This window comes from Canis aureus, chromosome 3 (genome assembly GCF_053574225.1).
Source record: "Canis aureus isolate CA01 chromosome 3, VMU_Caureus_v.1.0, whole genome shotgun sequence".
NCBI classification, from domain to species: Eukaryota; Metazoa; Chordata; class Mammalia; order Carnivora; family Canidae; genus Canis; species Canis aureus.
The window spans coordinates 64624655-64685602 of NC_135613.1; the positions used below are offsets into that span (position 1 = coordinate 64624655).

Below are 60948 nucleotides of genomic sequence, written 5' to 3' on the forward strand. Positions count from 1 at the left end.
GGGACCTTACTGGAAATAGGATCTTTGAAGATGTAATAAGTAGGATAAGGTCATCGTGAATTAGAGTGCACCTACCTCAATGATGGATGTTCTTGAAGATGGAAATTTGGACACAGAGATGGAAGGTTATGGATGGAGAAGGCTATGTGATAAGGAAGGTGGAGCTCAGTGATACAGCCACAGGACAAGGAACTCTGAACACTGTTGGCCACCCACCAGCAGAGGCTATGAGAGAGTCTACCACAGCTTCTCCCCAAGAGCCTCCAGAAGGGACCAATGCTGCTGATACCTTGATTTTGGACACCTAACCTCCAGAACTCTGAGAATAAATTTCTGTAGTTTAAGTCACCTGGTTTGTGGCAATCTGTAAAGGCAGCCCTAGTTGATACCTAAGGGTGGTATCAACTAGGAGAGAACATGAAGGAACCATCTGAGGGTAGTAAACACTGCTTTGTATCTTGATCTGGGGAGTGGTTGCATGATGTATACATATGTAAAAGCTTTATGCAGCTACACTTTTACCTGCCCTTGAAGTTATGCTCAATTTTAAAAGTAAATGAGAAGGAAATCGAACAGGAAAAAAACATAGTACAAAAATTGTTTAAAGTAAAATGAGGGTGCTCAAAGAGATGATCCTTATGTGCCTCCTGATCTAACACTCTTGAAAGAGCTTTGCTTTAGTTGAGAACAGAAATCATAAAAGGAGCTATTGTTACCAGATCTCATGGACTGCCATCACCCTGATGAGGCAAGAGGAGTTGAGGGCTAGACCTTCGGGCCTGCTGATCCAGAAGCTTAACCCAGTGATAACCCTAAGATGATACAGCAGAGACGCATCTTGTCTTTTTTTTTTTTTTTCTTTTTTTAAGATTTTACTTATTTGAGAGAGAGAGAGCATGCAAGCAAGAGAGAAGCTTAGGGAGAGGGACAAAGCAGACACTGCACGGAGTCCGGAGCCCCATGTGGGGCTCAATCTCACAACCCCAAGATCATGACCTGGGCAGAAATCGAGTCAGATGCTTAACTGACTGAGTCACCCAGTCGCCCCAAGAGACATGTCTTATTTGAATTTTTCACTCAGGGCTCCAGTTGCAGAAAACAGCAACTACGAACTATTTTAAACATAAAAGGGTATAAATCAGGGAATTGAAATTAGGTGCTTACAAAAACTGGAATGCCTAGAGAAGCAGGCTCTAGTCTGATTTCCAGGAATCACTTCTAGGAAGAACATAGAACTAGCCAGCAAAGAAGCCAAAGCTTTGCTACAACCAGGAAGGTAGAGAAACAGAGGCTGCCTCTAGAACATACCGTGGAAGCTAGTGGCTCAGGAAGTCTCTGCTGCTGCTCATGGTGCTTGTGAGCTCACTCATGCCTGTCAGATACCCCAGGCCTTGCCTCCTGCTATCAGCACAGCTAGAGATTGGACACTGAAGAAAAAACACCCCCGTAACTGTACATGGCAGCGAACAGATGGCCTTCACGTCCCTTCCATCTTGAATCACAACAAATGTATCTGATTCGTGGAAAATTATCACAGCAATAATCATAAACACAAGAGAGTCTTAAAAGCACAGTTTGTAACTTTATAGACACTGAAGTATAGGGAGACAGGAAGCCTTGGGAATCGAGGCTGAATTATGAATTATGTTCCCATCGTTCATCCCTTTGGCTACTCAACATCTATGCACATTCATACCCATACTTAAACTTCTAAACAATGGCAAGTGCAAAAATAACCTGTCCCTGTCTCATGAGATGCAATTATCCTTCCTGATCACAAGACATGCAAAACCTCTCACAAGGGGGTTACATCCAAATTCTAAAGAATCACTGCCTCCTTCTCTGGGTGCTGTTCACTCCTCCATTTGTCCAGCCACAGTCCACATTCTATAACTGGCGGCTAATTTATAAAGTTAACCACCACTAACACACCCTATACAAGCAGGAAGAAAAAAGAAGAAGAAAAAATGAAGGAAATTCACTCAAATATATACATATTAACCCAAGACAAGGGCTTGATACCCTTATTTGTTTGAGAGGTGATCTCATGAAGGAGGAATAGGAGATTGGGGTGAGTGAGAGAGGAATGTGGAAAGAGAACACCACACTGTTATACCTGGGTACCACTGTGGACAGTGCCCTGATCCCACTGGGACGCCTCTGAGGAACAGATTAAACATAACTCAGAGGTGACCCTCTCAGGGACAGAGGTGGGAATTTATACAGCAAGACTGACCCCCTGCCCCATGGTGGAGAGTCACTCCTGGGCACTAACTACTCTCTGTTTGGGCCCCCCACCCCCACCCCTACCCCGTGCCTAGTGTAAGCACACTTTCATAACGGCAGGGAAAACAGAACCATGTGAAGTGACACACTGTCAGCATGCACAGGGATTGTCCACCAGGGAAATTATTCACCAAAACTGCCCCTAAATCAGAGGCAAAGGGGATCTGCTACCACATGGAACACAGAAAGGGAACAAATCTGGGTTGTTACAACAGGTCTCATTTCTGTTATTGGTCATAAAACCACAGTTGATATTTATCATTTCTTTCCTCATTACTCCCTTGGCCGCTCCCTTTGCTCTCAGCACCTCCGCTGATTTGGGTATGACCTGGTGGAATGATCCAAACTAAGAATGCAATAAAATGCAATCGCCTGGAGAGAGTGGGTCAGGAATTGTTGAGACTCAGAGCCCAGAGCCACCACTTATTAACTCTGTGACCTTGGTCAAGTTATTTCATCTCTGCACCTCCATAGGCTCATCTGCAAAACAGGTCATGAAAGTACCTACATTGTAGTGGTACTGGGAGAACCAAAGGAGCTGACATATGTAAAATAGAGGACAGTATTTGATGCATAGTCAATGCCTCTTAAGTGAAAGTCTATTTATTGTCATTTATTTCCTGAGAAGTCCTGCCTGCATTAGAAATTTAGTTTTCCATGAACTTTTATCAGTGGCTTGGCACATAAGAGGCAAGCCAACAGATTCCCTAGATTCCAGAAAAACTCTTTCTTTTTCCCCTTGTATAGCAGGAATCCTATTTCTCCTTGATGATCAAGATCAATCAACCCAGTAAGGGTGGTGACCCTTGATTTGCCAATAGCGAGCAACTAGACACTAGATTGCTGTTGCAGAAAACCCCAAGGTTTCACTGCCCACGCTAAACAGCAGAAGTAACAGAAAGATGGCCTCTACCTCACAAATCTTGACCACACACATCTTTTTTTTTTTTAAGGTTTTATTTATTTATTTGATAGAGAGCGAGAGCAAGAGAGATCACAGAGGGAGAGAGAGAAGCAGACTCCCTGCTGAGCAGGGAGCCCAGTGCAGGACTTGATCCCAGGACCCTGAGATCTTGACCTGAGCCGAAGGCAGACACTCAACTGATTGAGCCACCCAGGCCCCCTTGACCACACATCTTGTAGCAACCTAGCTATTGTCAAATTTTTTAAGGTACTTATCAGCCAGAGGTGCTTCCTGAAATATTTGCAAAGATATGACTTCATCTCTCTAGTAACCAGAATATTTATATCTGTGAAATGTAATGTCTATCTTAGGTAATGCTGAAGGTTATAGCTTTCTGGGTTATTTACCAGCACTAAATCAGACTACAATCTAAGCGCAGTGTTTATTAGCGATATGTGTCTTAAAGTGGATACTCCTGTGGGTGGTATCCACTGCAGGAGTTACATAATTAATGCACTGATTCTTCCTGGTTTTGCTTCCAAAGGCAACAAACTTCAGGGAATGCCTTACTATAGCCTTCTTTATTCTAATCTCATTCTCACTGAGAAATAAATAAGGAAGCTTTATGGGTAATGTTAAGGGAAAATAATTAAGGGGAAAATGCATGAGGGAACTAGGCTGATTATACCTAGAGTTGTTCCATGTAGAATCTATATTGTAGATTATCGCCTGATTGTTCAAATACTGATGTGCTTTTGAAAAATTTCCAAATAGAAGCAGAAAGAGAAGAGGTTGGGACATTTGGGATATAATGGAACATCATTTAAAGGTGCTGATGTTACAAAGTCAGTAGGTAAGCACTTGAGAAATTTGGGCATATAGCATTGAGCACATAAAAAGATGGTATTTTAAGCTCAAGAATGAACTAAAAGTCCTACTGAACTGCTGACAATTTTGAGAAGTATTGAAAAACTATAGTAGCACAAAGAATTGAAAGGATAACTATAGTGCCATCCTGGATCAATTGCATAAGCACTGTCCCCTAATGTTCATTACAATTATCCTTGCAGGCTCGACCCACTTGTCAGCAAAAATTAAATGGCAGAGTTATTGTGATATTACTTCTGGGATGCTGCCTACTTTTACAAAACACTCTTTGAGATATTTACTAATGCACTACAGTGTGTTGTTATAAATAATTAAAATCAAATGAATTCAGAATAGCTAAATAATTTAAACACTTGTCAAAATAAATCAGCTAGGAATATTCTGAGGTTTAATATATTTGATTTCCATGCTTTGATTTACTTGTTTTCTCATTAACTCAGATAAGGTAAAATAAAAAAACAGCTAAACCTTCAACTCCTATATGCCAAATAAGATTGTCTTTACTATCCCGCAAAATCCATCTGTTGGAAAACAAACTTCCACATATCAACAAAAGGAACTTATCAAATTTGAAATTTGGGTGGATTTCCCACAAGTCACACATGCTGTGAATTCAAATCACAGCCTTGTCTCTCATAAGTACTGTCCTATTTTCATAGATTACACGTCCATCCCAATTTTTGGTATAATGTATATGGTCCTTGGGGTCCAGATATTAACATGTGTATTAATGTGTATGTGTGTCCTTGGTATCAAGAAATTGGCAATATACTGGGGACATAAAACGTATACAATAAAAGCTGACTTGCTAAGTAAGGCACTAAATGTCAAGCGCCATAAGTTCTACAGGGGTTCAAAATTAGGTGAGACAGCATCAGACTCAGAAAAAAAACTACCCCAAAAAAAGAAAGGAAACCTCTTTTTCTGAGCTTTAAATTATGGTTAGGACCTTGGATGAGGGAAGCCCAGGTGGCTCAGCAGTTTAGTGCCTGCCTTTGGCCCAGGGCGTGATCCTGGAGTCCCAGTATCAAGTCCCACACTGGGCTCCCTGCATGGAACCTGCTCCTCCCGCCTGTGTCTCTGCCTCTCTCTCTCTCTCTGTCTCTCTCTCTCTGTGTGTCTCTCAAGAATAAATAAATAAAATCTTAAAAAAAAAAAAAAAAAAAAAAAAAAAGGACCTTGGATGAACTGATGAGTAAGAGAGCATCTGGAATCAAGATAACAAGTAGAGTATGACATAGAAGCAAACAATCTGGCCAAAGAGGGGACTTCAGGGTAGGAAACAAAAGATGAGGAAAGAAGCAGAGGTGTGGAGCAAACCGGGAAGAGGCTTGAACCGAGGTCAAGTACTTTCAGTTTCAATGGATAGACAGTCCTTGAGAGGCTTTTTGAGAAGTCGAGTACTAAGCTACTAAGCGGGTTGCTCTTGTAGAACACATTAGAAAGACAGGATGGAACGTGGAGAGAGCCATTAGGAGGAAATTATTGCCACAGGTCCCCAGGAATCTGGTAATAGGAATGCAAAAGAAGGAACCAAACAAAGGAAATATCAGTAGAGCCTATAGAAGCTGTGATTGCTTGGCAAGGAAGAAGAGATGAAAGAAGACCTAAGAAAGGAATTGTATTGAAAGAGGAAGAGGAATCAGCAGTTTGGGAAGAGAATGGGATTGATTTTCAAGCTTGGAGGGGCAGCTTTTGTGTTCAGGGGGTCATGTCTGGGTCTGCTGAAGATACACGGAAAAGACAAAGCTAGAGAGAGAAATCTGGAATTCTGGTCCAGCCACAGTAGCTGGACAATGAAACGGAATGAAATTCCCTGAGGAGGATAATGTAGGTAGAGAAAAACAGAACTTAGCAAATGCCTCTCCTAGAGGAGGAGAGGAAGGGAGGCTTTCCTTTTGTGGAAGCCAGATCATCTGTCATAGAGGCGGCTTATGGGCAAACAGGCTTAAGCAACGGAATGTAGAAAAGACCACAGAGACCCCCTGGCCAACTACACACAGGTTCATCAGGGGATGCACCTCAAAATACCAGCTACATGGGGTGCAGTGGTTGAGCATCTGCCTTTGGCTTAGGTCATGATCCTGGGGTCCTGGGATTAAGTCCTGCATCAAGCAGGAAGCCTCCTACTCCTTCTGCTTATGTCTCTACCTCTGTCTCTGTGTCTCTCATGAATAAATAAATAAAATCTTAAAAAAAAAAAAAAACTGGCTACTTACAACCAGGCACGGTTACCAAAAAAGAGAGAATTAAATATGCTGCTGCACCTGCTCACCTTCCCTTTTTAAGTACAGCCCCACCCACTGCCTGCTGGCACACAGCCTCTCCTCTGCTGCCCTGCCCGCAGCTCCCTGGTCGTGTATTTAACAAACTTCTATCTCTTTTGTCCTGCCTGGGGTGAATTCTGTCAACCTCCCCCACCACCCACTTGTCACCCAATCGTCACCCTACATTTGGGGCCCCCATCTGATCAGGAGAGATACCATATTTAGACACAATAGATGTCAGTGCAGGAAACGAAATATGCAATATGAGTGATGATAATGATTATTATCTTAAGCTCTTCTCTCAACATTATTATTAAAATAATATTATATATTATAATATTATTATCGATATTATTCAGGCAAATATAAGATACTGAAAATTTACTGAAGAATAATGAAAAAACATATCAATCAAAACTCTTCATGAATGCTCCAATAGAAATTATAACATATCAAGAGAGATAACTATGGAATGTTTTCAAATTAAATATATATATATATTGTTCACTTACATGAGATATGGGCTAGTAAAGTATTTGGGTTGTGTTTTTTTTTTTAAGATTTTATTTATTTATTTATTTATTTATTTGACAGAGAGAGAGAGAGAGAGAGCATGAGCAGGGGGAGGGGCAGAGGGAGAAGCAAGCTCCCCACTGAGCAGGGAGCCCCTTATGAGGCTCTATGCCAGGACCCTTAGATCATAGCCTGAGCCGAAGGCAGAGGCTTAACTGACTTGAGCGACCCAGGCACCCCACTAATAAAGTATTTATACAAATACTTGAGTTAATAATGAATACAAAATTTCTAGGAAGAATAAGATGAAATTATCCCTAATAATTACATATTTATGTATGGGGAAATAAATCACTTATGCTAGCTACCTGAGTCAATTAACTAATTTGATTTTTAAAAATAAATTAACCAATAGGATTCATGCATGTGATTGATTGTTTTAGAATCATGTGTCCACATGGACAAAGCCAAATATATTCAAAGATACGCTTAAATCCTAATTATTCACTAACAATTTATAGAAACTTCTCCAACCTACTCAGCTATGAGTACCTGAATTCTAACTGCATTGATCCCATTTGTACATTATGTCAAAAAAACAAAATAAAATTTGGAAATAATTACTTTGTATACAAGCATGAAAGTACTGTTGATGAATTTTTATGGAACTGCTGAATTATTGGAAGAACTTAAAGAGATTGATATTAAAACCAGGAGGCTATTTGGTAAAATAGTACGGATTTGGGAGTCAGGCAAACTTAAATCCAGACAGAACATTAAGAGAATTACATGAGTGGATGAGTAGATGTATACACATAAGTGTTTAGTTAAAAAAATTTTTTTTAATAAAGAAGTGCTTAGTTAATGTTGCTTAATAATTAGTTACGGATATTCTAATTTCACAAGCTCATGAACAACACAGAAAACCAGACATATTAATCACCAATTAAAATAAAGTAAAATGGGGGCACCTGGGTGGCTCAGTGGTTGAGCCTCTGCTTTTGGCTCAAGTTGTGATCCCGGGGTCCTGGGATAGAGTCCTGCATCGAACTCCCTGCAAGGAGCCTGCTTTTCCCTCTGCCTGTGTCTCTGCCTCTCTCTCTGTGTCTCTCATGAAGAAATAAATAAAATATTTTTTAAAAATATAAAATAAAGTAAAATGATGCAATAATGATAATGGTTATTGTTATTGTTATTATTATTATTATATGCTTACCGTGTTATTGTTATCCCCATTTTATAGAATGAAAAACTGAGACCTAGAGAGGTCATATAAATTGCCCAATGTCACACAGTTAATAAAGACTACGTTCAAACCCAGATTTGCTGACTCCACAGTCTGGGCTCTTCAACACAAATGGACTCTGGAAGGAGAAAGGAGGAGGTTCTTGATGCAAGAGGCAAGAGACAGCACAGAGAGGGTAATAGGAGATCAGGAATGATTTTACTGAGTTTAAAAGGGCAGCTGCTTAAAGAGCAGGGGTTTGGTAGACAAAGAAATAAAATTTTGCAGGCAAAAAAAGAAAAGAATTACAAACACCCAAGATGTGGCTGGTTCACAGAGGGCATGTGGAGAAGATAAAAGACAAGGTCAGAAAGATCAGCAGGAACATGCCCTCAAGAGCTCAATACCCCCTGAAGAAGCACGGGAATGTCATGATCTTGGGACATTAATGTGTGCAAAAGATAGGAGGAGGCAGAAACTGTAACAGTCCAGGCGAAGATAACAGGAGCCTACACTACGGATGGAAAGGCAGGAACAGTGTGAAAATACAACAAAGTAGAATCTACACAGTTTAATGCCGATGGGACGTCGTGGGTAAAGGGGATGGGTGGGGGGGTGGGGGAGACTCTAGGCTAACTTCTGGCTTCTGACTAAGGCAACTACACAAAAGATGGCTTTTTCCTCTTGAAGACTCTAGGGAGAGGAGCCAGTCTGAAAGGGGAAATAATGAATCTTACATTGGACTTTTTGTGTTTGGAATGCCTCTAAGACATCCAGACAGAAATGTATATAGTAACGTAGTAAAAAAAAAAAATACATGTCTGTCACTCAGAAGTGATTTCTTAATATCTATTAATATCAAATGGATGTAGCCCTTCCAAATGTACAACATTCTTTTGTTAATTTGAAAAGCGTTCTTCTATGTATCGAAATACAAAGCTATAGATTTAATAACATACACCAGTGAGCATAATCATACTACTGGTCAACAACAGATCCCTGATGTGAAAGCCAGTCAACCTTGGATCTGTCCATTAGACTACACTGCCTCCATGTGTATCCACTCTGCAATAGCAGAAGCAAAGTACATCATCTACATTGTTTTAGGAAATACATTCAAATGCTTGGAGGCCAAATGTAATCCAATGGGACAGATTCTTAGTCTATGTAACCTTTTAAGAAATATTTTGGGAGTTCTACCATAGTTTGGTATTTCCCAGAATAAACCCTTAATTCAATAATAATTTCTGTATGGCCTAAAAAAGAGTTATTTGGTAATCTGAAAGGATTTTATTCTTAGCTTTATTAAGTTACCAAGAAGTAATGGACCAATTAGAAATAAGGGCTAGAAATAAAATGTAATTACTTGCTATACTATCTTCCTGTGGTCTTCAGCCAAAAGCACCAAAGGTCAGAATTTATGTCTGTATCAATAAAAAAACCAAAGCATAGTGAGCATACTCTGAAGATTTAGATTTTTTAGATTTGTCTACCAAGACAATACAGAATGATTTTTCTAGACTGTGGGAGAGAGGACTCACACAAGTTCTACAGAATATGGTTAGCACTTACCCATGCAGACAGAAAAAGAAATGCCTCCTTTCTACAAAAGTAGACACTGTAAAACTCCAAAAAGGGGTGACAATTATGAGGGGAAGGAAAGAAGAAATTGAAAAGAATATACTGATCTGGGGTTTTAAAACCCAAATTTTCTTACCTTCTGAGACTTTTGATAAAGGAAGAGGATGCTATGCAGATTATGAGGTAGCTGGGATTTGAACCCAAAACTGAAACCTATGTATGTCTTCAAATTTTATCCTTTCAATCACCCTGTTTTCTCACTTTTAGCAAAGAAGGCTAACTATTATCTTCCCAAACCCCAAGTCAAAATATCTGAGTTCCTCTCATCAACCACCACCTGGAGAAGAGTTTGTCACTTAGGATTCTAAGTCGTAAGAGGGGAAAATCTAAGATATAGGTCACCTACCTTTTCATTAATGTAGTCAGTAATTAAATATTGACTACTTACTCTGTGCCAGGCACTGTTCTAGTTATTGCATATGTACAGCATGGAAGATGGGTTAGGGGGATCCCTGGGTGGCTCAGGGGTTTAGCGCCTGCCTTTGGCCCAGGGCCTGATCCTGGAATCCTGGGATCGAGTTCCGCATTGGGCTTCCTGCATGGAGCCTGCTTCTCTCTCTGCCTGGGTCTCTCCCTCTCTCTCTGTCTCTCTGTCTCTCTGTCTCTCTCTCTCTCTGTGACTCTCATGAATAAATAAAATCTTTAAAAAAAAAAAAGGAAGATGGGCTAGGGAAGTGAATGAATGAATGAGTGAATGAATGATACACAGGTAGTTATAAGTGCTGGTGGTGTGGGGGAAGGAATGCTAAAGCAGAAATTCGTACTAACCTTAACCCTGAAATCAGAAGAACTAAGGACTAGCTTGGCTCTGCCACAAACTAGTGATTGGACCTCATTCCCTGGATCTTCACTCCTCACACATCAAATGAAAGTCATTTTAAAATATAGTGTATTGAAAAAATAAGTAAATAAAATACAGTATATTGAACATGTATGTTTCTCCTTGTTCCTTTCCAAAACATGAGGGAGTGATATAGTAAATAGATTCACCAAAAAAGGAAGACTTAAACCCACCAGGACAAATAGAAGAGAAGACAGGAAACAGCAGACAAGAGTGTCAACCAAATTTTAGAAGATAAAAGTAGCTGAACACTTGGTAGTTGACTTTGCAAAATTAAGGAAGCTGAAACCTAGAACGGAGAGTCAGAGGCCAAAACAAACCACTAGATAAAATAAAATGAAGTCAGAGGAAGCAGACAACGCTAGGACCAAAATGAAACTTTGGGGGCATCTGGATGGCTCAGTAGGTTAAGGGACCAGCTCTTGGGCAACCTAGGTGGCTCAGCGGTTTAGCGCTGCCTCCAGCCCAGGGCCTGATCCTGGAGACCCGGGATCGAGTCCCACGTCGGGCTCCCTGCATGGAGCCTGCTTCTCCCTCTGCCTGTGTCTCTGCCTCTCTCTCTTTGTGTCTCTCATGAATAAATAAATAAAATCTTTTAAAAAAAGGCGGAGGGGCGGGGACCAGCTCTTGGTTTCAGCTCAGGTCATGATCTCAGGGTCATGAGATAGAGTCTGGCATCTGGCTCTGCTTAGCTGGGAATCTGCTTGGACTCTCTCTTCTTCTTCTAATGCCCCTCCTTCCTGCTCTCTTGCTCTCTGTCTCCCCCTTTAAAATAAATAGATAAATCTTTAAAAAAAATAAAACTTTGAAAATAATATTACTGAAGAAAAAAATATAATGTATTATTTATGAGACAAAAACAGTATGCTGTAAAGAGAAAATAATCAGAAGCCATCAACAACAAAAACTTCTCAGAAATTAAAGGATAATAACAACAAAAAAAAAGAATAATAGCAAATATTTTAAATTTAACAGGAAAGGGGTACCTCGATGGCTCAGTCAGTTAAGCATTGGACTTTTGATCTCAGCCAAGGTCTTGATTTGAGGGTTGTGAATTCAAGCCCAATGTGGAGCCTACTTAAAAATAAAAAATTAATTCATCAGAAAGATTGAAAGATAAGTTCAGAAAATCTGCTAAGAAGGGAAAAACAGATGCAAAGAGATGGAAAATGGAAGATAATAAGAAAATGAGAAGATATACACAAAAGATCTTACATCCAACTTTCAGGCATTTCAGGAAGTGAATGAAGACATGAAAAAAAGGAAATTCTCAAATCAAAAAAGAATATCCTTGTCTTGTAAAGCAAGAATATACATAATGAAAGAACCCACAGCAAAAGAGAAAGTCACATCACTGCAACATTTTGTAAAGCCAGACATAAAGAAAGGATCCAAAAAGCTTCCAGGAAGGATAAAAGCCAGTTGTTTCCACACAAATGTCGAAGAATGAAAATGGCACTGGACTTTTCTCAACCACAACACTGGAATCTAGGAGACAATGCCAAAATGTCTTTGAAATTTTGATGGAAAATGACTTCCAACCATAAAACATTACGGCAAACTATTAATTAAATATGAGGGTAAAATGAAAACACTGGAGACAAAAAATTTCTCAAAACTTTCCTTGCTATGCATCCTTTTTTGGGAAGCTGCTGGACAATGTGATCCACCAAGTCAAAAAGTATATCAAGAAAGAAAGAGAAATGGTGTGGCAGATGCAGTGGATCGGCTCACTAACTACTCTAACCTTCTCCTGCTGTGCTTCTCTCATTCTTTGAGGGGCTGGAAAGCTAAAAACACATTCATCCAATTCTCTTGAAGACTTAAGTTTTATTAATCTCATACATGCACAGAGACTTGAGTTCAGGTCTGAGTGAAGTGGAGAATGAGAATACAACATGCGTGGTATCTTTTTTGCTGCTGTGACTGTAGCAGGTGTAAAATGGCTCTGGAGCCAATGGTTGCAGTGGCAGCATCCTGAGTCCTGTTCCTGGAGACAATAGCTGTAGCATGGCCTCCTGCCCCGTCCCCCCAGCATCTTGACCAGAGCACAGATGGCAGCAGCCCAATAGCCAGTCTTGTCCTATGAGCCTGCCCCCCTCTCAGCCCTCTCAGCAATTATTTTCACCACTCAATTCCTGCATTAAATAATTTTCTACTTAAAAAAAACTGGAGTGGTTTTTGTTGTCTGTCTATACCCTGACGGATTATAGGCAACAGACATTAAAGGATAGAGATCTGGGATTATGTGACCCAGGCTTTAGGAAGGAATGGGGAGCAGTTACAACTGGAAGATGAGATCCTGATAGACCATGATACCCAGTGGCATGTTACCTAAATGTGAACTGAAATGTACCTTTTGTAGGCATGGCTTTGGTGGAGTGAGAAGCCAAAGCTCCAGCACTGGGTGCCAGACAGGGCAGGGCTGAGAGGTCCAGGGGATTTTTTGCTCCCTTGGGTCCTCTTAAATCCACTCTGGGGCAGCTCAGGTGGCTCAGGGGGTTAGCGCCGACTTCGGCCCAGGGTGTGATCCTGGAGACTCAGGATTGAATCCCGTGTCGGGCTCCCTACATGGAACCTGCTTCTCCCTCTGCCTGTGTCTCTGCCTCAATCTCTGTGTCTCTCATGAATAAATAAATAAATAAAATCTTAAAAAAAAATCCACTCTGGGGCACTCATATCCTCCCAGCTCTGAATAAAAAGTCAGACCAGTGAGTTTCAGGCTGTTCTTAGGTAATACAATGTCCTTGTGTTCTCTTTAGGTCACACAACACACAGTCAATTCAATAATAAGACTCAGGACATCTGGGTGGCTCAGTCAGTGAAGTGTCTGCCTTCGACCCGAATCATGATCTCGAGGTCCTGGGATTGAGTCCCGCATCAGGCTCCCTGCTCAGTGGGGAGCCTGCTTTTCCCTCTACCCTATCCCCTGACTCATGCTCTCTCACTCTGTCCCTCAGATAAATAAATAAAATCTTAAAAAAAATAAGACTTTCCTGTCTGACACAGCTCTGGCTGTTGTTGCAGTGAGAAGCCTGCTATTGGGGAGAGGAGAAGGCAGTTCCCACCCTCCACCCCACCTACTTCTCCTCCCTCATCTCCCAAACTTGGATTTTGGCTACTCAAGGGTCTGAGTACATGGAAAAGAAAAAAGAAAGAAAGAAGGAAAGAAAGAAAGAAAGAAAGAAAGAAAGAAAGAAAGAAAGAAAGAAAGAAAGAAAGAAAGAAAGAAAGAAAGGGAAAGGGATAGGAAGGGGAGAGGGGAGAGGAGAGGGGAGGAGAGGAGAGGAGAGGAGAGGAGGGAAGGGAAGGGAAGGGAGGGGAGGGAAGGGGAGGGGAGGGGAGGGGAAGGGAAGGGAAGGGAAGGGAAGGGAAGGGAAGGGAGGGGAGGGGAGGGGAGGGGAAGGGAAGGGGAGGGGAGGGGAGGGGAGGGGAGGGGAGGGGAGGGGAGGGGAGGGGAGGGGAGGGGAGAGGAGAGGAGAGGAGAGGAGAGGAGAGGAGAGGAGAGGAGAGGAGAGGAGAAGAGAAGAGAAGAGAAGAGAAGAGAAGAGAAGAGAAGAGAAGAGAAGAGAAGAGAAGAGAAGAAGCATACCTGACACTGTGGCGTCACGCTCTCTGATCTCAGAAAAGATTTTAAACCAGCTTTTTTTTTTTTCCTCCTAAGCAGCTTGGTAGATTTTTTGTGCTCTTCATAGATCCCATATCACTAGAAAGCTTTCAGTGGCAAGTCCCTTGTCGTGGGTGTATTCTGGCTGGTGTTTGCTACCCCTGCTGCAGTCCACAGGCATCCAGTGGTACAGCTTCAGGACAGTCCTCGTGGATGCAACCTGACACACACATCCTGCTGCCCCAACAAAGTAGAGAAATGCAAGTTAGTCCTAACACATCGGCAACCTCTCCTTCGCTCCTCCACTGGAAGAGATAGCCAGCAAGGCTCTCACTCTTTAGATTGCTCAGGTGTGGTTAAAATACATTCCCAAACTGCTAGGGGCACATGTGGAACTCTGTGAGTGCTCCCTTGGGGAGGAAAAGAGGAGTTCACAGAACATGACTAGCTCTCTCAAAAACTCACTTCTCATCACCAGCAACCCATGACTTAAACTATCTACATAGACAGGAGTATGTGAGTTGAATGACCAGTTTTGGGGTGTCTCCTGAAATTTCTGTATCTTAGTCTGAAAATGCTTTGGAATATGTGCTCCCATATGGAGAATTTAGGTGAAACTGCCACTATATATTGTTTTTGGTTTGTTTTGTATTTATTTGAGACAGAAAGAGAGAGAGCACAAGCAGAGGGGAGGAGCAGAGGAAGAGGGAGCAGACTTGCCACTGAGCAGAGAGCCTGAAACAGAGCTTGATCCCAGGACCCTGAGATCACTAACTGAGCCACTGAGCAAGTCATACCTTAACCAACTGAGCCACCCAAGTGTCCCTAGACTGTATAATTTTTAAGGTTTCTTCTAGCTCTAAAAACTGTATGTGTGGAGGTGGGAGGTATATTTGAAGAGAAGAATAAAATGCTAGTGGTAATGGCACTGAGTTGACAAAAAGGATGACCATTCAAGACTTCAAGACTTCAAAGAACTATTGGCCAGACACCATCATTTGAAGAGAACTGAAGATGGTGGTTTAGGAAACAAAAAACCTTTTTTTCCTCTTCTTTTTGAGATCTTTAGGCTCTTAGGGAAATATCATTTTGTATATTTAATTAAGGGAGGATCATAACAATGACTCTTGTAATACACTAGGTCTCCAGGCACCTGGCTGGTTCAGTTGATGAAGCATGCAACTCTTGATCTCAGGGTTGTAAGTTCAAGCCCCATGTTGGGTGTAGAGATTACTTAAAATCTTTAAAACGTCTCTATGTTTTTAATAAAAATAAATGGATGCTCTTTTGCAGCAACTCCGTGAATGCATTACTGAAGAATGTAGGCTACATTTCAGGCTGCCATTCTTAATGAAATGTTGCTTGAGAGAAAATGTAGTAAAAGCTAAATCATTTCTTAAAGAATAATAAGAGCCTAAGCATTTAGCTCTCGTAAGATGAATAGGTCCTGAACACTCTTTGGTGGACTTCCAATCAGAAATAAATGGCATCTGAGAAGGTTTAGAATTGGAAGAGAGCCAATTCTTTCTCTTTGCTCCCCCTCAATAATATTGGTTTTTGAGCATTTGTGTAGAGAAAAATTTTCTAAATGTTTTAGGTCTGTGATTAGAGGAAAACTTCCTTCTACACTCACAGTTCAGAAATTCCAACAAAATTGCTTTCTTTAATGATCTTGAAATTCATCGTGATGATTTATACCCTAACCTTTGAGTCATTTACTTTCCAGTGATGGGAATCATGAAGTAAGGAAAAACTGAAGTGATCAATCATCAAGTTAGTCACCTTAGCAAAACTGTCAATTTGATAGGTAAAAATTGGGTATCATTGATTTAATTTGCATTTCTTTGATTACTAGTGAGGTGGGGCATTTTTTCAGTGCTTACTGGCCATTTATATTTCTTCATTTCTGAATAACCTGCTCACCAATAGAAATAATCTTTTGATAAGTCAGATGGCAATTTCCACCAGAATAAAGACAAACTATATTTCAGCACCTCTCTTTTCTAATTTGTACCTTAATGATACTGCTTGTAGATGAGTAGATTACAGGTCCCTAGCCATAAAACAAAACAAAACTAACTAAAAGATTAACCTTCTTAAATGTGGATAACTTTTAAATGCTTTTACTAGGGACACCTGGGTGGCTCATCGTTTGAGCATCTGCCTTTGGCTCAGGGCGTGATCCTGGGGTCTAGGATCAAGTCCCACATCAGGCTTCCTGCATGGGGCTTGCTTCTCCCTCTGCCTGTGTCTCTGACTCTCCCTCTATGTCGCTCATGAATAAATAAATAAATAATTTTTTTAATTTTCTTATTTTTTTATTTTTTTTAATTTATTTTTTATTGGTGTTCAATTTACCAACATACAGAATAATCCCCAGTGCCCGTCACCCATTCACTCCCACCCCCCGCCCTCCTCCCCTTCTACCACCCCTAGTTCGTTTCCCAGAGTTAGGAGTCTTTATGTGCTGTCTCCCTTTCTGATATTTCCCACACATTTCTTCTCCCTTCCCTTTTATTCCCTTTAACTATTATTTATATTCCCCAAATGAATGAGAACATATAATGTTTGTCTTTCTCCGATTGACTTACTTCACTCAGCTAAATAAAATATTTAAAAAAAATTTTTTGCTATAACTGATCTGCTATTTTCAGACAAAAATGCTTCTAAAAAGTCAACTGTTCTAACAAATTCTTACCCTTAAAAGACAGATATCAATGTTTAATTTGCTTATCAATTATAAACTTATACAAGTTAACTCCTTGAGTTGCCGACATGGATTTTCATCTTAAATGATTGAGACAGACACGTAGTTTTATCTAATGTAAAATTTTTCCAGGTTAAGCTCCTAAAGTCATGCTTCATTACATTGAACCTTAGGGTCTGAAGACTATTGCATCTTTGTACTAGAATGAATTTGAAACTACTGCTTGGAGATAATCTAGGCTCTACCCAAGAGTATTCCCTGGCCTACCTCCATGACCTTCTAAGACTTTTCTGCCCTCAAAAGAGGCTGTCAATCCTATTCCTAGCCCAGATCACTATTAACATTTATGGATCTACCTTGAACTCCACTCCAGGTACATGTCATTGAGAATGACATTGAACACAGTACTTATCCAAAGTAAGACATAATATTTCTGGAAGATTGACTGAATGGGTTATTCCCCCCATTCATGCTAATATCTAGGAAAGACCAAACCAGAAGAGAAGTGGACATTGGCCTCTGACAATTCTGTTCTTGCTAAATTAAACTCAGACATGATGTCATTGGCCTACACCTAGGGGGATTGATATGAAACAATCAAACTCACTGGCTTCTCACTTTCTCGACCTCCTCCTCTTTGTAGACATTCTTCATCTATACCACCTGAGGTATCTATTTTCCAGAGTCACGTCCTGAATATCATCACCAGAAATAGTACCACCTACTTCCAAATTCACAAACCTAACATCTCAACCTCTTTACTGCCCATCCACCTTCTTTACCCAAGGAGTGCACTCCCACAATCTTCATCTCATTGAGTACCTATCAATACCACTACTACCACCATTTCAATTTATCATTTCAAGTTTTGTCCTCACTTTCTTCTTTACCCACCTTAGGTACAATGTCCTAAATTTATGATCATACATGTAATTTAAATTTAAAAATCCAAGGGCAGGGATCCCTGGGTGGCGCAGCGGTTTGGTGCCTGCCTTTGGCCCAGGGCCCGATCCTGGAGACCCGGGATTGAATCCCATGTCGGGCTCCCGGTGCATGGAGCCTGCTTCTCCCTCTGCCTGTGTCTCTGCCTCTCTCTCTCTCTCTCTCTCTCTCTCTGTGTGTGACTATCATAAATAAATAAAAATTAAAAAAAAAATCCAAGGGCAGGGGTACCCAGGTGACTCAGTCAGTTAAATGTTTGACTACCTGGGTGGCTCAATCAGTTAGTTAAGTGTCTGACTCTTGATTTTGGCTCAGGTCATGATCTCAGGATCCTAGGATCTAGCCCTGCAAAGGGCTCAGGGCTCAGTGGGGAGTCTGCTTGAGGATTTCTCTCCCTCTCCCTCTGCCCCTTCTCTGCTCATGTGTGCACACATACTCTTTCTCAAATAAATAAACCTTTAAAAAAATAAAAATAAAAATCCAAGGGTGTATCTTGCTTTAGCTATAGCTTGATGCTAGGAATCAGATGTCATAAGGACCCAGTTTCTTTTCTGGGTTTAAGAGCTGTGCTTCCTCTGTGTTGGTTCCACCCTCAGGCAGGTACTCTCCTCATGATGGCAAGAAAGCTGTATTCACTAGCCTCAAAACTCCAAATCCAACTGAAAGAGAGATTCTCTTTTTAAATAGCTTTCACTAAAGTTCTGAAATTCACTGAGAATCACTGAGACAATGAGCACGTAACATCTCCTTCTGGTTTTCAAGAATGTGAATATGATGCTGGTGCTTCTATGATGGCTTTGGGAGTGAAAACCACATGCGGAGCAGGGCAGAACAACAGTATCGATAGAGCCTAGGTCCCTACCTTTGTAAAGCTGCCCTCTTTGTCCTAGAGAGCCCAACTTCATACTTCCTTTATATGAAGGAGAAATAAATTTCCATCTTATTTAAGCCATTGGTATTTTGTTATTTTTGTGTTTTCTGTCACTCATAGCCTAATCTAATGCTAACACTAATAAATGCAAAATATATGGTGTTGAGCCTGACCAAGGCATTTCAAGAGCTCTGTATAGCATAAAAATGTAAAAAGCAAACAGGAAATAGAAGATGAAGGAAAATCCAATGGTACCGAAGCATATCTGTTATGCCATCCTCAAAAGTTTAAATGTTATTCTTTAAGCAATGTGTATAAGTATATACACGGGGTATTTGAAATAGTTTGAGCTGTACTATGATTAGATTATTCTGTTAGAAAGCTTATTGAAGATCTTTTGGAGTTGAACAAAACCAGAGGAATTGAGTTTGTAACAACTTTGGTAAGAGATAAGAAGGGTCAAAGTCAGGGCAACAGTATTGAGGAAGGCAAAGTGTAGACAGATTTGAAAGATATATACAGGTAGAATTGACCAGAGTTTGGTCAACCTGAATAACTTCTGAAGCAATAGAGACAGATAGACACTGTTACAAGACTACAACCAACTGGGCTACCTGGGTGGCACAGTTGGTTGAATAGACGACTCTTGGTTTAAGCTCAGGTCACGATCTCAGGGTCCTGGGATCAAGCCCTAAATCCAGTTCTGCATTCAGCATGGAGTCTGCTTTAGGATTCTCTCTCTCTGATTCTCTCTCTCTCTTTCTGCCCCTCCCCCTGCTCTATCACACGCAAGCGTACAAGCCCGCACTCTCTTTCAAATAAATAAATACATCTTAAAAAGAAAAAATACTACAACTAACTGATATAGAAGTCCAAACAAGCATTCCAGAGGGATAACATGAAAAAAATGCAGCTACCCATTCCAGTAGATTTTTCATTCATCACCCAAATATATATATATTTCTCACAAAAGCCCTGAGATTCACATGCATGCTGCCTCTGAATGAATGTACATAGTTTATTGGAGTGTACACATATTTAAATCACTCTTACGTGTCAGTTATCATTTGGATCAGTTCTTCCTCTTTTGGCAGGTAAGATATCTGCAGTCTACTGCTTCAGGCAGGCATATGAACTGTAACTTTCTCTTTCTACAATTCAGCTTTTTCTTTGAGTCTCCATTCCACTTAATGACCTAATGTAGTCATTGAGGATCCCTCCCACCCCGCCCAGACATCACAGGTTTAAACTTTGTCTATTCAGTACTTTTTTTCCCTTTCCATGTTTACTCAGGTCATTTAAATTCCTGGAAGTTGATATGAGCTCACTGTATTGGAGGCTGAGAGTAGAATTAGACATTGGTCCAACTGAAAAATGGCAAAAGCCTTCACTAATGCAAGGGCTAGAATCGTATCTTTTAAGTATAGAGGAGTATATAGAATAAATTCTACCATTCACATGCCCTTCAAGGGACAAATATAACAAAATAAAAATAATGCCTACACATGTGAGAAAATTATTATATTTTTAAAGTGTGAATTGACTTCTGATTCACTTTGGATGAAATGCCCTATTCAGAAAAGAACTGTGAAAATCATAATTTTTTAGGGTATTGAGAATGGCATGAACATATACTTCAAATTGACTTCTAATTTTATGCAATTATTTTAGTTCACTCTATTCATAAACTTGGGAAAAGTCTATTTGTCTTGAACAGTCTCCTAAGACAGTTATATGAGACTAGCTAACCAGTTCAAATCAGAACTTTGGTGCCAATGCAATCAGCCCCTGATTTTGAGAATCAGGTATGGAGGGTAGTGAGGATGTTAATCACTTCATATGGAGCCTTCGGCCAACTGTATCATGACTCCCTGGTAGAACTTTTAGGAAAATAGCTAGTTTTGACATCAAATTTATGATCAAAATTAATCCTTAGTAGGAAAAGATTATACAACACTTAATTTATAAATACAAAACTGTAACTGATACACCTTGTTTGTATTCTCCATACCCAGAAATATTTTTAAATCCCATCCAAAGTCTTCAGTCTTCATATCTGAAATCAAACGTCACTTTTTTTAAGATTGTATTTATTTATTCACGAGAGACACACACACACACAGAGGCAGAGACACAGGCAGAGGGAGAAGCAGACTCCATTCAGGGAGCCTGATGTGGGACTAAATCTGGGGACTCCAAGATCACGCTCTGCGCCAAAGGCAGACTCTCAACCACTCAGCTACACAGGCATCCCTGTTGCTATCTTTTCCATTTAAAGACCCCTTATCAGAGGCACCTGACTGGATCAGTCAGTAAAACAGGCAACTCTTGATCTCAGGGTTGTAAGTTCAAGCCCTATATTTGATGTAGATTACTTAAAAATAAAATCTTGAAAAAGAAAATAAATATCCTTTATAAGTTACCCTGATTTTGTCTTCTAGAGGTAACCTTAAGGAAACCTTAAATTTATTCGACAAATGCTTATTGTCTGTTATAATCCAAGTGCTGTGCTAGGCACTGGGATACAACCATGAATAAAACAGTCCCTCTTGGGGGTGGCAGACAATATGTAAAATGCATATCAAGTTATGTGATGATAAGTGCTATGGAGAAAAATAAAGCAAACAAGAGGGTTGGGGTACAGTTTTGCATATAGTAGAGAAGGAAAGCTTCATGAAGATCTTCAAGTGGAGCTTGAGTGAGGTGAAAGAGCAAGTCATGCAAAGATGAAATGAAAGAGCCCTTCCAGAGGGAATAGTGGGTACAAAGGTGCTGAGGTGGCAGCCTGCCTCTCATGTTTGAGGAACATCAAGGAACCCAGTATGTTGTAAAGGTAATGAAGGGAAGATAGAAGATGAGGCCCAAGAGGGAATGAGAGATCAAGGAGTTTGACTTTTCCTGTGAGATAAGAAGCCATTAGATCCTGACCATAGACGTGACAAGATCTGACTTACATCTTGCAGGATCACTGTAGCTGCCAGGTTAAAATAAAAAATGGTACTAGCATGGCAAGACCTAACTAAATCCATTACAGTAATCCGGACCAGAGCTGATGGCAGCTCAGACCGTGGTGGCAGAGGTGAAAGTGGTGAGAAATGGTTAGAATCTAGATATATTTTGAATATATAACCTATGGAATTTGTTGATGGAATACTTATGCGGGAAATGAGAAAGCGTGGAATCAAGAATGAGATGTTTGGCCAAAGAAGACATGCAGATGGCCAACAGACACATGGAAAGATGCTTGACATCACTCATCAGCAAAATACAAATCAAAACCACGATAAGATATGACCGCACACCTGTCAGAATGGCTAAAATTAATAACAGGTGTTGGAGAGGATGCAGAGAAAGGGGAACCCTCTTACTTTGTTGGTGAGAATGCAAACTGGTGCACCACTCTGGAAAACAGTATGGAGGTTCCTCAAAAAGTTAAAAATAGAGCAGCCCCGGGGGGCTCAGCGGTTTAGCACCGCCTTCAGCCCAGGGCATGATCCTGGAGACCCAGGATCGACTCTCACGTCGGGCTCCCTGCATGAAGCCTGCTTCTTCCTCTGCCTGTGTCTCTGCCTCTCAGTCTGTGTCTCCCATGAATAAATAAATAAAGTCTTTAAAAAAAAAAAGTTAAAAATAGAACAACTCTATGATCCAGCACTACTAGGTATTGAGCCAAAGGATACAAAAATACTGACTTGAAGGGGCACATGCACCCCAGTGTTTATAGCAGCATTATCAACAATAACTGAATTATAGAAAGAGCTCAAACGTCCATTGTCTGTTGAATGGATAAAGATGTGGTACACGCACATGCAATGGAATACTACTCAGTCATAAAAAAGAATGAAATCTTGCCATTTGCAACAACAATGTACAGAGCTAGAGATTATTATGCTCAGTGAAATATGTCATTAGAGAAAGACAAATACCATAAGATTTCACTCATTTTGGGATTTAAGAAACAAAACAAATAAGCACAGGTGTTTGGTGAACAACTAAAGTACAATGCTTCCATTTACTGAGGTGCTGAAGACTCAGAGAGGAACAGGTTGATCTTGCTGTTGTCTCACCCATAAACCCTAACACCCAAACTGAGTATATGATATACAAAGTACGTCTGAGTGTTCAGTGTAGCATTCATATAGACCATGGGGACAACAGAAGATGCATTAGAGATTGTCTCACTCACTAGCTTTGAAAATGTTTTAGTTTCAAAAGAAATTTTACATCTTGAACCAGCACACCTACATGCAAGTACACACACAGACATATACATTACTGAAACAAAAGTCTCATGAAACAAACATCTTTATTAGATATGATATATTCTGGTATTTTTAAAATATTGTATTTATTTATTCATGAGTGACAGAGAGAGAGGCAGAGACACAGGCGGAGGGAGAAGCAGGCTCCATGCAAGGAGCCTGATGTGGGACTTGATCCTGGATCTCCAGGATCACGCCCCAGGCCGAAGGCGGAGCTACACCGCTGAGCCACCCGGGCTGCCCTGGTGTTTTGTTTTGAATTCTGGCAGTTACCCCCCAAATTGATTTTATAGCCCCCAGTTTGAAAAACACTGATGTAGATCAACGTTTTTAGTGTCTAGATGAGGAAACAGAACCAGAGAGATTTAGTGACTTTAAAAAGTCTCCATAGTTAGCGGCAACATGGGAACCTCCATGTAGGTCCCTTGACTCCTGGTCAATAAACAACAAAAAGGCTAGATCCTCCTTTCTGGCATTTCTCATATTTTCACTTTCCTTTAAAAATATATACATATTAAAGCAGAATATCCTGAGTAAGTTTAAGTAGCTTTCTTAAATAAATGTGCCCTCCCTATGTGACTTATTTATTAAGCTTAAACTTCTACAAACACTTCTAATTAAAATATTATTTATACTCAGCATAATCCAAATATACTTAAAATTATAATTATTCATGGATTAGTCAAAGGCAAATCTTAGGGATCATAAAATCATTTTAGTTCATCATGCAGCTCACTGGTTCCATGCAGACTATGCATGTACAGAAGCTCAGGATCATAGAGAATTATGGTTAACAGCTCATTTCCACTCAGTGAGCATTTATAGAGCACCACAATGTGCCAGCTCTGTGTGCTGGGGAAATAACAATGAATTACAATGTAGCCAGCCAGTCAAACCAATAGCCATAATTCAATATGAGACATATTATAGAAGATATGAGATATCATAGAAGTACAGAGTACTCTTTGCTTAACTGCTATGGGAACACCGATGAGTGAAAAATCAATTTTCCTTGGGGATATGAGTGGCTTAGAAAGATTACAAAGGGGAGGTAATATTTGTTGTGGGCCTGGAAGATGAATAGAAATTTGCTGACCAGGGACATCTGGGTGGCTCAGTGGTTGAGCCCTTTGGCCCAGGGCGTGATTCTGGAGTCCTGGGATCGAGTCCCACATCGGACTCCCTGCATGGAGTCTGCTTCTCCCTTTGCCTCTGTCTCTGTCTCTCTCCCTGCGTCTCTCATGAATAAATAAATAAAATCTTTAAAAAAATTTGCTGACCAAATGAATGGTGAAAAGGAGAGGATATAATAACATGGGGGTAAAAGGTATGGCTTGAGTAGCATATCATGTAGAGGAGTCATTGACTAAATCACAGAAGCCACACTCTGGACCTGTATTACATGATTAGGTATTCAGACCTTATCCTGGGGTGAATGAGTCACCAAAGGCACTCAATGTCATAATTCTAGAAGCAATGTGGATCTAAATGGGAGGCCGTCATGGAATGAATTCTATCCCTCACAAAAGATGCAAAGAAGCCTAATGTCTCATACTTCAGAATGTGCCTTATTTAGAAACAGTCTTTGCAGATGATGAAGCTAAAATGAGGTCATTATGGTGGGCCCTGATCCAATATGAGTGGTGTCCTCATAAAAAGGGGGAAATGTGTGGGCAGCCTGGGTGGCTCAGTGGTTTAGTGCCACCTTCAGCCCAGAGCATAATCCTGGAGACTCGGGATTGAATCCCACGTCGGGATCCCAGCATGGAGCCTGCTTCTCCTTCTGCTTGTGTCTCTGCCTCTCTCTCTCTCTCTGTGTCTCTCATGAATAAATAAATAAAATCTTTAAAGGGGGGGGTGGTCTGTGGACACAGACATGTACAGTGGGAAAATTTTGTGAAGAGACACAGGAAAAAAGCCACGTCATAATGGAGGACTGGGATGATATACCTTCATGCCACAGAATGCTAAAGACTGCCCAGCAAACCACCATGAGCTAGGCAAGGGCCTGGAACAGATTCTACCTCACAGCCCAAAGAAGGAATCAACCCTGGAACACCTTGGACTTCTAGCCTCTGAGGCAATAAATTTCTGTTACTTTAAGCCATTCTGCTAGTGGCATTTTGTTACAACAGCCCTGGGAAACAACATGGAGGTCACTGAGCAGTACAGTCTGAAGTGATAAGAGATTGAACAAAGACAATGACAGTGGGAAGTTCAGAAAAGGTCATAAATCTGAAAGATACTGCTGAGGTCAAAGTCCTGGGATTTGATGATTGGCTGAATATGCCAAAGGAGAGAGAGAGAGAGAGAGAGAGGAGCCTAAGATGGGTGCAGCTGTTATTCTAGCTTAATCAACTAAGCATAGTGTCTAAACTACCTTAGACCTATGGAGTCTTATGTGAGATCTCTCCTGAGGCCAGGGACCTTATAGATAGCCCCATGCCTCTTCCTCTGGCTAATAGTATCTAACTATGCTTCTGAGCTCTCATTCAAATCTTTCTTTGGGCTGGTTTCCCAGTTGACTTGTAGCTATGGTCTGCTCTATCTACCTAGTCCCTGTAAGAGGCTTCACTTGACCTGCCTACTTTCCATTTTTGTTTTGTCCAGGATGCTACATATTAGATTATCCCTAGCTCTGCCTTTAGACCAATTCCATCCCTCCCATATACACAGCACAAACCACTAGCCTCCAGATTCGGTACCACCATCTCCCATTTATTTAGGGAGCTAGAATAGATACTAAAGACATTAACCCACCTGTAAAATATAGGAAAGGAAAACATAGCAAGAAATATGATTTCAAGGGCGCCTGCGTGGCTCAGTCAGTTAAGTGTCTGCCCTCAGCTCAGGTCATGATCTCCAGGTCCTGGGATAGAGCCCCACATCCAGCTTCCTGCTCAGCGGGAGTCTGCTTCTCCCCCTCCTCTGGCTGCCGCTCCCCCTGCTTATATGGCTCTTTCTCTCAGATACTAAAATCTTTAAAAAAAAAAAAAAAAAAAGGAAATATGATTTCACTTTTGGACATTATAAAGATTGTATTTTTGACACAAAAGGAAGCCACTGACCAATCCTTTCTCCAGAACTGCTAATACCCCATATACCCCATCCAAAGGGACTGGCTTGCTACATGTTCCTGTCTTGCTGGCCATACATCTTTGGTATAAACACCTGTTCCAAACCAGGCCAACTAGATTGTCTCTGGAGAAAAATGGAAATCGGTCTCTGTATGTGTCTAGATATCTAAGATGGAACTCGAGACAACTATCATTTTCTCTAAGGACCAAGCAGGAGACAAAGCTGGTTTGCAGAGTTAAAAAAGTAAGCAGATGTTAAAAGGAAGTAAATAATCAGAGAGACAGAGAACCACACTGACTGTGCTTCTTTACAGCTTTCCCTTTCCTGGTTCCAATCCCTTTATACCATCTGCATTCCTGCCTGTGGATTGTGTAAAAATACCTCTGTATCTTTATGATAAGTGGATTTGTCTTTTTATATCACCCTAACTGGAGTTTGTTTCAAAGAATCCTAACCAACACAGATGTGTTGAGTTTGAAATGTGTATCCAACACCTAAGGGGAGAGGTTGTTGGAAATGTGGGTCCGAAGACAGAGCAGAAGTTGAGGGCGGACACCTGGTGTGGGTAAAGGAGTAACTGAAGTCACGAGTTGATGAGGTCACCAAGAAGCAGCTCAAAGTAATAGAAAAAAAAAAAAGAGAGGAAGAAAGGAAAAATGGGTCTCTTAATATTTAAGAAACAGACGAAAGAAAAAGGAAATAAAGTATCCAGGTATCCTTGCAGAAAATCCATCAAGGGCTTTAACAGGGATTGATTTATTTGTCTCAAACAACAAGATGTTCAGAGTTGGTACAACAGATCCATGATTCCATGAAGGACTCAAGCTCTTCTCTGTCTCCTACCACTGACTTTAGCATCTAGCCTTCATCTCTATGGTCGCAAGATGGTTGTTAAACCTTTCAGGTAGGAAGGAAAAGCAAAAGAGGAAAAGTGAAGGGCAGTATGGCTGCTGGACCCTTATCAGAAAAGCAAAAGCTTTACCAAAGGCCCTACTTTAAGTCTCATTGGTCAGCACTCTGACACTGGCCATCCCTACTTAGAGAAGGACTAGAGGAGGACTCTGGATAGGAGCTGCGACACCCAATCAGCTTTTAACAACAGATTATAATCAACCAGAACTACCGGGAGGTGAAGAATGAAAGCTACAGATAGATGTTGGGGCAGCCCCATAGGGGATTTAATAAAAGTCCCTGACAACCTACCAAAAGCAGTTCCAGAGGGACACCTGGTGGCTCAGTCAGTGGAGTGTGGGACTCTTGAGCTCCAGATTGTCAGTTCAAGTCTCACCTTGGATTTATAGTTTACTTAAAAATAAGATATTTTTAAAGCAATTTCATTAAGTATGGAGAAGGCTGCTGTTGAAGACTAACTGGTGGATGGAAAATGAGTACAGATGGTTCTTTCCTAAAGTCTGAAAAGGAGAATAATGGTGGGAGTGAAAATCTAAAGAAGCATAAGGTAAAGTTCTGTCTGGCTTTAGGATTTGTGACTACATGAGCATGTTTATAGGCTGAGGAGCCCAAGCGATTAGAGCTATACATAGTGTGATAAAAAGATCAACTATTGGGGAAAAAAAGGCAAAATCCCTTGGGTGATGGGGATTAAATGTGATATTGAAAGTGATACCTTTGTCTCCAAAACAAGAGAGGAAGATAAGGATGAACGACAATTGTGCAGGTTCGGTTATAGGTATGAAAAACAAAAAGTGTAGTTGTCGAAAACTCTTATTTTGGCAAAAATACACTTTAAAAGTGTTTTTAAGTTTCAAAAGCTAGACCGTAAATTCCCCATTCCCCGATTTGAAGAAAGGCATGAAGCAACAGCAAGGTCGCATCAGAATTCAGGTGCGCTTATCTATATTTGGATCCCGGATCTGACTTGGCGAGGTAGAGACCCCTCCAGCGTGAGCATCTCCACATTTCACTACCCCCCCTCCCCGGGGCTGGGAGACCCGGAGAGGATGCAGCAGCCCCCGGCATTCTTCTCACTATTCCGCGGCACAAGGAGTGAGGACGGTACCGGTGGAGCAGGAGCCATGGTCAGAGCGCTTGCTAGAAGCATCCAGAACTTGCTCTGCAAATTTATTTCGATTCTGTTCTTCGCTCCTTCACCTTGAGCGCGGCGGCGGTGGCGCCGAGCGGAGCGAGACAGCAGCACGCCGTCGTGGGCACCTGCAGCGGCCCGGGACCGCTCTGGTCCACGGAAGGAAACGCAGCCGACGGGGCCGCGGCATGGCCTCCGCGACTCGCACGCGCCCCGCCACTCTGGCCAGCCCGCCCCACGCCCGCAGGAAAACGACTCTCACTTTTCATTGGCTGAGCCTCGCGGAGGGGGAACCCTTCCTTCATTGTCATTGGCTGCCGCTGCCGTCACGTCCCCTCGCCACACCCACCTTCCCGGCGGCGCCCAGGGAGCGTCGGGGGAGAGAGAGTTCCCGGGGGCGGGGCCGGGAGTCGCGCGCATCCAGCCCGGGGCCCCTCCCTCCCCCCGTCCCTCCGCCCCGCGCCGCGGCCCCCGCCCCGCCCCGCCCCCTGGCCCCAGGCCCCGCCCCCACCCCGGCCGGGGCCCGCCCCTCCCTCCGGAGAGGGCGGGGACCAGGCGGCGGCCGCAGTCGCCGGAAGATGCTGGAAGCCGGCAGGCGGACGGCCGGGCGGTGCTGAAGGGACAGTTCCCGCCGCCAAACTTGCGGGGCGGCGGGAGGGCGGCTGCGGCGGCCCCGAGCCCGCGGGGGGCGGGAGCCATGGAGACCATCTGGATCTACCAGTTCCGCCTCATCGTGATCGGGGACTCCACGGTGGGCAAGTCGTGCCTCCTGCACCGCTTCACCCAGGGCCGTTTCCCCGGGCTGCGCTCCCCCGCCTGCGACCCCACGGTCGGCGTGGACTTCTTCTCGCGCCTGCTGGAGATCGAGCCGGGCAAGAGGATCAAGCTGCAGCTGTGGGACACCGCGGGGCAGGAGCGCTTCAGGTAGGGCCGCCGGGACCCCGGGGGACCGCCCCGCCCGGCTCGGAGGCGGCTCCGGCCCTGCCCTCTCCAAAGTGCAAACACTCCGCCACCCTCGCTTCCCCTTCGCCCCTCCTCTTCCAGGGACGACTTCCTCCTCCGCAATTTCTCACTTCTTTCTTTGGCGCCCATTTCCTGCGCCTCGCCTTTCCCGCCTGAACAGGGCCCCCCCCCCCCACTCAGGACACCCCCACTGCGGGACCCCCCCACGACAGGACCCTCCCTCACTGCGAGACACCCCCCACTGCAGGACCCCCCCCCCGACTGCGGGACCCCCCCCACGCTGGGACACCCCCCACTGCAGGCCCCCCCCCCCCAGGACGTCTCCCTCTTGCCCGGCTCTGCATGCCCCTGGCTCTGTCTGCCGGTGCTGTGATCCCCAACTCTTCAGCACCCCTCCCCCTGCTGCCTGCTCCCCAAACTCGGCGCCCCTCGCCGCGCACACCCCGCCCCGCCCGCCCCTCGGGGCTCCCCTCCCGCGCCTCTGCCCCATGCGGCCCGGGAGAACTGCAAAGTGGGGTCCCAGCGAGCCGGAGCTCCAGCCCAGCCTGCTGCATGAGCTCATTGGGCCCCGTTCGGAGAGGGAGGAGGATGCGGTAATGGTTGGAACACCTCGCCCCACCGAATGTGGTCATCAGAAACGCTGGGCCATGTGACCCGTGGGAATGTGTCTTAGGGAGCAGCTGGATGGATTATCGGGGGCACAGGCGCAGCACGAGGGCGGGGGGTTCCTTGTTTGTGTAGTAAGGGCTGAGTTGTCTTTAGAAGTTTGTCATCATTGGTGGTTTGGTGGAGAAGAGAGAGACACTGAGATTTTGTCACGAACTTTTTCTTTATGCTATCTGTAATGGGTGCTTAACGTTCCAGGGTGAGCATGCATCAGAAAATGCGATTTGAATAGAGAAGGAGGGATCCAAATGAAGAGTCTCCTTCTAAATATGTTCATTCAGACCCCGAAGGAAGGATTTTGCAAAGAACTCATGTTACATAAATAAAAACTAAATGCAATTTGTATGCATTTCCTGGGTGTTTGAGACTGAACCGCATAATAAAGCATATTTCAAATTCCTAGGATTTGGGAACACTTTTTTTTTTTTTTTTTTTAGAGGAAGGTAGGAAATCTGATATACCATGATGTTTTGGGTTGCTTGTTTTGTTTGTTCTTAAGACTGCATTGTCACCTGAAACTCACTTAAGCAAGCATTTCGCAATCTTCAGCAAGTACTGTTTGTGAAATGCAGTAGTCCATGAGGGGCCTTCCCAAACATGGCTTCCCCTCACCAGCCCTAGCCAGCGTCCCTTCCAATGAGATCAGCCTACTCCTGTGAGGATGTTCCAACTTTTAAAGTTCTGGCTTTCATTCCCAGATGCACACGGATTCAGACAGATGATAAGTGAACTGCTTAGCTTGCTTATACCTTCATTTACTCCTCTATATGAAGAGGAAAGATGGTAAGGCCAGCCCTTCTGAGAGATGTTAAAGGCTACTCTTAAAGCTTTGAATTGTACAATACCTAGAATTCCTTGAAGAATTTTGTTTTTCCTTTTCAAGAATCCTCTTTTAGTTAAAATGGAATTTCACATTTGTGATTCTCATCTGTAAAATGGGGTCATAAGGGTCTCTTAAGATTCCTTCTAGTTTTACCATTGCAAGATTGATTGTAAATTCCTTCACTTGTCGTCTCAATCAAATGCAACAAGATACTTTGTGGCCCAGGGATGCCTGGGTGGCTCAGCAGTTGTCTGCCTTCGGCTCAGGCCGTGATCCTGGAGTCCCAGGATCCAGTCCACATCGGGCTGCTTGGAGCCTGCTTCTCCCTCTGCCTGTGTCTCTGCCTCTCTCTCTCTCTCTCTCTCTGTGTCTCTCTTGAATAAATAAATAAAATCTTAAAAAAAAAAAGCATTTACAATAGGTCTTATTCTACCTTTTAAAATGAATATAATAAAAACATATTCTTTATGCCTTAAACTTCTAAAAACTAGTGGGTTGCAACTACAAGAAACATAAGCAGCAAAATCTTACTGTATTATTTCCTAAAAAGTAGACCCTCAACTTATTGACAAGAAGGTAAAGGATAATTCATTTGTTAGACTTTAAAGTTCTTCCTGCTAAATAGATCATTGTTTTTTTAATGCCTTTGAGCACATGTAAATAGTAATTTGTTTTATATACATTATTAAAACCAAACAATACCTCTCCCATAATAATACAAGGACATTTAGGGAATGTTTACTGACAATGAGTCATGTTTTATTTTGTCTGGCTCTTTACCAAAGATATATTCATAAATACATACATATTTCAGTAGCTACGTCCAAATACTTGGTTTTCTGTTTAGCAGAATGTTTCACCATAAAATTACATTTGAAACAATCCTTGTTAAGCCATTCTGTATCTTTAGCAAAAAAAATTGATACTTCTTTGAGTAGTAGATTTCCTTACACATTTTATTTCTTAGAAAGATACTCTAGTTCATAAAGATATTAGTCATATCATATCATTAGGAATTCATGGGAAATTTTATATTTGAAGGCTTATTGTTGATTAGATATAAATTAGCAAAAAGGAATCTGCTTTAGACAACTAGGCTATAGCTTGAAAGCATTAAAAAAATAATGAGTGGATAATTATGACCATACTTAGCCTTAGTTTTCTTCCCCCTCCACTTGAGATATGACAAATAAAGCTTTAATTTTCAATGTTCAGATTAACACAGCTAGAAGACAAGAATTACTTGCAAAAAGTAAGAGGAACCAAATCAAAATGATAAAGGTTTACAAAAATAATTTATACATATGAGCACATAAATTTTAATGTTTTTATTATGTGTGTTAATGAGGGTAAATGTCAAATTACTGTATTAAAGAGAGTCAAAATTACAGTGCCTTCATTAAAGATAAAATTTATTTCTCTGTGTCTAAGAGTCTCAAGGTAATTGGTCTGTGTTGGTGGAGGGACTCTGCTCTGAGCCATCATTCAGATACTTTTCTTTTTAATTTTCTGCCAACCCTAAAATATCATCATCTTCGTGAACACTGTGTTCCTGCACATCGGAAGGAAAAAGAAAAGCTCTAAATCAAGCAACGTTCCCTCTTTTTTAAAAAGTAGGCTCCATACTTAATATGGGTCTTGTACTTACAACCCCCAGATCAAGAGTCACACATTCCACCAACTGCTCCAGACAGCCAGATAGCCAGACAGCCAGTCACCCCAAGCAATATTCTTTATAAGCAAGTGAGACCACTATGGTACAGATCACTTCAGCTCCAAGTACACTGAGAAGAAATTAGTTACAAGACCCCAGTTTGACTGGGCTACCATGTGCCCATGAAGAAGGGAAGGTGGATCTGGCATTGTGGGCTTTGCAGGGAAACTAGCAATCACCACTTTTAAATTTTAATCATCACAGTGGACAAAGTTTAGCAGGAAAGGAAGCAAGAATATCATATGACACAGCATCAATAAGGATAAATATTAGAAGGTGCTAGAAGGTTGGAGAGCATCAAATATAAGAATATAAATTTTGAACTTCCCGTAGAAAGCACTTAAAGCAACATGAAGATAAAATGAGATAAAGAAGTGGCAATGTTGGCTGTAAGGATAGAAAACTTCAAGTCTTCAAACCAGATTTTGCCTTTTATTTCTTGTTGTCTGATCTCTGATATGTTATAGATATAGCCAGTGATTATAAAGCTCAGACATAAAGAGAATAGTATCCTCCTGGTGCAGTGCTTCTCAAACTGTGTCCTGCAGAACAGTTAGCCCTTGGGATTCTTTTTAAAAATGAATTCTGTGACCAGGTAAATTTGGGAATCCCTGTATTCCGTGTAACACTCTCTTAGAAATTGATATCAAAAGCTCTCAGAACTCTTGCAGCAAGGAAGCCTGTTTAACTTTGATTAAACCATCATGTCTCAAGTTTATTTGACAGGCTATTTTTAAAATGTAAAAATCTATGATAACTCATGTTCAGAGGAGTCTAACCTGAGAGAAGCTCTGGTGATGAGTTGCTGGAGTCCCATCCTTTGAGCAGAATCCCTGACCTGTTGAGGTGTAGAGCAATGGAAGACCTTCTGAGGTTCCTCAGCCAGCTAATTAACTTGGCAAAGGGCTGTGACTCATATGTGCTATCTAAGGGACAGCCCTGCCCTTCACTGGCCCCCCCAAAATCTGAGGGTGGCCTCGAACTAACACAGTGAATATTCAGGGGCTCTCCCTAGCCTTCAGTCTGCCGTGTTATCTCCTTTGACTCCTCTTCTGCTGAGTATCTTTCTCCTCCTTTTGTGTCCTGCCTCTCTTTCAGCTGCTGATTTTTATTTTTCTATTACCCCACTCCTCTGTCTTTCCCTCTTCCCTTTCCTCCCACCCTCCATCTTTTTCTCTCCTCCCTTCTTAGTGCATCTCTTACTCTCTCATTTCCCTTCATCTATTCCCTGGCTGCCTTCTGTCCCTGTCTTCCCCTGCCCCTTCAAAACATTCATATGAACTTAATGTTGAAAAGTAGCTTAATTTATGTTCTGTTTTTGTTTGTTTGTTTGTTTGTTTTAAGGGCAAACAACATGAAAGTTTTATATTTCTCCTTAAGAGAACTTTTTTTGGGGGGACTACTGGATGAATCAGCGGTTGAGTGTCTGCTTTCGGCTCAGGTCCTGATCCTGGAATGTGAGATGGAGTCCCACATCAGGCTACTTCTCCCTCTGCCTATGTCTCTGCTTCTCTGTGTGTGTGTGTGTCTCTCATGAATAAATAAATAAAACTTTAAAAGAGAAAGAACTTTTTAATTTATTGATTGGTTTTAAAGATTGATTTATTTGAGAGAGAGAGAGCATGCCCACAAGTGGGAGGAGGGGCAGAGAAAGAGAGAGAGCCCTCAGGCAGGCTCCCCACTGAGAGAGGAGCCCAATACAGGGCTCGACCCCATGACCCAAGAGATCATGACCTGAGCCAAAACCAAGAGCCAGGTTCTTAACCAATTGAGCCACCCAGGGGCCCCTTAACAGAACTTTTAAAATCCCTACACGAAAATGGTTTGTTTTTTGATTCCTACCCTCTTTACTGCAGTTCATAGTCTTCAATAGAAAAAGATTTTTAGGTCCTGGATTGAAAGGTTCATAACTGCATATGTTTCAGAGCAGAAATTGTTGGCAATTAAGTGCCATAGTCATTGCCGTCGTCTCCTGTTGTTCAAAGTTTTTAGAAACCATAAAATCAACACTCTATTTGTGTTGAGTAATCAGATAAAATAATGTCTTGGTTAAAATTACTTGTGTTGTAAGTAACAGAAATCTAGCCAAATATGTTTGGGTAATAGGGGATAAATCATAAATGACCCAGATCTCATGAATGACAGAAGCTCATGGGACATGCAGGTGTCTGGAAGTCTGGGAACCCCAACAGCAAGCCTTTGTGGGTTTTCCCTCTGGTTCTCTGACTCTGCCAACTCCCAGTTCTCTCATGTCTGAGCCTCTACTCAGATTCTGGGAAGAAAATAGTCTCATGGGCTGCTTGACAATTTCATTTACTCCTTTTTTTAATTTTTATTTATTTATGATAGAGAGAGAGAGAGAGAGAGAGAGGCAGAGACACAGGCAGAAGGAGAAGCAGGCTCCATGCACCGGGAGCCCGACGTGGGACTCGATCCCGGGTCTCCAGGATCGCGCCCTGGGCCAAAGGCAGGCGCCAAACCGCTGCGCCACCCAGGGATCGCCCTCATTTACTCCTTATTGACTACAGCGAATCAGCTTTCTCATAAAGTTTAAGATACATATTACACAGATATAAATATACTAGGTATGGATCATGTGTCATACAATGGAAATATATCTACAAGGATCTACTTTTTGGAAAAGAGAAATTCACAGAAGGAAGTGAGCAATCATCCCCCAAAGTATTTCTTTTGTGGTGTATCATGGTAACATGGTATATGAGAAGGAGCCAGCATCATTTCTACCAGCTGTAGCAGGATGTGAAGCGATGACACATGTAGCCAGACATATTCTTATTCTGTAAAGATTATTTTTTTAAAGATTTGTTTATTCATTTGAGAGAGAGTGAATGAGAAAGAGGGCAAGCAGAGGGAGGGGTCAGAGGGAGAAGCAGGCTCACCGCTGAACAGGAAGCCCAATGCAGGACTCCATTCCAGGACCCTGGGATCATGACCTGAGACCAAGGCAACCAACTGAGCCACCCAGGCACCCATATTCTGTCAAGACTACTACTGCCCTGTCCCCTCAGGGAATTCAGCCCATTTTGAGTGACTATATAGTCAACACAATCCAGAAACTAGCTAGTAATTTGCAAAATCTGTAATTATCTTTCTTAATGTCTTTTTTCTTCAAAAACTCAATGAATTTAACCACAACCTCAATGCCCTATTGGTATATGAAGGTGACTGTACCTCCTGAGCTAAACTAAATATTGTTCCCCAGAAGTCTCAAGGTCTTGGGTGAACAGTAGGCAAAATTACAAAGTAAGCAAGGTGCATTCTTGGGGACCCTTTGGGCTTCCCCACTTTTCTTCCCTTCCATATTCTGGGTAGCAAGACCTTGACCTATTCATCCGTTCTCCCTCACATCCCTTAATAGTCTATCTTAGCTTCAGAGACAGACACATGATTATTAATGTTTGAAGACAACTTAATAAGGGTTTTGCTGGGAGTATTTATATTCTAAAGGAGGATGACCAGTTACCGAGGGAATGCCGCCTCATCTTGATGCTTCTTTGAGGGCAGAATCATAGATGATGTAGCTGGTGAGGGGTGGAAAATGCTCTCTTGATGCTACAGGGATGACCATCTCTTCTGGCACAGGCCCCATATTTTAGCTTTCAAAACAAGGTGTAGGAAAAAAAGTACAGAGATTACCACAGTAGTTTTCACTTGAAGAAAAGCACTTTGCTCAGTCTGTGAGAAAGAGAGGAAATTTCTAGCCATCATTAGGCAGTTTGGCTAGCATATACAGATTTCTGAACATTAACCTTTCATAGCCATGTTACTTAAAAGTTTAAAGATTTTAAACTTTCTTGGGGATGCCTGGGTGGCTCAATTGGTTAAGCATCTGCCTTTGACTTATGTCATGATTTTGGGATCCTGGGATTGAACCCCACATGGGGCTCCCTGCTCAGCGAGGAGTCTGCTTCTCCCTCTGCCTCTAGTACTACCCCCACTTGTGCTGTCTCAGTCACTATCTCTGTCTTTCAAATAAATAAAATCTTAAAAAATAATAACTTGGGCAGCCCCGGTGGCTCAGCGGTTTAAGTGCCACCTTCAGTCCAGGGCGTGATCCTGGAGACCCAGGATCAAGTCCCACATCAGGCTCCCTGCAAGGAGCCTGCTTCTCCCTCTGCCTGTGTCTCTGCCTCTCTCTCTCTCTCTCTCTCTCTTTCTCTCTCTCTCTCCCTGTGTGTGTGTGTGTGTCTCTCATGAATAAATAAATGAAATCTTTAAAAAAAATAATAATAACTTTAGTTAACCTAATCCTGACTGACTTAGAGGAATCTTCTTTCTTCTAGTCTGCTCTGTCAAGCAGTGGAAAAGGTGAGCCACCCAACTGATACTGAGGTATGCACACACCAGGGAACAGCAGAAATTGCTTTAATAAGGTATTTTAATTCTTTCCAAAACGAAGTACCTGCAAAGCCTATACTTTATGATTTTAATAAATCTCTAAATGTCAGAATGTTTTAATCAATTCTGATAATATTATAATTCAGGGAAGTTCACTTTAAAAATTACCACCCCACACACTCTCTCTGGCTTATCATGAAACATCTTATAATGGTGGTAAAACATTGTTTTCTGAAAGGAATCACTTTATGTAATAAAGTACTGATTTGACCTTCAAGAGTTTCAGAAAAGCATGAAACAAAGATCAAAGTATGTTTTAAATTTACAAATGTATTTCTAGTTTAAGCTGTGAAAGAGTTTCAGAGTACAGGTAAGTGGTTCTGTGTTGATTGCTACCTGGCATATTTTAGTTTGGCTTAAAATCTCAACAGCATTCTCAGAAGTGTTCTTGAAACATAGTGAAGGTTTTCTGTGTTCCTTCCTATGGTAGCAATTCATTTTTAACTTAGGAACAACTTGCTAAAGTTAAATTACTTTATTACTGACAGTAAGACCATCCACTGGGTTCAATAGCAAAGATATGAAGAAGCTATAAAAAATATCTCAGTGCCAGCTCATCAGGCTCCCTGCAGGGAGCCTGCTTCTCCCTCTGTCTATGGCTCTGTGTGTCTCTCATGAATAAATAAGTAAAATCTTAAAAAAAAAAAAAAAAAGTCTCGGTGCCAAAAAATACTGAAGTGACAGAACAGACATTTCTCTTAGGCTTGTTTCTACCTCGCTAACATGGTGAGTGCATCAGAAATCATGTGTGAAAGTCTGTGTCAAGCCACGCCCAAAAGGTCAGCAATGACTTTTCTTGGCAAAATGTGCTCTTTCACTAGGCTTATTTTTTTAAATTTATTTGTTTTTGTTTTAGTAACCTCTGCCCCCAATGTGGGGTTCAAACTCATGGCCCCTGAGATCAAGAGTTGTGTGCTCTTCCAACTCAGTCAGCCGGGCCAATTTTTTTTCTAATTTTTGGATGATTGGTCATAGTTTCTTCTTAAATTATCTTCCTGGACTAAGAATGTTAGTGTGGTTTTTCTTTGATTTTTTAGTTGTTGTTGTTGTTTCTAAGATTATTTATTTGAGAGATAGAGAGAGAGAGAGCAGAGACCGGGGCAGAGGGAGAAGGAGAAGGAAAGCCAAGCAGACTCTGTGCAGAGTACAGAGCCCAATGCAGGGCTCATTTCACGACCCTGAGATCATGACCTGAGCTGTAAGTAAGACTCGAACACACAATCACCTGTGCCCCATAGGTGCCCTTAGTCTTTCTAAATGTATTTTATTTTTGTAGGACTTAGTGTGTTATAGCCCCACATAGATAAAACTTAGGGACAGCTTTAGTGACAGATTCCTGCCTCAAAATGCAAAAGAGTGGCCCAAATGGAACCCTCTCGGAGAAGAGACTAAGAAAGAATACTCCAAACAGGAGTTAGATAGATGTTAAGAACTTCCTGGCATATTGAAGAAAGATTATAATTTCTTAAATTCTAGGCATTGCCTCTTGTTTTTCTTCAGTGTAGTGTTTTTCAGAGTGATGTTAATAGGTGTAATTTGAGAAGTTTCCTTGGTCAAATAGTTTGGGAAATGCTGGGCTGTTGCAGGATTTCTCAGAGCTTTTAATATATAGTTATAATAAAGACATTGTGAATACCCAAGGTAGGTACGGTGTTTCCCTAACCCAGAGTCCTTTTACATAGAGCATTTTAGGAACTGATAGGTTGGTAGGTAGAGCATTTTAGGAAACAATACTTAAAAAAAAAAAAAAGTATTGGCAATACCTTAAATTTTAGGAATATATTTGAGAATCTCTCACGGTTTCTTCGTTCATGTGATTCTCCATGTCTTTTTCTGGTGCTTCTGGGTATGATTTTCATCAGGTTTCTCTTTTAAAACTCTTGCTATTTTAGGAAAAGATCCAGTAGCTTTTGAGAGTCCCTCAAGTTTTGTGGCCTCATTCAAAATTAAGAGGTTGATCTTCTTGCCTGGCTTCTAGCCACTTGTCACACTTTTACAGTATCTTTAGCACTTGTTCTAAGCACAAAATCTCCCAGGTAGAATCAGTAGAAAAACTGGAAAAAAGGTTAAAGGAGCGAGTGGATGGAACTTCTTAATTTTGGATTTTTTACCATAGAAAGGCTTTAGGAAAGCAAATGTTGGGCAGCCCTGGTGGCTCAGTGGTTTAGTGCTGCCTTTAGCCCAGGGCCTGATCCTGCGGACCTGGGATCAAGTCCCACATCAGGCTCCCTGCATGGGGCCTGCTTCTCCCTCTGACTGTGTCTCTGCCTCTCTCTCTCTCACTGCGCCTCTCATGAATAAATGAATAAAATCTTAAAAAAAAAAAAAGAAAAGGAAAACCAATGTTTTTTTTTAATTTATTTTTTATTGGTGTTCAATTTACCAACATACAGAATAACCCCCAGTGCCCGTCACCCATTCACTCCCACCCCCCGCCCTCCTCCCCTTCTACCACCCTAGTTCGTTTCCCAGAGTTAGGAGTCTTTACGTTCTGTCTCCCTTTCTGATATTTCCCACACATTTCTTCTCCCTTCCCTTATATTCCCTTTCACTATTATTTATATTCCCCAAATGAATGAGAACATATAATGTTTGTCCTTCTCCGACTGACTTACTTCACTCAGCATAATACCCTCCAGTTCCATCCACGTTGAAGCAAATGGTGGGTATTTGTCATTTCTAATAGCTGAGTAATATTCCATTGTATACATAAACCACATCTTTATCCACTCATCTTCGATGGACACCGAGGCTCCTTCCACAGTTTGGCTATTGTGGACATTGCTGCTATGAACATCGGGGTGCAGGTGTCCCGGGGTTTCATTGCATCTGTATCTTTGGGGTAAATCCCCAGCAGTGCAATTGCTGGGTCATAGGGCAGGTCTATTTTTAACTCTTTGAGGAACCACAGTTTTCCAGAGTGGCTGCACCAGTTCACATTCCCACCAACAGTGTAAGAGGGTTCCCATTTCTCCGCATCCTCTCCAACATTTGTGGTTTCCTGCCTTGTTAATTTTCCCCATTCTCACTGGTGTGAGGTGGTATCTCACTGTGGTTTTGATTTGTATAGGAAAACCAATGTTAACAAAGCAAATATGAGGTGAAATTTAAGACCAATTTGGTAGAATAGATGGATAGACTCTGAAAAGAGAATTAAAAGTGAAAGAGAAGATATGGTTAGTTGTATAGCAGAGGACCATTGGCAGCAAAGAAAATTAGTGAGAAAGTGGGGAAACAGGAGCGTAAAAGAAGCTGCCGAGGGTTGTCTGGGTGGCTCAGTCGGTGAAGTGTCTGCCTTCGGCTCAGGTCACTATCTCAAGGTCCTGGGATCGAGACATGTTGTCTGGCTTTCTGCTCAGCAAGGGGTCTGCTTCTCCCTCTCCCTCTGCTACTCCCCCTGCTTGTGTGCAAAGCTCACTCTCTCTTTCTCTCTCAAATAAATAAACAAATAAAATGTTAAAAAAAAAAAAAAAAAGCTGCAGGGATCAGCCACACTGAGATCCACATGCTGGCCACTTTAGTATATAAATAATTGCAGCCACAGGACCAGGAAAGAACAGACAGGTGATCTGATAACAACAGTCTCAGTTTTCTTTTCTTTTCTTTTCCTTTTTTAAGATTTTATTTATTTATTCATGAGAGACACACGGAGAGAGGCAGAGACGCAGGCAGAGGGAGAAGCAGGCTCCATGCAGGTAGCCCGATGTGGGACTTATCCTGGGACTCCAGGATCACGCCCTGGGCCGAAGGCAGGCACTCAACCACTGAACCACCCAGGCATCCCCTCAGCTTTCAATAATATAGTCAATGTCCAGAAAGGCTTTAGCTTGCCCCAGAGAGATAGCTCCTCAACAGTTTTGCTCAAAGACCCTTTTCTCTTAATTCCATCTGTATTCAGTTATCTTCTGCACCATGCCTCCTGTCATGATTGAGAAGAGTTTTATTGGCATATTGTGCAATTTCTGTCCTGAAAAGTATTCTGTTTGCACACAGTCTCCCCCTGCTCCTGTCTTCTCTACACCCACATTGATTAACCTCTCCACCCAAACCATTATTTTACTGCTATGTTCAGAAAACAAAGGGGAAATAGCTTGACACAACAGTAGCAATAGTGATCACTGACAGCAAACATTTGTGCCCACACTGACCCTTCCTTCCCCTCCATGCAGTACTCAGGGATTGCACTGCTACATTTTGTGGCAGGAGTCAGCCCTGCCGCTGCTGTGGACAGACAGACTTGTAGGAAGCATCCCACCTTGTTAGACAAGGAGAGCTGTTGAGTATTGGCCAAAGCTACCAGCAAACATTGGCTCTGGTGTCCTAAAATTTCATACGTGCTGCAGAGTAGCTTTCCAGTCCTTAATGCTGTCCCATTTTTTTTCTGAAGAAGTTGAAATCAACTAGGATGATTTACTTGTGGAAATCCTGGCACTGATGTAGCTTAACTGTATGTCAAGCACTAGGTGTAATAATAGATACAAAAATAAGTAACATATAGGGACACCTGAGTGGCTCAGTGGGTTAGGCATCCAACTTTTGGTTTCAGCTCAGATCATGTTCTCAGGGTCCTGGGATTGAATCCCACATTAGGCTCCGTGCTCAGTGCAGAGTCTGCTTGAGATCTCTCTACCTCTATCTCTCTAAAATGAATAAATAAAAATTTTAAAAAGAAATAAGTAAGCTATAATCTCACTTTCAAGGTCCATGCTGTCTCTCTACTGAGTATAGACTATGCTCCTATAACTAAGAGACTAACCAATTAGGGCACCTTAAATAATACAGGACTTCATTTCTCCTGCAACAGTCTGAGTGAATGGTTCTGGGCTGTCAGGGTGCTCTGCCTCAGGATTCTTCAGTCTTTGCCGTTTCCCAGCGAGCAGGAAGAAGGAGAACCCCTACTGCAAATGGCTTCTCCAAGTAGATGGGTCGCAGACTGCACACACAACCTCTTGTGTCCCATTCATCTAGATTTGGTGACATGACCATAGCTGACTATAAGAGAGCTGGGGAGCACAGTCTCCACATGAGTGTTAGTGCCAGCTAAAACTGGTGGTTCTGTCACTAAAGGAAAACAGAGAGAATAGACCCTGGGAGATAATTAGATGTCTTTCTCACAGACTTGTGGCAAGAAAGATAATAATCAAATAAATGCAGTAAGGACTGTAAGTACTAAGATAAGTTCCAGTGGCAGAAGAAAGGGAGGATGGGGGCTCGTTTCAGAGGACATGTCCTAGAGAAGATGGTTCTTGATGCTGGGACATGTAAGATGTATGAGTAGTAGGAGAAATAACAAAAGGACTAAGTACATTGGAAAAAGAAGTGGCTTCCAGTAATAACAGCAGATTGAACACCTGTACCTATTTTTGCCCCTTTTCTTGAAATCTCATGAAAGTGAAGATAGTTTTGTTTTGGAACCATAGACCCTCAAACAAGAAGAGTAGGTAAGGAAACAACATCAACAAAATTTTGGAAGCAGGAAAGCAGAGGAGGAATGGTGAATGAATTGGCAGATTCAAGAAAACTGACTTCTGGGATGCCTGGGTGGCTCAGCGGTTGAGCACCTGCCTTCAGCCCAGGGCGTGATCCTGGAGTCCCAGGATTGAGTCCCACATCAGGCTTCCTGCATGGAGCCTGCTTCTCCCTCTGCCTGTGTCTCTGCCTCTCTCTCTCTCTCTCTGTGTGTGTGTCTCATGAATAAACAAATAAAATCTTAAAAAAAATAAACTAACTTCTGAGCAATTGATGGAAAAAAGCTAAAAACCAACCCAATATATGCAGCCCCAATGACTCAGGAAATGATTGGCATCAGATACTTCTGAAAGTATAAGGATGATTATCAGTCTAGTTAAGAAAGATTGGATTCTCACATCCCCACCACCATCCCACACATCAGGTGATGTCCTGTCCCCCAACATTGGCAAAAACTGGAAATTTATTCTTGGAAAAGAATTAGAGTCTCCAATTGGAAGAACCAGGCATGACTGAGGTTGGGCTCCCTTATTAGAAGTAAGGGCATTAAGTGAATGCATGTATGTTGGATGCTAATACGGTCTAGTCCTTTCCCTCTGCCCCTGCTCAGCTCTCAGAATGCTGGCAGTCAGGCCGCAACCTTCAAACATTGGTGAAATCATTTCTGAAGGATCTGACTAGCCCAAAGGGAGAGGCTTAAGATACTACCATGAGTGGCGCCTGGGGGATTCAGTCGGTTAAGTGACTGCCTTCAGCTCAGGTCATGATCTCCGGGTCCTGGGATTGAGTCCCATGTTAGACTTCCTACTCAGAGGGGAATCTGCTTCTCTCTCTCTCTTCCTCTCTCTGCCCCTTCCCACTTTTTGTTCTCTCTCTCTCTCAAATAAATAGATAAGAACCTTTTAAAAACAACAACAACAACAAAAGATACCAACTGCAGAGTTCTCTCAACTAAAGTGATCTAGCCTGATTTTCTGGCAAGTGGGGCTTTTGATCTCAATGAAAGATTGCAAGAAATATTGGGAGATCTGTACATAAAACCTAGAGACCAAAACAGAGACCAAAGCAACCAGAGAAACAAATTTAATAAAGGGGAAGGGAATGTTAACAAAATAAAACTGTCTTTAATTTCCTCATAGAGATAATGGGAAAATATTACAATTGAAAGAAGAACAGGGTACTATTTTTTAGAGGAATATTTTGAGAACAGACAAGCTTTTAGAAACACAATAGAAAAAAAAAAAACACTCCAAAAGAGAAAGAAAATAGAGGGGAAAGATTATATTAAAAATTAGAAGATAGTCCAAAAGGTTTGACACACAAGTAACAGGTGTTCCAGAGAGAAGAGAAAAAACAGAGTGGAGAAATCCTCAATGAAGCAATTCAAGAAAATTTTCCAAGATTTAGGGACCTGAGTTTTCAGATGGGAAGGACCTAGCACAGTAGACAAAGGTGGACAGAGTCTAAGGGACGTGGTCGTGAAATTCTAGAACACTGGCACCACAAGACCTTCAGTGGGGAGGGAAAAATCAGGAATCATGTTGGTTTCAGGTTTCCTGAAAACATCAGTGGAAGGTAGAAGGCAACAGAGAGACTGCAAAATTCTGGAAGAATTCTATGTCTGACTCAGTTGAGTCATTCATTGAGTCGTCATTCACCTGGGAGAGCAGAATAAACCACACATGCAAGATTTCGAAATAGTACCCCCTGTGTCTCTGTAAGGAAGCTGCTTGAGAATGTGCGCTCCCCACACACACATAGAGGAGGGAGCCAGGAATGAAGAACACGGAGGATCCAGGGATGAGGAAGCTATGCCGGAAGACAGGCAGAGGTAATGCCCAGGAAGATGACAGTCCCCTCTGCTGCAGGTGCCAGGGACAGCCCAGCTGGACTGTTGGAGCAGATGGCTGGAGGGGAGACCCTCTTGGCAAGATGAAAAAGAAATGCTAATGAGAACTCCTTAAAAGAACAAAATTGGCAGAGAGTTTAGAATTGGATGTTGTTGGTTTGTTTGTTTTGTATATATATTTTTTATTGAAGTTCAATTTGCCAGTATAAAACCTAGTGCTCATCCCATCAAGTGCCCTTCTCAGTGCCCATCACCCTGCTTGTTTTTCTTTTTTTTTTTTTTTAAAGATTCATTTATTTATTCATTCAGAGAGAGCGAAGAGAGAGGCAGAGACACAGGCAGAGGGAGAAGCAGGCTCCATGCAGGAAGCCCGATGTGGGACTCGATCCTGGGTCTCCAGGATCACACCCCGGGCTGCAGGCGGCACTAAACCGCTGCACCACCTGGGCTGCCCCCTGCTTGTTTTTCTTAAAGAGCTTAATTATTTGAGAGAGAGAGTTTGAGTGCATGAGCAGGGGGGAGGGGCAGACCCCACTGAGCAGAGAGCCCAATGCAGGGCTTGATCCCAGGACCTTGAGATCATGACCCAAGTTGAAGGCAGACACTTACCAACTGAGCCACCAGGCGCCCCTGGAATTGGATTATTCAGCTTAGCAAAAAGAAAAAGATGTTGTGGATATTGGATGTTTCTTTTCTTTAGGACACATGGGAGGAATAGATTCCCCCTCTCTCTTACAGAGACAGAATCGTGAGGTTCATTGTGGCCAGTGGATTTGAGCAGAAGTAGCACATGGTGGTTTTAAAAATCAGCCCAGATTCTTTACAATTCTTCCCTTCAGCAGGTGGGTGGTTTGTTATTACGACAAGCCTGGCCTATCTTTATGAATACACAAGGTAATTATTAACTTTAGAATACGTTGTGCAGGAAATGAGAAGTCACAATGTAGTTCAGGCTTAGCAATGAGATGAATGTCCATGATCAGAACAACACGAATGCCAAGAAATGATCTACCTAAAATTATGATGTAATGATACTGGCAAGTTGGGTCCTGGGGGGATATAAGGATGTGTGGTAAGTGCACATGTAACTTAGATAAAATCACGAACTTAGACAAAGACAGAGGTATGCCGGGGTGGCTCAGTCGGTTGAGCATCCAACTCTTGGTTTCGGCTTGGGTCCTGATCTCAGGGTCATGGGATCGAACCCCGTGTCAGGCTCCCCACTCAAGCAGTTAGCTTGTCCCTCTCCCTCTGCTCCTCCCCTGTTCTTCTCTCTCTCAAATAATACATAAAATCTTAAAAAAAAAAAAAAAAAAAGGAAAAGAACATGAGCATAATCTGTTCAAATGACTTGAAAATAAAAGCTGCATAATTTTAGAGATAGAATGAAATGAGAAAAGGCTAAACACCAATTATAAATTCTAAGATGTGGAGAGGTATACAAAAGTATGTGAAACAGAGCAGCACAGAGGAAGTCAAATGGAACCAGACGAAAGTCACAAAAATGGTGGGAGAGTTAAAACCCAAGATATTCTTTAATTGTGTTAGATCACATGATGCACTATATTATATGGAGAATAAAATAATCATGAGAAGATGATCATCATCTTATTTTAATTTGGCAGAGGATGCCAGAAAGTGTTGGAGTGAGTGCTGAAGTCTTTTGTACATTTCTGGTCACATACTAAAGAGAAAACAAGCATCCATTCATTATCACCTTGCAGACAATTAGCAAAGTCAGAAACCGTTCCCATTAATTTCCAGATAAACTATTTCGATTTTCACACATAACTTATTCTACCTCCCATAATCCACCTGCAAAGTACAATTTGAATTACTACCAACTTTAAACAGTAATTCTTCAGAAAATGCAGATGATTTCACCTATATGCTTATAAGTATGTGCAATTACTCAGCCCATTTCTCTTTCAGCTTCACAGATCCCTACTATGAATATTGAAAGAACAGTTTTTTGGTATTTCTCTGTTACTCTCCCATTTGCTTGGCATTTGCATGCTACTTGGGCACAGTCTGACAGTATCAACTTATTCAGTTGTTGATGTATTCCTTACAAGTATCCGTAGGACTCATCATGCCTGGTTCTGTGTTAGACACTAGGGTTACAGCATTCCAGAAAAACTGACAACAATCCTTGCATTCATGGAGCTCGTCATATAATGATGGGAGTCAGGCTAGAACCAAATATACTAGAAAAACAATCTAGGAGATCAGTGTTGAGTGCTGTGGAGTAAAATGGAAGATGAAAGGTGATGAGAGCATGCAAGGAGATGGGAAGGCCTCGCTATCATCAAGTGATGATCTGTCATAAAAGGAAAATAGGTGGTCATGGGAATGGACTCACATTCAGAGAGAGGATATGGCCCGTTAGGTTTCATCGGTTATGTATATATAGCCTCTGCAGGCCCAGACTTATATTTTATGCAAAGACTCTGGGATTGCCCAAAGAAAAAGCTCTTTAACATTTGTATGTACGGAGAAAGGTATCCGAGGTTAGGAGCTCCAAGCTTTGAAATCTCAGGGCAGAGAGAGGGACTGTTAGAGTCACTAATAATAAAAGAAGAGGAGAAACTTGTGTTTTTGTCTCTTGAAAGCAATCATAAGGACTTGGATCACAAGGCAAGTGAGGCAGGTAAATACAGCATCAACACAACGATGGTTCCCAGAAGGGCAGTAGCGATGTAATGTCATGGAGGGAAGCACTCGCCAGGCTGATGCATTCGTAGGCTGCTTGCTGCTGTCAGCCTTTGGCATCAAAGTACTTCTATCCTCTAAATGCCTATTTTACAGTTGGCAAAGCCACAAGAAGGGCATTTCCAGGATGGATCGATCATCTGGTTCGTTTTACCCAAGTAAGTCAGCAAGTGCTCTGTATTTTGTTGCTTTTTTAGAACGCCTGTGGACATCCACCACAACTCATATTAATAGCGTGTACGATTTAGATGGTCTTGCCACTTTCAGATAAAATTTTATAATAAGTAAATAGAACATAAATAATCGTGTGCATTCCAAGACCTGTGGACTTTTGTTGTTGACAACAGCATCTTGTTTTCAGTTTCCTCCAGGAAACTAGATAACTGTTTGAGATACTTTACACTTTTTAGAATCTCAGTAATCCTGTCATTTCGGTCACAAAAATTCCAAATTCCCCAAGGCTTATCATTCACACCTGATTGCATTGCTCCTAGTTAAGGAATTCCTTGTAAATGTAAGTGAACCCTAGTACTCTCCATATCACTTGTCTACATATTATTTTAGGAAAAAAAATTAAGAGGAAAATTAACATAAATTAGTTGGCCATTTTTCTTTCCTAAAGCAAAAATACTATAAGAACCGGCTTTGCAGATGATTAGTTAAAAGAAAATGTGGTATATACATACAATTGAATGATTATTCAACCATAAAAAGGAAGGAAATGCTGTCACCTGTTACAACGTGGTTGAATCTTGAGGACATTATGCTAAGTGAAAGTAGCTAGGTACCTGGGGCGCCTGGGTGGCTCGGTTGGTGAAGCATCTGCCTTCGGCCCAGGTCATGATCTCAGGGTCCTGGGACAGAGCCCCGAATTGGGCTCCCTGCTCAGTGTGGAGCCTGCTTCTCCCTCTTCCCCTCCCTACTCCCCGTGCTTATACTCTCTGTGTCAAAAAATAAAATCTTAAAAAAGAAGATAGCCAGTTACTGAAGGCAAATACTATGTGATTCTATGGATGTGAGGTATCTAAAGTGATCAGACTCTGAGGATCAGAAAGAATAGTGGTTGCCAGGGGCTGGGAGCCAGGAGGAGGAAATGAGTTGCTGTTCACTGGGCATGAAGTTTCAGTCATGCAAGATGAAACAGTTCTAGAGATTTGGTATACAGCATTGTGCTTACATTTTAAAAATTGTTAAGAGGTGATGGGGCACCTGGGTGGCTCAATCAGCCAAAAATCTGCCTTTGGCTCAGGTCATGATCCCAGGGTCCTGATTAGCCCCGGCTCTCTGGCTCTCTGCTCAGTGGCGAGTCTGTTTCTCCCTCTGCCCCTCCCCCTACTCATACACGTGCTTTCTCTCTCAAATAAATAAATAAGATCTTAAAAAAAAAGATTAAGAGGTGGATCTCATGTGCTTTTACCAGAATAATTTCAAAAAAGAATGAATTTTGGCCTCATGAAACTATGTTGAAGATGATAAAATATTTGTGTTTTATGTCCTCCTTCTCTTACAAAACATATGGGGATTATTATCAGCCAGGTCTGTGGTTGCCAGCACCAAAACCAGCTTGAGGACCATAATCTAAAATGAATGTTTCTGGAAGCGTGTCTGAGGCACAGAGCCTTGACCGGAAGCTAGAAAGACCAGGCATGGAATGATTGAGATCCCAGGAGCTCTGGGCAACAAGAACCACAGGAAGCCAGGATGGTCCTCATGATCTTGTTGCTCCCTTGCTGCCATTCGCCCACTGCCATAAGAAGCTCCAAATAACCAATTGGCAGTCTCAGCTAGTTCAGTAGAAGCATCACAGGGTTCTCTGGTGAAATCATTCCTCCCTTGGATAGTAAAACCTTCCCATCAGCAGAGTTCAGAGTCACAGGGATTAGAAGCAACAAAAAATTGTAGTGACTCATTAAGTGTAATTGTGAGAGGCACCATCACCCCACTTCCACCCTTTGTTTGCCAGACCACAGCATCTGTTTATGAGGAAACCACCTCCTACTCTAGCCCTCACTTGTTTAAAACACATGCAGCCTGAATCATGCCAAAATCTTACAAGGTATTTTCTCCTGGATGGCGTCAGCCCACTTCCCCGTCTCTGCCTCTGCTAAATGAAATCTTTGGTCTGCAGCAAAGTGTGGGATATCACATCTGTATATAAGGGATTCCATAAGTCCATGGATGGTGGTACAGCAAGTTTTCAGTCCAGATTAAATGTGTGTTACAGTGTCCCCTCCATGATGGTACCCCCCCGCCCCCAGAGAAAGATACCATATCTCAAGTGTCAGCAGCTGCTGGAAAAACAACTTGAACAGTGACAGAGAAGAGAAAGTCTTGTTGAGCCCAATCACAGCCTCCATCTCTCTGCCATGATCACTTTGAGTCCAAACTGGGGTAAAAATACAGACCAATAATTACACCAGGATATTTTGTTTCACCAGTTACTAGGAACTCCTCCACAGAGGGGAGGGAGTTCGGGGTGAATAGTCACATAGAATACAAATATTCACATGCCCTAGACACATCAGCATACCTCTCCCCAGACCTCCTTATCAGTCCTCCAATCTTGCTTTCTCCACTGTGCCAAACCCTTGGCTTCTGCTCATGAATTGGTGTCGATCCTTACCTACATCTTTCCATCTCTCTCTCTGGAAAAAGTACAAGAAGTCCACAGGTGGGAGGGGCTCTCTTTTGCACTAACCTTCAAGTTCACAATTGAGTGGGGCTGACCAATGCCAGTGTGCTATGCAGAACCATCTGTAGGGTTTTTTTTTTCATCTTTAGTTATAGGGAAATCCAGATAGGGCCACAGGTTGAGAGGGTCCTGCAAAAGTAGGCCTTCTGGGTGTGTGAGCCTTGTTACTGTGGGTCCCCTCAGGTTCCACTCCCATCTTGCTTATGTTTATGACTTACACTTATTGACAAAGTTCCAGCTGGGTCAAACAGAAAACACCTAGCTCTTGATCACCCCTCAGATTACACAGTCACTGGTGTTCCAGGCATTTAGTCTCTATCAAAGCCAGGTTGTAAGCCAAGAACTTTCTCAAAAGCATAGTGGCTCTTGACAAAGAGCATACCTTTATTCCAAATGCCACTCCTACCTTTATTCCAAAATGCCACTCCTGTGATTGTCCAGTGGAACCTTCTCCAGGCTTGACAGAGCATCCCAGTACTGCTATAGGTACTTCTGGAAGGCACCATTAGATCTGGTGGACCATGAGCCAAGTAGCAAAGCTGCTTGCATTGTAGCTTGGACCATGCATATAGCCTTTTGGGTCTCCTATTTAATGGATCAGAGAAGTACATTCAAATATTATACAAGTGTCCTCCACAATCCAAAAAGGCCCATTAAGTATTATGCTTTCTTCTTCTTGGTGGGGGACATAAGATACCACAACTTGTCTTTGGGGAGGTTTTAATAGCATACCTCGGATTAAGGGATCCCCTCCCCCAAGAAACTTCACAGATTACTATTATATTTTCATGGGATATATATTTAGGTATATATATTTATTTATATTTATATTTATATTTAATTTATCCATTCTTCTCTAGCCACTAACATGCTCATCGCATCTCAGTGACCTTGGTGTGAGAATATAACACACTGCTAATAGATCTTAATATTGGGCACCTTTCTTTTTTTGCACTGCTAGTAGTATCTGTTTCCTCAAACTTCCTCACTGTCTCTGCCATTTCTCCCCTTTCCCCAATGGCTGTGTCGTGGTTTAACCAAATCAACCACTTATTCCCTAAGACTGTACTGAGTGCCCACTATGTGCCAGGCACTTAAGAATCACTGCATATTCAGTAGTGAGCATAGACATGGCACCTGCCTGCCTTTCACAATTAACAAACCAATATCCTGAATTCAGAAAGTGGAAAGAGGTGGAGAAGGATGATATGCAAGAGTACTAACCTTGAACACAGTTAATTCTGCCCACCAGCCTGAGAAACAGATTTTAACCAAATGGCCACCATTTTTCCTTCAATGGAGGTGTCCAGTAAGAGGAGTAAAGTGTTCCTCCAGTTCTCTTTCGTGAGGAGAAAAAGGTTGAAACGGAAATCCTGTTTCATCCTATGGTAGAAGTCTAAGTGTGAGGGAAGAGGGAGAAGAGTTTCTCCTGCTAAGAGCAGTATTCCTTGGCAGTGTGGAGTGTCTACTTGGGATTGGTTATAATTAATTCATAGGGACACCAGCCTACCTGGTTGAGTGATTTTCCCCAGAAACATTCAGCAGCATGCTGGGCTGATCCAGAGATACAGTCTTCCCAGATGAGTGTAGCAGTGGGGGAGGAGCTTGGGAATGTAGATGTTTCCAAGAAAACAATTATACTGATATCTCCTAGAACTACGGTATGGATGGAGGTAAAAATAGGAGGGTATTAATGGATAGAAAGTAGTAGAATTACTCAGTAGATTACAAATCTGGATAAAATTTAAAAATTATCACTAAAAATATGCTGCAGGCTATGAGATCTTGATCAAAAAGTAGTATGTAAATCTCCAGTTTGGGAAGTAGTGAATTTCTGATGATGAAAAGAAAGTAGATGAGAAAAGCAGAATGAAGAGGATAGTTCATTAGAAACAAAAAAATCAAGTAACAGAAATGACACCAGACAGCCCATCCAAATGGATGTTGAAATCAGTGAGCAGAATGACAGGAATTGAGATGGAAAGAAAAACAAAGTGCTGAAGTCTTCAGCTTATAGAGGATGACCCAGCAGTTAGCGAATGACAACAGATGATCCAGCCAGAAGGCATAAGCCTCAAAGGAGCAGGGAAGTTTTTGGTTTTTGTTTTTACAACAGGGGTTGGAAGAGAATTATCTGGAATGGGCACTGGGGAAAGCAGAAACCACCTCCTCCTGGTCCTATAGAATGAGCAATTTTAGCATGTTGAGGAGTCTGTTCTGTGAAAATGGGGGAGGGGTTGCTAATAGTGTAGCTTTCAAAGTGTAAAAGAAGCAGTAGGTTTCTTTTATACTCAAAACTAGATTGGGGTGCCAGCTGGCTCAGTCAGGAGAGTGTGCAACTCTTGATCTCTGGGTTGTGACTTTGAGCCCTTCGTTAAATGCAGAGATTAGTCAAAAATAAAATCTCTGAAAAAACAAAACCAGATCTTTCACTTGGGAGGAACAAGGATCTACTAAGAGCTTGTATCCCTGAAACTGTCTGCCATGATTCATCTTCCCCATTTTACCAGTGTCATGTTGGATGTAGGGGGTGCTGGGTCCCCTTTCCAGTCATGCCACAGAATAGCTTCATAACTTTCAATTTTCCCATAACATTCCTGAGACCAGATTGGAATCCATTCATTTATTTCTCTCTCCTTTCCTTCTCTTCCCTCCTTCCTTCCATTTCTCCCTCCCCTATTTTTTCCCCCTTTTTTAAAATCATCCATTCATTCAGTGAGACTTTCAAAGCCCAAAAGGAAATAGGTAAGGTAATTTGCAGCAAGATGTTGTTGCTTATAAAGAATTATTACTGGGACGCCTAGGTGGCTCAGCGGTTGAGCATCTGCCTTCGGCCCAAAGAGTGATCGATCCTGGAGTCCCAGGATCAAGTCCCACATCAGGCTCCCTGCATGGAGCCTGCTTCTCTCTCTGGCTATGTTTCTGCCTGTGTGTGTGTGTGTGTGTGTGTGTGTGCGCGCGCGCGCGCACATCTTGGGGAAAAAAAAAGAATTGTTACTCATCATCAACTCTGGATTTTTTTTTTTTAAGATTTTATTTATTTACTCATGAGAGACAGAGATACAGGCAGAGGGAGAGGCAGGCTCCATATAGGGAGCCCAACGTGGGACTCGATCCCAGGTCTCCAGTATCATGCCCTAGGCTGAAGGTGGCGCTAAACTGCTGAGCCACCCAGGCTGCCCAACTCGAATTCCTTATAGGGAAGCTGACCTACATAGTTCTCTCAGGATCTGTACCCTACTTCTTCTGATACTTCCAAGAACTCCTAGAGACCGAAGTATGACCCAAAAGAGCAGGCCCAGAAAAAGCTAAATGTTCCTTACCCCCTTCTAGAAGACCTAACTCTCACATTCTAGTTTTCAGGCTGTAGGCTTGTCTCTTCCCCTGAATAATTGACAGCAGGGATGCCCAATTGTTTTAGGGAAAACCTACCCCCTGGGACAACTATATCTGAATGGGAAGGCTAACATATCAGAATTCTAAACCTCTTATCCATACCCACATATAGAAACTGAAGATCAAGTTATTACGTAGAAAATGACGGATGTCATATTGAGACCTTTTATTCCAGCTAATCTATTATTAATAAGGGCTGTTTTAGAGTGTACATGGCATATACTTTGCTGTAATTTTGTTCTATAGAATTTGCCAACTGTATTCCAAATGTGTTTGCAAAATTAGATATAAAGGGCTAGAAAACATGGCATTTTCTACAGTGTGAGATATGGCTCTGCCTAATATACGAGCGTTTCAGCATTGAGTTTTCAACCACAAAAGCATGTTTTTGTAAATTAAACTCATGGTAGATTAAATAGGAGGGGGAATCAAAGTAATGCAGACTTGGTGCTGAGTAAATTAAAGCTTTCAGTCTAGTAACAGCCTTAATGTCGTTTCTCTTACAGCACTGCACATCTGCCTGAATTCACACATATCAAGATAAGCAGCAAAACAATAACAAATTATCCCTCAATGTTTTTTTAAAGCAACTTAAATGAACCCCATTATTTGAAGCCTGTGAAAGATAGTGGGAGATTTTTCTTACTAACAGTGGCTATGTAATCCAGTAGTCCTTGAGAAAACATTCCTAAAATAGTCACTTGAGGGCAGCCCGGGTGGCTCTGCAGTTTAGCGCCGCCTTCGGCCCAGGGTGTGATCCTGGAGTTCTGGAATCGAGTCCCACGTCATGCTCCCTGCATGGAGCCTGCTTCTCCCTCTACTTGTGTCTCTGCCTCTCTTTCTCTCTGTGTCTTTTATGAATAAATAAATAAAATCTTAAAAAACAATAGTCACTTGACAGTCTCTACTAAGAATTCTCAGGAGAGGGTGCCTGGGTGGCCCAGTCTTTTAAGCGTCCCATTCTTGGTTTCAGCTCAGGTCATGATCTCAGGCTCATGATATGGAGGCCTGTATCAGAGGAATCTTCTGTGGATTCTCTCCATCAGCCCCTGTCCCTGTGTTCCCTCTCTCTCTCTAAAATAAATCTTTAAAAAAAATTCTGAGGAGAAGCAGGGAAGCAAATGAAAGGGAAAGAAAAAAGAGGTGAAATACTTTCTTCCCACACCCACAACAAATGGTGCTTGTGATTTCAGCAGGAAAGATAATGAAGGAATGCAACAGATGGAGAGAGTACCAGGTGACCTACTGGCCTTCCACAAAGATCTTGGGTGGTCAAATGAGTTTACTTAATGATCATCTCAATGCTCAAGACCATTGACAACTTAGAAACAGACATTTGCAATCTCTGCCTCGTACAACATTTAGCACTTTCCCTCTCCAATAAGACTAATCAATCCAATATAACAAATACTAAGCAACATATATCATTTCCCAGGTAATATGATATTAGGTATTGTCAGATACCTAGAGGAAAAATGACCCTCAAGGAGTCTTGAATTGAATGGGAGACATACCAACCGGTCCAATCAGCACATTGTGAAAATGGATATAATCATAATGGCAGTATGCCAAAGGCTCAATGGAGTTATAACAGGATTGCCTAAGAGGACAAAAGGTCAGTGGCAGGGAAAGCTTCTCTATACATGATTTTTTTAATGATTTATTTATTTATTCATGAAAGACCCATACACAGAGAGAGATGCAGAGACACAGGCAGAGGCAGAAGCAGGCTTCTCACGGGGAACCCGATGTGGGACTCAATCCTGGATCCTGGGATCACACTCTGAGCTGAAGGCAAACGCTCAACTGCTGAGCCACCCAGGCATCCCTATACATGATTTTTGAGCTGATTCTTGAAGGAGAAATAGGAGGGTAGAAGACATTCTGGGTAGAAAAAATAATGCATGTAAAGGCGAGAAATATAGAACAGTATGGCCTTAGCACCTTGCCTCATGATTCAGTCAGGAAATAGCACATGTGAAGGGTTAACTGAAAGTTTAGCAAAGTGACTATTTCTAGAAATGTGGGCAAGGTGAACAGCATCAATCAAGGATGGTGAGGCATTCAAAGTTAGCCACAGTGAGAAGCCATCCACCACCTGACCAACAGAGGGAAGAGAATGAGATTACCTGAACCTGGTGGAACCCATTAGAAAGGTGCTATTCAAGGGGAACCACAATCAGAAACAGGAACATAGCTGCTGTGAAGCCAAGAGTGGAGATGGAGAGGAGGGTACGTAGCTGGACCTCTTTGCTACCCAGCTGGTGCTCCCATTGGCTGAACCTCACTGCAAGCCCAAGGGCGAGGGAGTTGGGAAAGCTTTGATGCCCAGAGAAGAGCAGAGACTAGATCTAGAGGGACAGATGGAATCCCTAGCACACCTCAGATTCACACCCCATGTGCCAACAATTTCCTGTTTCTTGAAGAGATATCACACAGGATTGTAGCTGTGACTCACATTATAACAGGTGCACCCTCGTTTCTTCTTCAATGGATAGAGAGGGGCTCCTTGCATTAAATAACAGGAAGAGAGATTTTTAAGATCTGGTTGGCTGGGCAACCTCTGCTCTTCACCATATCTTTCTATATTCCTATTTTTAATCACAGTAATGTAATAATTACTCAAGCAGATAGTTGAAAATAAAAACAGTCCTAAGTGCAAGATAACATACCACTTAAGTTCTTTTTGTCTATCTAAAAATAACTACACTTTAAATATTCTGTCAGTGGATGAAACTGGCTTGCCTATTAGTTTCAGAATATTTTTGTCCACTTAAGACACTTCATATTTGGGAGCACACCGATGGCTCGGTCACTCATGAAGCATCTGCCTTTGGCTGGGGTCTTGATCCCAGCCAGGGTCCTGAGATTGAGCCCCGAGTAGGGCTCCCTGCTCAGAGGTGAGTCTGCTTCTCCCTCTCCCTCTGCCTCTCTCCCTGCTCTTGGTCGCTTGCTCTCTCCTCTCAAATAAAATCTTTTTTAAAAAGACACATCATATTTGATTTATAAATTCTGGTCCAGGTTACCTTCAAATTTTATTATGGTGCTACATTGTTTGAAAGAGGAGAAGCAGAAAAATTTGTCCCTTTACAACCTGTTTTTCTATTTCTTTTTCAGATCAATAACTCGATCTTATTACCGCAACTCAGTTGGTGGATTTTTAGTATTTGACATTACCAACCGACGATCTTTCGAACACGTGAAAGATTGGCTAGAAGAAGCAAAAATGCACGTTCAGCCGTTTCGGATTGTATTTCTGCTGGTGGGACATAAGTGTGACTTGGCTTCACGACGTCAGGTTACGAGAGAAGAAGCCGAAAAACTGTCGGCAGACTGCGGTATGAAGTATATAGAAACCTCTGCAAAAGATGCCACAAATGTTGAGGAATCCTTTACGATCTTGACAAGAGACATATATGAACTTATTAAGAGGGGAGAAATTTGTATTCAGGATGGCTGGGAAGGAGTTAAAAGTGGTTTTGTTCCGAATACTGTGCATTCTTCTGAGGAAGCAGTAAAGCCCAGGAAAGAGTGTTTCTGCTGACTTCACACAGGCCACAGAACTAACGTGAACAGATTGGGCGTCATCTCAGGATAAATACCAACATTAACTTCAGAGTGATGCAATGAAAGCATTTAAGCAACAGTTACAAACCCATGCTAACGCTGTTTAGGAAGTGTTAATTCAGAGCACTCTGCTTACTTGCCACACTACCAGATTGGGTATTTTGCTAAATTATCGGGCAGAGCAGACAACTTTTTCTTGAAACTGGAGTGTCTACAGAATTACTCCCATTCTCTCTTTGTTAGCATATAGCTGACCTTAATGTCCACATATTTCAATATTACTCACTTTTCTTGACAGTTTGAAATGGGTTTTTTGTGCATATATAGTCTGATCGAAAACATTTGATCAGGAATTATATTCTCATAAGTTACTTTGTTAATACTGAATAGTAAAGTGGATTTAAAAGTGCATAGTTCGCTTTCAAAGTAAACAATCTCAGAGGTCCCATCAACTAGGACTAAGTAACAACTCCTGCTTAAGGTACCATGCTTTTAACCAGTCTTCGAAATATTTATGCTCCCTTAATTTGCCTGAACGTAAGGAAATAAGTTTTATACTCATTTTTGTTCTCTGATTTATTGCTCTTGATAATTTTATGTTTTGTAAAAATATCTAAGGATCCAAGCAAAATATTTTATTGCAAATATTTATAAAAATAAAAATGAAGGACCATTCATCAGCAAATGTTTTGATGTTATACCATATTGTCCTTATTTAGACAAGAAAAACAAGTTTATTTATATGCCAACATTTTCAAAGAAAGTAAATGCAATTTACCTTGAACTATTGTCAAAATTATCAGTATAGGTAAATATGGAATGTTTTTAGTATTTGCTTTTTTGTCCAAGTAAGTTACTTAATTTTCCCGTTTCTGGTACAAGAAAAGTATAGGAAAGACTTTTCTGGACAAGGAAGATTGGGTACATGTTTGATATATTTAGCATTCAAATTATATTTCAATAAAATTAAAGATAGAATAATAATAATGAGTTAAGGCCATAAAATGACTTCTGAGTTTTATAATTTTTATCTTATTGATTAAATTCTCCTCCTGGAAGGGACATTTTGATCACAAACTCAAGTATTTTATAACATACATTTCTGTTGTTAACCATTCCTAATCACAAAGGGGCACCAAATGCAGCCCCCTTTTTAGAATCATGCATTTTACTGTTAAAATAGGAGCTCCATTTGTTTGGAAAACAGTGATAATGGTAGAAAGAATATTTAACTAGAAATCAAAAAACCTGTGTCCTAAGCTTGCCTCTGCTGTACCATTTGAACATGAGCGAGTCACTTAACCTCACTAAGCATCATGTGTATCAGTGCTCTTAATTGTAAAACTTATTTTGAGAATCAAGTGGATATGTGAAAAAGCTTCGTAAATAGAGAAAGCATTATGCAAATACAAGCATGATATCAGCTGCTTGTGGCCATCCTATTACATTTACGATGGATGAGAATTTTGTTTTCCTGTGGTCTTTCTCTTCATCCCCACATTCTGCAGAGAGACCAGAAGAATGTGCATGCTTTCATGAACCTAGGGGATCGCTCCATTTCATGTGTGCCCTCTGCCCTCTTGCCCTGAAGCCCCCCCACACCCCCCACACCCCGTCCTCCAAGGTGGAAATGATAGGGAAAGAAATCCCAGGAGACTTGATTCAATCAGAAGTCCTGTTTGAATGTGGTTTTTGTGCATCTTTGAAGTGGATATTTAATTATATTTTAAATACTTGAACATTTTCTCGGTTCATGGAAGTATTTTTAATAGCACTTATGGAGAGAAGAATATAAATTATAACATCACTGTAAGATTTTGAAGTCATATTGTCACCATTTTCTTGATATCTTTGTATTAATTCCATTCAAGTGAGGTTCAAACTGTAACTGATCAGATAAGAATTGCTGTCCCCCCAAAATGTGAAGTAATTTATTTTTACTGCTACAATTTTAAATCTTACATTACAATTTTCCATCGGTCCAAAATGGCACCAACTCAAAAACTGAGTAGCTAACAATTTAAAGTACAGTCACCTGTGCCTACTTGTTTATTAAACAGCTAAAATATAAAATAAGATTTAATTTTCAGTGGACACCCTTTGTAATACTATCGTTGGGGTCAGACTAATATTGGGGCTAAAGGGTATGATTTGTTCCAAGATTTAGAATAGAACTAAAAGGTCAGAAGAAACAAATGGGGGCAGCCCGGGTGGCTCAGCAGTTTAGCGCCGCCTTCACCCCAGGGTGTGATCCTGGAGTCCCGGGATTGAGTCCCATATCAGGCTCCCTGCATAGAGCCTGCTTCTCCCTCTGCCTATGTTTCTGCCTCTCTCTCTCTCTCTCTCTCTCTCTCTCTTTGTGTCTCTCATGAATAAATAAAATCTTTTTAAAAAAAGAAGAAGAAACAAATGGAAATGCAAGGCCCCCAAAAGTGGATACTTCCCCAAGATCACACAAAAGCAGAAGTCTAGTTGGGGCACTTTCCATTACTGTGCTATGTCAAGGGTGTGGGTATGCACTCGTGTGTGTGTATGGCGGGGCGGGGGCAGGGGTAAAGCAGGGGAGGGGGAAAGCAAGGAGAAAATATGATCTAGCTGAATCCACAAAATACTAAAACTGGGCCATAGCATTTTGAGGTTATAGAAGAATTGTTTGTGGTGCAACAATACTAAAATGAATAACTGAAAAAAAATAAAAATAAAATGAATAACTGCAAGATCTGAGTTCCTACACAAGATTGCCAAACATCTGTATAACCTTAGCTAGATATTTTTATCTGTATCTATATATATATACACATATATATATAAAATAACTGACCTATTTTCTTACACATAATTATGGAGAATGTGGATAATGATGCCAAAACAATGAAAATATTTGCTCCAGGCAAAACATTTTGACTAAGTGTCTTAGAAGTCAGGTATAGTTGAATCAGATATAATTGAAATTATTTAATTTAAAAAGTACTTAATTTAAATTTAAGTCTATTTGAATTTAAAATAACAAAATTAATGGATGACGTAGCTAATTACTACATATTTTAAATAAACATGATAAAAATGAAGTAAAACATCTATCTGATCATATAACACACTTGTCCCTGACAAATACTTCTCATCCTGAGTTGCGTTAACGCTTTCAGCGCATGTGGTAATTTTAATCAATGGCAAGCTTAAGCCAAAATGATTTTGTAAACAGAATGCTTTTAAATGTGGCCTTTATATACATAATAGTAGCAAACAAGATTTCTCTGAGAGTTTATGCTAGGTTTCCAAAAACCTCAAAGTACTCCATGATTTTTTTTTTTAGCGGCAACCAAAGCAGCCTTTATTATTATGAAGATAACCTTGCCAATCTATTTATCCAACTTTACAGTGTTCAAAAACTGAATCTATGGATTAATAAAATCCTTTTGAGTGCTTTTAATTTTATATTGCCTTTGGTTCAATCAAGTACAAAGCTTCCATTGACTTCAAAGAGTGCACTGTATTTGAATAATTTCCTTAGGTCTGACAGTGACAAGGATTTGAAAAACTAAAGACCCATTTCGTAAGCTAATTCATTTTTTCCTCAGTAACTGCCTGGAAATATTCAGTCGGAAATGCAAAGGAAAATTGTAATCTTTAAGAAGAAAAAAAGGACAGAAAGACTATAAAAGCTTTCAGGTTAGATCCTTTGTATTTTAAAATCGAATACATTCCACAGCTGATAAATAGCCATCTCTGCTTCAAAATCTTTCTGAAATCCCAATGTTTTCACTAAACTTTCTGAATGACAATCTTTACCTGATCTTAAAATAATTAATAAACTATTCTCCTCAACTTGGATGAACTGCTGCATGACTCGGTATTTCTATGATCCTAATTACTGATGAAGGTAGACACATGAGTGTTGAGCTGTGACAATCTATACCAATCATTACAGATTCTAGTTCACTTACTACACATAATCATGATATAGAATAAATGAAGAGAAGAAAATTTAAAGATTATATTTTAAATTAGCGCTCCTTGTTGTTCTATCTCTGGAAAAAAATTGTCTTTTTTTTAAAATAGTGCCTAAAACATTGTTTTATCGATGTGCTCTTCGGTGACTGGTAATTAATGGTTATTATGTTGAATTAATCCTATTAAATGTGGATTCCATATTCATGGTTTTGATTTCTACCTTCCATAGAGAAACAAACGTGCTTTGCTACAATCATTTTTTTTAGAATGACAGCCAACGAAAGAAAGGTATGATATACATTTTTTTGAAGTATGTTATTAGTGTTATTTGATTTTAAATAATGAATAAAGAGAATGAGAACTATGGTTGTCACAGGATTGTTACATTATCCATCTTCAGTGACCCATCTTTAGTGGTGTTTTCAAAACAGAATAGGCTATTTAACTGCAATTAAATATCTGTGTGTGTGTTTACAAATGAAATGAAAGAATCAGATCTAAAATCCCATGTATATTACATAATACCCTGGTGAACTGTGGGGCTGAACCCTATAATAATCAAACATTTATATATGTGCAGAAAAATGTATGAACATTTACACTAAAAATGTCTATAAATAACCCATCATCAACTGAGATCAGAGCTTTTTG

General features: G+C 41.4%; 1 protein-coding gene across 1 annotated transcript; it reads left to right on the top strand.

Annotated features, from left to right (window-relative positions):
- Positions 1-28614: 28614 nt before the first annotated feature.
- On the top strand, positions 28615-60667 carry RAB39A (RAB39A, member RAS oncogene family). The gene is made up of 2 exons (XM_077893332.1): positions 28615-29000; positions 55897-60667. The coding sequence occupies exons 1-2, from the start codon at positions 28774-28776 to the stop codon at positions 56321-56323; spliced, it is 654 nt and encodes a 217-aa protein (XP_077749458.1). The 5' UTR covers positions 28615-28773; the 3' UTR covers positions 56324-60667.
- Positions 60668-60948: the final 281 nt, after the last annotated feature.

Coding starts and splice junctions, on each gene's coding strand:
- RAB39A (XM_077893332.1), top strand. CDS start 28,774: ATGGAGACCATCTGGATCTACCAGTTCCGCCTCATCGTGATCGGGGAC. Junction 29,001..55,896: donor GCGGGGCAGGAGCGCTTCAG/GTAGGGCCGCCG, acceptor TTTCTTTTTCAG/ATCAATAACTCGATCTTATT.